Source organism: Orbicella franksi, chromosome 3 (genome assembly GCF_964199315.1).
Source record: "Orbicella franksi chromosome 3, jaOrbFran1.1, whole genome shotgun sequence".
NCBI lineage: Eukaryota > Metazoa > Cnidaria > Anthozoa > Scleractinia > Merulinidae > Orbicella > Orbicella franksi.
In genome coordinates this window covers 20,483,534-20,555,622 of record NC_138147.1, presented here as the reverse complement: position 1 = coordinate 20,555,622, position 72,089 = coordinate 20,483,534, and the positions used below count along the sequence as shown (strand labels likewise).

Genomic DNA, 72,089 nt, shown 5'->3' with positions numbered 1-72,089 from the left:
TACCATATCGTAACCTTGAGTACGATAAAGCTAAATAGCTGGAAGCCCCACACGAGCACACTTTGTGATTCTCTGTAATAGCACCCTATTCTCTAAAATACCTCATATTTTCACCTTCGACTATCGATCACTGACCTTTCGCGTTGAAAATCTTAGTAGTGTCTTTCATTTTTTTTCATGATAATTCAGTTTATCCTAATTAAAAGTATAACGCGTAAGCCACACATGTACGCACTGCGGACCTATTTTTATACATAGAAGCTAATTATATAAATAGCTCATTTCCCGGAGGTGTCCGCTTATACAGGTTTAATCGTACTCGATAAACTGAAGAGCTATTGAAAATCACAAAATTGATGAGCTGTATGAATTTCCGAATTATGATTCAAGCCGTGATTAAAAGTTTTGGACGATCAACAGACAAGAGAATTGAGGAGAATTCGAACGAAGCGTTTTGCTATTATTTATACAGTATTGTAAATAAATGCTTCAAATATGAATACAGACATGACGAAATGATTTAAACAAAATAGTTCATAAATAGGAAAAAAAGACATAACACAAGGCTGGGAGTTCAGCAGTCACTAATATCGCCTCGGAAAGGAAAGAAAAAAAAAAGAAAAAAGTTATTATAACACAGGGTATTCGTATTTGGTAACCCATCCAAGCATGAACCCCGCCGAACAGAGCCATGACAGGGCTTAACGTTGTTGAGCGGACGAGACGCGGTGCCGTCTTTGTGGTATTATGACCCTTCGTTGGACAATTTTTTTCTCGAAAGCTAACAAAGAAAGAAAAAAATCACTGATATCGCCCAGGAAAATAAAAAACGGGAAAATAGGAATGAAAATGAGAATCCGATTATACATGCTTTGCTGATCAGACAAGAAGCCGTACTTTCTTTATAATTGACTCACACGAGGATCACCAATAACTTTATGAATGTTTTCAACAGTGCTACATCTCCTCGTATACTCTCTTACCGTTACGTTTTGCCAGTAGGCTTTAACCTACGGATATATCCCAAACCAACCCTACGATTGCTGTTAAAGACTTGTAACAATATTTTAATTAATGCAAGTGAATATATAAAAGATCATACATTTGAACTGCGGGGAAAGATATGAAGACATGATTGATATGGTGAGTAATTCAGTTTTGCAAAACCTCAAACCATGTAGACAGTTGACTGAGTAATCTGAATGTGTTATCTCGAAACTCAGCCACCCAGGAAAACTAACATTAATGCCCCTTATACCTTTTACAGTAGTCCATTGTGAAGATATAGCTCCCGAAACCGACTGTCGGTAAGCTGTCGGCCGACAGGTTACCGACAAGCTACCGACAGTCTACCGACAGGTTACCGATAGTTTGCTAAAACAAGAAGTTTGCTGTAGAATGGACAAGAATAGTACGAAAGCCGAGGAAGGACTTCCGACTTCCGACTTCCGACTTCGACTTCCGACTTCCAAATTCATAGGTCTTCATAGTGAACCTCGGTTTTAAGTTAGTCACATATGTAATTGCTGTTGTTTCGTTTGGTGAAAATGGATGAGCAGGTAAGCTTTATATATCTGGCCGATTTTCCAAAACCATGTCCGCTATTTTGGTTCGCGCAAAGCCTTAACACGGTTTTCATAAATCCAGTCAAACATATTTTCTCAGAATAACACAACTACGTGGCGACAATTTTCACTTTTTGTAGTTTGATATGGTTTTTGGAATTCAAAATTCTTTTTAGTGAACATTTGATGCCGTCTCCAGTGAGAAAAATTGCCCGACTTCAATGCTTTTCTTGTTAACATACATTGAATTTAGGACAGTAGAGTTTTTCCCGCCTGCTTAATACTGATTGGTTAATTCAAATTTCAGGCGCACCAGCCGTATGCAAGGTCAGGGTGTTAGAATATTATTAGGGTTAGGGCATTAGGGTATTGGTGTGTTTGGGTATTAGGGTGTTAGGGTATTGGAGTATCAGGGTATTACGTTATTAGGGTATGAGGGTATTGTGGAATTATGGTATTATGGTATTGGAGTATTAGGGTATTGGGGTATTGGGGTATCAGGTTATTACGTTATTAGAGCATTAGGGTATTAGGGTATCACGGAATTATGGTGTTATGGTATTAGGGTATCAGGGTATTGGGGTATTAGGGTATTGAAGTATCAGGGTATCACGTTATTAGGGCATTAGGGAATTAGGGTATTATGGTATTAGGGTGTTTGGGTATTGGGGTATTATGGTATTCGGGAATTAGGGTATTGGGGTATTCAGGTGTCAGGGTATTGGGGTACTGGGGTATTGAGTTTTTAGGGTATTAGGGTATTAGAATATAAGTGCATTAGGGTATTGGGTTATTAAGGTATTGGGGTATTGGGTTATTGGGGTATTAGCAGGGTTCGGGACTAACTTTGCAGCTCGCTAGCCCAGTGGTTAGTGACAGGTTTGATTCACCAGCCAAAACAAATTTTTCACTAGCCAGACGCAGACATTTGTTACTGTAACGTGAACAAAAAATTCTCCCAGACTTGTGAATCCAAGTTCTCAGTTCTTTTATTTTCATCCTGTAAATCAGTTTCAGTGCCTTTTTATTGAACTGGCCACCATACTACTGACGTGCAATAAATTCAACTTATCAGGTTTTTAGAAATAAGTTAGTATGCTTTACATTTAAAAGTTTTATAATAAAATAGACTTCACTAATCATGCTTTTTTAAATCAAAAACAAAGGTTCCATTCTTCTCGGTCAATGAAGTTCATAATACTTAGAAAGACACTGGCATAAATTTAACATGGCATCAAGGCAAGTAAATGCTAGTCTTTGTAGCTTGCATTATGCTTTGAATGAACAACTGACAAGTACAAAGTTTTCGCGCCCGTGATTCTTACAGAACTGCCGTCAAAATGCCGATTCACGATTTCTCCTGAACACAATAATTCGTTCCATCTTAACTTTATATACGAGTTGCAAACATAGAAATCGATATTATATAGGCATCATTCAGATTTTCGAGCAACTGCGTATTTTTTAACTTTTTGAAAGCGTATGTGACCTGCAGATGCTGCGCGCATGAAACATAATCCCTAGAGTTCCGCATGATTTCATGCACGACTAATCATTAGCGGCAAGCAGTTCGTTTGTCGTTCGTCGCTTTTAACTAGGGCAAAAAAACAAAAAAGTCAATCATTCTTTTGCATTTTAGTAATTCAAAGGTCTTGTTTGGGCCATTCAATTAAATATGATATTTATTACAGCCGACGTTTTAAATTCTGCACGCTTTGACTCAATTTTGTTTCGTGAAAAGTTTGAAATTAACTTTTAATTGGTTTCCTCTGGGCCTCCAGTGCTCACAAATTTTCACTAGCCAAAATGGCTGGTGAAGCGTAAAAACCACTGGCAAAAAATGGAATTTTTACTGGTCTGTGGCTAGTTGGCTACCGTTAATCTCGAGTCCTGATTAGTGTATTAGCGTATTGGGGACTTACTCTCTCGTATCCACTTCAATACACGTTTCATTTTTCTCTATTTTTGTCAACCAATCATGTCACCTTAAGTATCATTTACAATTTTGTAACCGTTTTATCCATATCTACCTAGCTTCAGTGTAACCCCTGAAGAAGGTTAGTCCTGTCTAACCGAAATATTGGGCATTAAATTCACCCTTTTCAGCCGTCGGATCAAGCTTTCAATTGGTTTTATGAATTACTGTTATACCCTAATATCCCAATACATCTATACCCTAATAACCTAATAGTCTATTATCCTAACACCCTAACGCCCTAACACCGTAACACCCTAATAGCCTTATACCCTAATATCCTAATATCTTAATACTATTATACCCTGATACCCTAATACCCTAATACTCCAATACCGTATTGCCCTAATAGCCCAATGCCCTAATAGCCCTAGTAGCCCAATGTCCTATTACCCTAACACCTAAATGCCCTAACACCCGAGTGCCCTAAAACCCTAATACCGTAACACCCTAACACCCTTATACCCTAATACCCTAATATCTTAATACTATTATAACCTTATACCCTAATACCCCAATACTCCAATACTGTATTGCCCTAATACCTTAGTGCCTCAATACCCTAATACCTTAATAACCCAATACCCTATTACCCTAATACCCTAACAGCCTAATATCTTAACACTCTAATACCCTAATACTTTAAGACCCTAAGTCCCTAATACCTTAACAGCCTATTACCCTAGCATCCTAATCCCCTAACCCCTCCCCTGAAGGAAACTGTTCGCTTTGATTTCCAAGTTAATATCCAATTTAGTTTTAGGAGCTCAACCCTCCGGTAGTAGTAACTTAACCCGAGCTCACAATATGTTACGCGATGCTGGTCAGTGGATACCTTGTTTTGACAATTAATCATAACATGGATGTCCAATATCTAAGATGTACCTGGTAATGGCACCGGCTACTTTCATTTTTCAAGCTATGGAGTTTGGCATATGGACGTACGCACATATGTACATACGTGCAAAAAATCACGTGACAACCAAAGTTTTTTCGATTGAGTTACCAAATTTTCTACGCTATGGGGCTCCACTCACGCGTCTTCGGTTCACAGGAGCTCGCTATTATCTCAACTTCCTTTATATCAAATTTGGAGTAAAAAGGAAGTAATGCAAATTTGAGGGAAATTTTTTTTCTCATGGGTCGCAAATAACCCCATGAAATAAGACACGACTGGATTGACTTTTAAGTGTATTCCACAGACATTTTTCAAAATATAATCAGGATCAAAGAATTAAATTCAAATGAAATTGACTTATTTTTCTTAAAATTGTTCAGTGGGAGAGATATCAGTTTATTAGAGTCATTACAATACCAAGCTACAAACCAAACAAACTCTCTCAACTTTAAAACACTTAATTTAATTTACTTACAGTTACTTTTTTTGCCATTTAAAAGTGAACAAATATAAACTTAGATTGAAAGTGGGAAAAAACAAACAAATAATTCAAAAATGCTAATTTATTTACAAAAATAGATCATTAGACAACGATTCTGCCTGTTCTCAGCAGACTGAATGGAAAAATTCCACCTGCTCCCACAACCAATTAGATTGCAGTATTTAGATAGATATATCATAAATAAGAACATCTGTAAGCTATGATGACTAGCCGCTCAATTCAATTGTTTATAAACCAATCAGATACAAGTGGATCATTCTGAAATTTGATCCAAACATAATTATTGGGTCAAATAATACATTTCTTATTCAATTCTTAACTTGAGATTCGCTGTGAAAATCTATTGACAGTTTACGTAAAATTTGAGCACCAGTTATATATTCCCAGTTAGCCTTCCTGTAGCCATAATTTAGCTACACAAGAGCTGGCATTCTCCTTACTCATAGTTATGTTGTATGATTTCATAAATACATTAGGTTGATACAAAAACATACTATACTTAATGTTAGAACAAAACTTGTGAAAAGAATTGTTTTGTGACTGACCACAAAATTTTTAGGGACTTGAATTTCCAACAATTAAGAGTAACAAGAATAATGTTTCACATTTAAAGATGATGGTATCAAACAGGCAAATGCAACTACACATGTGCTGAGCTGTGAAACTCTCCCTGTGAACTACCTAGGTGTAACTAAGGGTATTGACCACTATAAAAAGCAACATTTAAACATTTTTCAACATTTACGTGTAAGTAGAATCAAAGAACTCTACAAACATTTCCATCCCTATTCGAGCTTCAGAAAACTGATTCTAGTTGCTTCTTGGGTAAAGGTAAAGAATCCGATCCCACCGACGCGTCGGCTGACGTGTTGGCCGATGCGTCGGTCGACGCGTTGGCCACTTTTTAACCTTATAACGTACAAGCTGCGTCGGTGGCGTGTCGGTGACTCATTTGGGCCTTATTGAACTATTGCAATGCTAAACGTACCTTTTCCAAACTTTCACTACGACACGAAAATAAGAAATTTACTTTTGACCGACATCTTGTTTTTCGTGCTCTTAGAACCCAGTTCCCATTACGACAAGTGTTATTAGAACCTAGTTCTCACTTCGGCAAACACGTCCGCCGACGCATCGGCCGAGACTTTATCTTTATTAGCTAAACTTTATTGAGTTGGTCATTGACTTTTTCAAACTTGGTGGCTCCTAAAGGGGCCGTTTTTTTTGTTGTTGTTGACAGAACCCTCTAGGAATAGAAGGCATCCTCCAACGCCAGCAGTAACAGCCTCTGCTCCACGGCCTTAATGCGGTCATCTTTTTCTTTCAACTGCTCTTTGCAGGCGTTGATACGCTGTTCATTTTGCCGGACCAAGTCTGCCATCTCGTCGGCGTCCTGTTGAGCCTGAGCTAGCTGCTCCTCCCTCTCTTGGCAATTGTCTTCGAGCGCGTCGAACTGGACCTTCAGATCTTAGTAGGCCGCTTTGCCAAGTTGCTGATTTTTTGCTGCAGCTGCCGACAAATGGATTTGTAGTTAGGTTAAGTAGGTTAGAAAGAGAAAGTAAATCGACCAACGCGTCGGAGTGTCGGCCGACGCGTCGGTAGTGTGTCGGCCGACGCATCGATAGTGTGTCGACCGAAGCGTCGGTAGTGTGTCGGTGGTGAGCCGACCAACGCGTCGGTCGACGTGTTTGTCGACGCGTCGGTGGGATCGGATTCTTTACCTTTTTCTTGCATGTGCAATTTTAATTAGCATACTCATTGATTAGCCTTAATATACAGTGTATTGTAACAATTCACTAACTGTTTCTACCTCACAGATGCTCTAATGGGAACATATCAGCAAGAGATGCCACGCATTGTAACCTGTTGTAAGCATATTTTCTTTTTAAGTAAAGCAAAGAAATAATGACAAAAATGGTCGTTTCAGAAATTTAGTTTCCTTTTTCACAGTTTCACTGTTCCAGCTGTTTTGGCATTCTGCTTTATTTATTTTTGTCTCCTTTGAGAAGCCGCTGAATAAATGCCCTTGTTATACCTCCCAACTCTAATACGTTTTCTGATTGGAGCAGAGTGTGTCTCGTGTCGTAGATCAAAGCTCCCTAACTCCCTAGGGTGAACAAAATTCACTGACTCCCCAGAGAAACAACATCTTGAACTTCTGACTCATACATGATCAGGTCGACTGCTCCTAAAATGGTGGCAAATACGTGAGCCAGCTGCCGTCAGGTAAATGATCTCTTTGCAGTTTTTTTTTTTTCATTTTTGAGTTGAAAGGTATAGCAAAACACTGAATGACGGGCCCCAAGGGAAACAGTGAGTTCTATTTTTTGAGTTTTTAGTTTGCCCTTGACCTCAATGTTCCCCTCGGCTTCACCTCAGGAAACATTGACGGTCTTGGAGAAACTAAAAACTCACTGTTTCCATTGGGACCAGTTATGAAGTGCTTATTATTAGCTGACCTTAGAAACTGACACTTTTAGAACCATATATGATAAACAACACCTCAGAATTTAGAATTATATTTTGCCACTTTAAAAAATTGTAGATCTCTCTCAAAATTTTCTTATTGATCATTGACATAGACAAAATTCTAACAGCTGAAATCTAGACATTCCAAAACCACATACAATTAAAATATGAATGGTACATTAAAAAGCTGTTTGAACAAAAATCTGACATTTAATATATTTTGAAACGTGAATATTACAGCTGTGATCAGAATTATGAGAATGGGCTTTAGTTCATATAATTTCATAGATATCAGGTTTAACTGTACATAAAACAGAGATGTGACATTATTTTTGTCCAAATTTTGCTCTGATAAGTAGGAACACTCACCAAGTACATATCACATGTCAAATGAATTACGTAAGAAGTAACAATATATAACATTGTATGAGCAATGAAATCTGATTTATTCCTTAGACTCACTTGTAAATGAGGATGACAATAAAGGTACTGTATACCACTTAAGCATTTCTAAAGAGAGGAAACACCAATTATTTTTCTTCGGCTAATTTCAACCCTCATTAACTTGAACCTCTTACAAGTTAACTTAAAGTGATTTCTTTTCCTTTAAGGTCATTTTCTAAACAATTCAAAACAGAGACCTTGATAACTTGAACCCATTTTATGAAAGTCCCGAATCACTCAAAGCTCTTCAGAATTACAACAGAGATGGACTGCAAGTGAATATATCAAAGGTCATATATGTTCATGAGCGGTAAACTCAGCGGTAATCGGCCAAAACACTTCCAGATCGGCAAAATGGTAAACACTAAACAGCACAAAACTTTCTAAAAAGCGCAACAACTGCTCACTCAAAACTCTCAAGATAAATGTACGTACAACTTAAATTCGTATGCGCAATAAACATACGTGTAACTTAAATTCAAAATATTTCCATGCATGCGTGCTATTCGCGCATCACGCCACTGTTCGGAACTGACTTCTTAACAATATACATTGATCTGTGGAGAAAGATGTGAAAACATGACTGATCATCGCAGTTGTACATCGCAGTTGTGCACACAACTTAAGTAGTACTTACGTTAAATACATAACTTTAATGATCAATCATGTCTTCTCCAGAGATGGATTGACTGCAAAGCATTAAGCTCTACCAAAAAATGTTTGCAGCTTAGCTTCGATTTCTCATTGGCTCAATTTCAGCAAAGTATCATTCTGCTTTGACTATTTCTCACAACATTTAACCTCGAATCAACAATGTTTAGTTGATCAGTTTTCCTGATAATACGGTTTAATTTTCTTTTGATTTCTGCTGGTCAGTTGTATAAATCGCATCTCTCAGTAACTTGAACCCCAGTAACTAATGAAACTCTCTTGATTTCCCTTAGAGGTTATCGACAGTGTTGGTGTTAAAACTAATTCTGCCCTTGATATTTTTATAATAAAAACTTAGTTATAGAGTTAAAGTTCGAATGTAAGTGACCATTTGGGGAATTCAAAAACGTGGTAATGTTGTGACTATATAAAGCTGCTACCTTATCGCTTAGAAAAATGACATTGATGGCTGAGGACTGGAGAATAGAGAGGATTAGACTGTGCATCTTGAAGACTTCAATGTATTTCATATTTAATGAACACATTTAGACCATGCAAAGAACTTAAAAACACAAATGATTTACTCTGATGAGATATTTGATGTAAGACTACTTGTCAAGTTACAAGTAATTTGCGCTGCATGCGTTAATCTGATCTTAACTGACTGAACTTCTGTTCACGGGCTATCGGCAAAATCATAAACGCAGAGCAGGAAAATCATCTGTTCAGGGTAAATACAAATTGTTATGTTATCTAAATGTAGTTTTTTGGTTTAAAGGTATTTGTTAACCATGACATTAAATATGAAACCTGAAAAGATTCACACTTAACTCTTTACTATAATCCTCTGATGCTTCATCCTGTAACTTTGAAATAACAGTTATATAGTCTTCAGATGATGGCCAGTCTACCAAAATTTGTTGTCTTCTTGTTTGTCTTGTTGGTATTGTGAATATAAATCTTAAACATTGTATTTAAACAACTTATTGTTTAATGATGTAACAGATGTATAAAGACGTTCTACACCTTACTATATACATGTAACTTATATCTAACAGATCATCAAACAAGAACATCTCTGCAAAAACGTCTACAACACTTACAAATATAGACATGGAGTTTTTAAAAGAGATATCACAATTTAATACAACAACACCACTTTTTTTATGAATTCCCCAGGTGGTCACTTGTCTTACATTAGACCTTTACCTTTATAAGGTTCATTATTCAAATATTAAGTGCAGAATTCCAAAAAACGAACTTTTTTTGGTCAACGCAGGTAAAAACCTCACACTAAGTTAAGCTACTCACCGAAGTTTCAGCCTCTAAAGTACAGGTTTACCTTATGAAATTAATCTCTAAAGGAGCCCAAAATTCGACATCATTGCCACCAATTTAAACAGCACTCAGCAACCAGACTGCATTTTTGTGGTGTCATTCCATCTAAGGAATTTTGTCCACAGCTTCCAACAACTACCGCTCTTGGTTATGGCTGCATGCCCTTTAGCCATACTATTTCGAGCCAAATATGCTCAAAAACCCCGTAAATGATGGCAGTGCAGAGAGTGAAGTGGATAATTGGTTGGAAAAAAATACATTTTGCTGACCTTATGAAGGAGCGCATAGTCATCTGCAGATTTTTGTATTTCCCACCAATTTTGAATTAGACGGAATAACGTCACAAACACAGCCTGGCTGCTAAGTGCAGTTTTAAAATAGTGACGTCCGAAGTTAAATTTTGGGCTTCTTTCGAGATGAATTTATTCAGAATAGCTGGCATTATAGAAGCTCATACTGGAATGAGTGGAAAAGGCCAATGTTTACTTGTTACAAGTGGAAACAGAAAAGTAGGTAAGCTTTTGTGGAGTGACTTTCTCCTTTTCACAGCCACACTGACCTTCTGTTTACAGACTATCGACAGAAATAAAAAAAGTCCAGACTGGCAAGACCTACAAGCACATCAACAAGTACAAGAACATCCCATCTGGTTAATACAGTATTACGCCATTTAAATGTTCTCACGGCTTTGGTTCAAAGATGTTCATTAAACATAAAATAAGAAACCTGAAAGTATTCATACTAATTTTCTGTTATAATCCCCTAGGCCTACGCTGTACTTGTTCAAAGACTGGATAACACTTATCTACCGGATAAATCACTATCTGGTGGGTAAGTGTTAACAAAATAAACCACAGTATGCGCTAAATAGTGATTTATCTGGTGGATAGCCTTATCCACTTTTCAAACAACCCAAGTCAGAGCTTCATCCTGTAACTTTCAAATAATCGCCAGTCCACCAAAATTTGTTGTCTTTTTGTTTTTATCATGTTCGTATTGTGTATAAATCTTAAACATTATATTTAAACAACTCGTTGTTTGATGTTATAACAGATGTATAAAGATGTTCTACAACTTATTGTATACCTACAATTCATAACTAACAGATCATCGAACTTCTGCAAAAACACTGGAAATGCAGTCCAAAAGAGATGGTAAATACAGTACTGCAACAATTCTCACTATTCTCCACTCCTCGCACATAAAAATCTCACAGTAAGTTAAGTTACTTATCAAAATTTCACTCTCTAAAGAATATCTGAGTGATATTCCCCAATTTTCAAAATTACACGTGCTACGAAAAATATTTGAAGGAAGACTTGATCCATTTGGTGCAAAAATACAGTACTGTGCAAAAGTAATGCAATTAATTTTCGACAAAATTCCTGGCTATTTGTGGCTTTACGAGGTAATTTCGTTCGAAATCATATTTCGTTGATTTTTCACCGCAATTTTGCAACTTCTATCGTTTCAATGCGTGTGATTTTTCGAACATTAATTTGCTCTTCTCGAAAATTCTTTGCAAATTTTTAAATACTGGTAAACATCTGCTCTAATTATCACTTGCAACTGCACTAGAAAAATTCGAGTGACAACATGAATATTCTCCCTGTAAAGAGGAACTGTAAAGCCAGCATTACAACTGCCAAGTTTTACTTCATAAATTTCACGTATTTGCTGGCAGAGTGTTTTCCTTCAGTTTGTTGGCTTTGTTCCCAAAACGAACTCAGAGCTTGTGCATGTAGGTGAGTTGCTCAGTCTAAAGCTGAATTGAAGCTGGCAAAATTAGCGAATTTAAGATGCACAAGACGAAAGAAACATTGTGTTAATAGCGTGTTATAATTCCCTCCTAATCAGTGAGCGGCAAGTGACTACAACAAGCTTTACTCGACAGTTATTAAAATATATTTTGTGTAAATTACATGAATGATCGATTGAATCAATTACATGTAAACTTTGCTCGTCACACTGTTGAACTTCGGCTCTGTGCATAGCGAAATGTTGCGTACTTAGTGGCAAAAGAACGTTATTAATCGCGAATTTTCGTTGAGGTGTTGAAAATCCAATGAAATTTCCACTATTATTTAAGTAAATTATCGCTCGAAATGCATTAAATTTTCCCTCAAATTTTTGCACGATTTTTCGATGAAAATTCGCAAAGACAAAGAATGAAATTCGCGTATTTCACTTGCATTGCTTTTGCACAGTACTGTGTGCTTGAACACTTGCCCTTGGACATTATCTGTGCCTCAAGGCTCACATTTTTCCTCGAGCCATGCTTTTGGAAAACTGTTTGCTTCTCAGAACAGACAACGTCTGCCGACAAAGATCTGAGCATATTTTCAGACCAAATGGCTATTATTTATTCAACTTATCTTTCAGGGAAATGGATTGAAAATTTAGATACGGAGACCTTAAAAAACCTTATCCTTGTGAACACCTCTCTGAAATTGCTCAAAGATGCTACAGCTACCAGCAGATGCATTATGGTAAATAGAGAACTCAATTTCTTGTAATCATGTAATGTAACATTTATCATACCTTTACATTTTATGAAAAACGTTCTAAAACAAACTAAAATGTCTTCTTCTTCCAGACTCCTACAGAATGTAAAGCAGTCACACGCAATATAACAACAATGCTAGACCTGTGTCAAAATGTAAGTTATTCATTATTATGACTCTAACAGTACTTTATTAAGCATTTACTACCATCAGATGATGAATAACCAGAAAATTCAGGCAATATTAATAGAATTGCAGGAAATAGAATAGGCATGTATTAAATAAATAACAAAATAATCAAGTCATTAACTTAATAACACTAGAACTCAAATTTCATTTTTCACTTCAATATTCCATGTGAACAATTCAATATTCAAATCAAAATTCCATTCAACCAACATGCCATGATAACACTGTAAGCTACAATATTATGATTCCACAAATAGTATCCAATACTCATTATCATTCCAAGAAATATATTTTAATTTCTGAGATGGTAAACAAAAAATGGAGGAGAGGGGAGATTCACAGCTCGATGTTTCTTATACAGAAATGTCAACCTATTAACCAACCAAAGTAAATTTTTGAAGCAGTGAAGTGGTCACCACAGAAAGGCTACCATAGATGGCATTAAAACAATTCTCAAACCTGCGACCATTAAGGAAATGCTAGAATGTCACAATAATTCTATTCAACATTGCTACACCACTGTAATTCTTGTACTTATTTTGAAGACTAAACTTGCTTTAGTTAATTCCTTGTAGCTGTGTCTAATAGATAAAACTAGCCATTGTAAAACATCCAAAAAATAGCTTGATTTAAATGTGAAAACGATCTTAATAACAAAAAACTTTTATATGTATCTCTCAATTATACATCTAGTTCACCACAAATATTAGTTCATTGCTGTTCATACTTCACTTTGTTTCCTTTTAAATTGATCCAAGTTTCATTTATTTACTTGTGAACTATAATAATACTATCTAATAAATAGTTAAAAGATAAGGTCTGCAACTGTTCTCCTATTGCATAGGTTATGGTAAATGAAAACGTTTTCAACCAAAATAATACAGTTTGGTTAAAATCATCTACACTCTAGACTGCTGTTACAAGGAGAAATGTAGACACTGCAGTTCAGGTACTATAAAATTATGTTGCAGTCTTATTAATACCTGCATTCATAAGCTTCAACCACTAGTACAAACTAAGTGAGGAACAAACAGCATGACCTGAAAGACACAATCAATACTATGTTATGTAACTTGATTTAAAATCTGTATTAACTTCTACACCTGAATAAAAATGCAAATTGCTAGGAACACCTACACAACGTTAAAACAATGCAATACAAACAAAACAAAAACTCTCAACAACTACATTGAGAAAATATTGAGCGAATTGAAACTTGATATAAGCTACATGTACCATATTTCAGACACAAATAAAGCTTTATGACAAAATATATGTGTCAGCATTTGACCACTTTACAATGCTATGCAATTTAAATTGACTCTAGAACCTTCTCCAGGGAACTATAAATAATGTATTTAATAACATACATGAAGAACATAGGTACGCAAGGCGTGCAAGAGTTATTTTTTTTGTGTGAAGTGTCGGAGATAGGAACATTCATGGTACAGTAATAATTTGGTTAATTTGACATTTTTTCTTTGGTTGCGATGTTACATCGGTCATGGTAAGATAGCTAAATAGTAAGCCGTAAAATGTTTGACTGAACAAACTACAGTAATCTGACATGTCTCCAGATTAATGTAGATACCATCTTATTTTCTAACAGGCAATTTGATTCGTTCTTTGATACAACCCGGTGTGAGACGCGCACATGCATAACTCCCTCACTCACCGATCACATAACGCTTCCAACCCCCAAGAGGAATTTTTGCTCAAAAATACTCAAGTTAATTTAGGGACTTTTTCGCATTTTACACGAGACGTAAGTTTACCTTTTCACACAACGCAACACAACACAACTTCACTGAAAATAGAAAGAAAGAGAAAAAACCTCTGACACTTTGAAAGTCTGATTTAATTAAATTGCACTTTAACTTGGTGCCACGCAGTCTTCAAAGAACATTTGAACAGTTTTCATACTTTTTACCTTAAAAAATATCGGACTGAAATGAATGTCATCAAATAAAACTATTAGACTGCTACTGCAGAGACGTAAAAACCGTCCAGAAATGAAAGCTTTTTTGTTTAATATCCTGGAAACAATAGCTGATAACTTGTCAGCTCTAATTGAATTTACTCCCATATAAAAAACAAAAGTGTTAAGTTACCATTTGTTACTAAAGATAGCAAACATCTCGCGGGAAAGAGTGGTGACGATTCGTCCGCTCTAATTGAATTTACTACCTTGTGAAAAACAAGAGTGTCACATTACACTTAGTAACTAAAAAACACAAATATCTTGTTATATTTGCATGCAACAAGAACAAAACAATCGTTACCCGCACTTACTAATGTAAACGTTAGAACTGTTTCAAATCTAAAGTCTCGTCTCCTCTAAAACATGTCCTAAGAACTAGAAGCGACGATTCGTGACCTCTAATTGAATTTACTCCTTGTGAAAAACAAAAGTATCAAGTTACCTTTAAGTAAAAATAAAAATATCTCGTTGCATTTGCATACTACGAACTCACGAACTGTTTCAAACCTCAAGGCTCATCTCGTTCATTTAACTAAAATCCTCAGCCTAACCCACAGAAAATGTCGAAGTAAACCCAATATATGAATACTTCCTCTTCTTTTATAGAAGAATGAATACGGCCGTTCTGAACTTTATCGGGATCAGATCTTCTCACATACCATTTACCTTTACAACAAGAAATTTGATTGGCTGTTTATAGTAGATCCAATCTGATTGGTGTGACATACATACATCTCTCACACACTCACTCACTCACTCACTCACCCATTGACCCGTAAGATACTCGACGCGCCGACTAAGAGGTATTTTTTTGTAAGAAAAAAATAACTCAAAAATTGTCCCTTCTGATTGGCTAAGAGAAATGCGGTTTTCAGTCAACACAATGCAGAACAGAAGTAATTCTGTGCAAAAAGTGGTAACAAACCAACCATTATGATTGCTCAATGAACAAACAAAATCGCAGATAGCTACATGTAATGAAATGCGAGCCTGGATGGCACAAAATTTGGATATATCTATACTAAAAATTTGCGAGCAAAACAATGGCCGGTGTTTTAAGTAGATCTTCTTTCGCCATCCCAACAACAATACAGCAGTTGAGAAACAGCGCTTAAAACGGAAACACTATGAAAAGCACTGTTTTTTTGTTGTTGTTGGTTTGGAAAAAGTGGTGTTTAAACAAGGGAATTGGTGACAAAATCAAACATAGGCACGCAAGGCGTGCAAGAGTTATTTTTTTGTGAACTATAAGTCTCGGAGATAGCAGCATTCATGGAACTGTTTACAGTAATGATTTGGTTGATTTGACAAGTTTTTTGGTTCCGATGTACAGCAAGAAAGAAACTGGGAGTTTATGATGTACATGCAATGTTACATCGGTAATGGTAAGATAACTAAATAGTAAGCCATAAAATGTTTGACTGAAGAAACTACAGTAATCTGACACGTCTACAGATTAATGTAGATACCATCTTATTTTCTAACAGGCAATTTTATTCGTTCTTTGATACGACCCACACTGTGATTGGTCGGACACTCGCACATACATAACTCCCTCACTCAACGATCACGTAGCCCTTCCCCCCGGCGGGGGGACTCCCTTATACGGGCTATACTGAGGTCTGTGCGGCCCCGAAGGGTATGGTTTTTCAGCCGTTTTGGTCATAAATAGGGTATCGATTTTAGCTGATTTTGGCCATTTTGGTCATAAATAGGGTATGGTTTTTGCACTCTAGCCTTGATATGGGTATGCTTTAAGAAGAAGCCACTTTTTCATCATTATCGAAAAGAAAATCAACAAAAGCCCTTCACAAATTTATATGTTTACGGTAATTTAACATTGGTTTGAACTAGGGAGCTAATTATAACGCAGGTCTGAAACAGGGTTTTGATTTGAGGGTCAGGTCGTAAATAGGGTTTCGAATTTTTTGGTCAGGTCATAAATAGGGTAAGGAATATCGCAGATTTTGGTCATAAATAGGGTAAGGGTTTTGGGAAGCGGGCTACACACCCCCGACCAATTTTTCTGGGAGTACCCCCTCGGGAGCCCTTCCAGCCCCCAAGAGGAATTTTTGCTCAAAAATACTCAAGTAAGAGAACTTTTCGCATTTTATACGAGTCGTAAGTTTACCCTTTTCACACAACACTACTTCACTGAAAATTGAAAGAGAGAGAAAAAAAACCTCTCTGGCACGTTGAAAGTCTGATTTAATTAAATTCCACTTTAATTTGGTGCCACACAGTCTTCAAAGAACATTTGAACAGTTTTCATACTTTTTACCTTTAAAAAATATCGGACTGAAAAGAATGTCATAAAATGCCCATCAAATAAAAATATTAAACTGCTACTGCATAGACGTAAAAACCGTCCAGAAATAAAAGCTTCTTTTTTGTTTAACATCCTGGGAACAATAGCCGATAACTTGTAAGCTCTAACTGAATTTACTCCCATAAGAAAAACAAAAGTGTCGAGTTACCATTTGTAACTAAAAATAGCAAACATCTCGTGGGAACAAGTGTTGACGATTCGTCAGCTCTAATTGAATTTACCACCTTGTGAAAAACAAGAGTGTCAAATTACCCATTGTAACTAAAAAATAACAATATCTCGTTATATTTGCATGCAATAAGGACAAAGCAATCGTTACCTGAACTTACTATTATAAACGTTAGAACTGCTTCAAATCTAAATAGTCTCGTCTCCTCTAAAACATGTCCTAAGAACTAGAACCGACGATTCGTGACCTCTAATTGAATTAACGCCTTGTGAAAAACAAAAGTATCAAGTTACCCTTTGTAATTAAAAATAAAAATATCTCGTGCCATTTGCCTTCTACTAACTCATGAACTGCTTCAAAACTCAAGACTCATCTCGTTCATAACTAGCCACCATTACACTGAAAATTATGCACTCTAAAACAACCCAATGTACGTATGTAACTGTCACACTCCCCTCCAAACCGGACTAAAAATCGCAAACCGGCAACATGCACGTCACTCTTTATTTTTCAATTACCAAAGTCCTTGTGTTTATACATACCTTGTGTTTCTCACGTACCATTTACCTTTACAACAAGAAATTTGATTGGCTGTTCATAGTAGATCGAATCTGATTGGTGTGACATACATACATCTCTCACTCACTCACTCACTCACTCACTCACTCACCCATTGACCCGTCCATAACATACCCGACGCGCTGACTAAGAGGTATTTTTTTTACAAAAAAATAACTCAAAAATTACCAGCCAGCTAAGCTTGACACTTTGCTATGAGCGATTCTATGCCGAAATAATTGAAGTATTTACTTCTTGCGAACACACTTAACAGCACCAAAAATCTTTGAATCGTCACCTTTTTCAGCGTCAGGTAGATCATTTATAAAACTAACAAACATTAGCGACCCTAGGGACCGTTCATTTTTTATGAGGGGGGGGGGGGCTGGTGGGATTTGGGAAGCACTATTTAAAAATCGCATGACCCCCCTCAGCTTACCAATTTTTTCACATGTCCCCCCCTTATAGCGGTCATTTTTTGGGATGACCCCCCCCCAAAAAAAAAATTGAACAAACAATATTTAGATTTCAACTTTTTTAATATTTCTCTATTATCCCCCTACTTCACGTTATTGTGCTCACTATGAAGACAATATTTACAATCTCTATACGACAGAGAGCTGTTGTTTAAAAAACAAATCAAAAGAAAGAGAAGTCAATTTCGGATCTCCTAGTTATGGCTCGCCCTGAGCCTGTGGCATTTGGCCTCTCATTGGCATCTTCCTCATCTGAATTGATGAATGCAAGAATGACGTCACTTGAGTCATCTTCTCCCCCAGAGTCAATGGCATCACTGTCATACTCATCATTGTCACTTTCATCCGTTTCACTGCTGTCAGCACTTGCCCTGTTGTCATTTTGTGTCAATGTCTTGGCATTTCTCAGTGTTGGTTGGCCAGCTCTGAGAGGACTCTTCTGCTGCAAGCATGAATGTCTTACAATTGCCTTTACTTTCTCACTCTTGCTGCTTTTCAAATGCTGCTTCAGCCCGTGGTGGTTTGAGTACTTGTTTAGTTCTGGAACACGTAGCTTTTTAAGCTTGGTTAGATCTTCGCACAACTCAGTCCAAGGATAATCCTCCTCCCTACTTAACTTTGCCTTTTCTTCTGCTCTCTTTTTCCTTTTAAATTCCAGCACTTCAAGATGCTGAAGATAATCCACCACAAACTTCGATTTGACAATAAACTTATCTGCAAATAGAGCAACGCTCTCTGGGTCAGATAAAACCAGCCTGCCACTTCCATGCTCTTTCTTCTTTATATTGTTAATCCAATCGGGGAAAGAGCGCATTACTACATGAGCATCATGAAAGAGGCTCATTCCAAAATGCGCAATAATGGCGAAAGCGACGACTCGTTTAAGAAAAGGTTTACAGCTGAACGATCCAGGCAGTTTGACATCTTACAAGCAAAAGAAGCAATTTTTCTAGGTGCGGATGGCTGTTCTGAAAGGGCGAGTGAGTTTTCCATGCAAGGGTACCAGTTGAAGCCCAGTGATGGAAGAAAACTGAACTTCTCCATCAAAGAGCACAGAGCAATGGTGGAAAAGTTGAATGTCATATTGAAAGATGTAAAGGAACACGATTCCACACTCTTTCAGTCCAATGGGCTTGCTTTAAAGCAGGGCGAAGAATTTGCCCACAGTTTTAATGTAAAACAGATCAAATGTACAGAAGCTAAGTTGACGAAGGTCACGCAGGACATGGAAGCACTAGAAAATAAGAAGAGCAATTATAACAGCATATTCAAAGGCATACTCAAACAGCACATCAACAAAAGGAGAAGGAAAAAAGAAAACCGCAGAAAGTCAAATGAAAGAAAGAGGAAGCGGACTGAAAACAACGTCCAACGAGTTTATGGAATCTGTGTTGGAAACCCCCTAGAAAATGATCTTCCACAATGCCTTGTCTACCCTCCTAGAACGGCCGTCCCGGAAGAGTGTCTTAAAGTTGAGGATGTTGCCACGTCGATATTTAGAAGAGATGGGCCATACATCGCACAGCTCTTGGAAGGGAATTATTTCACCAATGCTGCAAGAAGTAGAATCACCACCAACCTTGAGCGGGAAGTCAGAGATTATGTTTACACCTTCATGTACCCTGAAGAGTACACTCTGACGGAAAGCATTGCTGCTTCTTGCAGCATTGGTGAAAGAGACTCCCATAGCAGCACAAGCGGCGACGAAGAACTCGACGACAGCGCAGATATAAATATTTATGTATTATTATTATGTATTATTGTGAAGATGAATGCCAGTGAAAGTTGCATTCGAAAATAACAGTGTTAAATACTTCTTTTCAGTAGCTACAAATGCTTTTTGTCGCCAAACGTTTTTTTAAAGCAGAAGGAAAGTTTGTAATAAATTTGTATCCTGCCTTCTATGTTTATTCTATAGCAATTTTTTTGATATTCAAACATTATGCCATTTTAAAGTTTTACTAAAATATTTCACGTGACCCCCCCTTTTTCCCTTATTTTTTTGGGATGGTCCCCCCTCGAAAGCCATTTTTTTTCGCATGGCCCCCCCCCCAAATCCCACCAGCCCCCCCTACCTTATAAAAAATGAACGGTCCCCTAGAAGACTCCCTTGGGGCACTCCAGGCATGACAGGGGCCCATTGTGACAAAACACTTTCGAGAACTACTTGTTGAATACAGCCAGAAAAATAATTAGTGAGCTACGATAGTAGTTTACCAGGTATCCCATACACGTTCAGTTTAAGAAGAAGAATTTTTCGATCTATACTGTCGAACGCCTTTGCAAAATCTAAGTAGATCACATCGGCCTTGATGTTCTTGTCTAGATTAAGCCCGATATCATAGAGAATTGAAAGTAACTGGGCCAGACATGATCGATTTTTCCAAACCCATGCTGAAGGTCAGTTATCAGGCGTTTTAGATAGTCATAAAGGCAATTGAAGACACGGCATTCAAGAACTTTGCTAACAATCAGTAGTAAAGATATAAGACGATGGTGTTCAGCTGGTTTCTTTGAGTCCTTTTTATGGACTGGTACAATGTCAGCAGATTTCCACTCGCTTCGGAGTTTGGCGTAATCAAGCGGCTGATTGAAAATAGCACAAAGACTTGGTGCAATTTGATCACAACACTCTTTGAGAAGACAGGCGAGAATTCCATCAAGGCTACTTGCTTGCAAGGTGTCAAAGCATTTCAAGTGATCATGCACTTCGTCAACAGATACCACAATGTCCAAGAGTTGCAGATCAGAAATGCAAATGCGATCAATATTTACATCTGAGGCAGGTCGAAAGACAAAGGAAAAGTACTTATTCAAAAGCTCAGTTTTCACTCAGCCTCCTGGTTTTTCAGCTGTGTCGCCCACTTTACACTAGACCTTTTGCCTAGGAAAGCTTTGTGATAACTCTAAAACAGTTTTGGATTATCTTTAAAACTAGACTTGATTTTTGCCAAGCACTGTTGATGTTTAATTTCATTCATATAAGTAACTTACTTTGCCAACTTAGCGTCCAAAGCTTTTGCTTGCGCTTGAGCGTTTTACTTTTCTTGTATCGCTTTAAAACTACTTTTTTCGGATGAGGTGCCGCACTTCAGGTGAGTGAGTGAGTGAGTGAGTGAGTGAGTGCGTGCGTGCGTGCGTGCGTGCGTGCGTACGTGAGTGAGTGAGTGAGTGAGTGAGTGAGAGAGAGAAAGATGTATGTATGTCACACCAATCAGATCGGATCTACTATGAACAGCCAATCAAATTTCTTGTTGTAAAGGTAAATGGTATGTGAGAAGATTTGATCCCGATAGGGTTCAGAACGGTCATATTTTTTTTTCTATAAAAGAGGAGGAAGTATTCATAAATTGGGTTTACTTCGACATTTTCTGTGGGTTAGGCTGAGGATTTTAGCTATGAACGAGATGAGCCTTGAGGTTTGAAACAGTTCGTGAGTTAGTAACATGCAAATGGAACGAGATATCTTTATTTTTAGTTACAAAGATAACTTGATGCTTTTGTTTTCACAAGGAGTAAATTCAATTAGAGGTCACGAATCGTCGCTTCTAGTTCTTAGGACATGTTTTAGAGGAGACGAGACTATTTACATTTGAAACAGTTCTAACATTCACAATAGTAAGTGCGGGTAACGATTGTTTTGTTCTTTTTGCATGCAAATATAACGAGATCTTTTTATTTTTTAGTTACAAAGTGTAATTTGACACTCTTGTTTTTCACAAGGTAGTAAATTCAATTAGAGCGGACGAATCGTCACCACTCTTTCCCACGAGATGTTTGCTATCTTTAGTAACAAATGGTAACTTAACACTTTTGTTTTTTACATGGGAGTAAATTCAATTAGAGCTAACAAGTTATCGACTATTGTTTCCAGGATATTAAACAAAAAAGAAGCTTTCTTTTCTGGACGGTTTTTACGTCTCTGCAGCAGCAGTTTAATAGTTTTATTTGATGACATTCATTTCAGTCCGATCTTTTTAAAGGTAAAAAGTATGAAAACTATTCAAATGTTCTTTGAAGACTGCGTGGCACCAAGTTAAAGTGCAATTTAATCAAATCAGACTTTCAACGTGTCAGAGAGGTTTTTTTTTCTCTTTCTTTTTACTTTTGGCGAAGTTGTGTTGTGTTGTGTTGTGTGAAAAGGGTAAACTTACGACTCGTATAAAATGCGAAAAAGTCTCTTAATTAACTTGCGTATTTTTGAGCAAAAATTCCTCTTGGGGATTGGAAGGGCCATGTGATCGGTGAGTGAGGGAGTTATGCATGTGCGCGTGTCACACCAATCACAGTGTGGGTTGTATCAAAGAACGAATCAAATTGCCTGTTAGAAAATAAGATGGTATCTACATTAATCTGGAGACTTGTCAGATAACTGTAGTTTGTTCAGTCAAACATTTTATGGCTGACTATTTAGTTATCTTACCACGACCGATCTAACATCGCATGTACATCATAAATTCCCAGTTTCTTCCTTGCTGTACATCGCAACCAAAAAAACTTGTTAAATTAACCAAATTGTTACTGCAAACAGCTCCATGAATGCTCCTATCTCCGACACTTCAAACAAAAAAATAACTCTTGCATGCCGTGCGTGCCTATGTTTTCATTTTGAGGACAGCTCAAGGTCTAGACAATATCATGCTATAGGTATTCCTGAACATACAATTACACATACTAGGACACTGTTCAAAGAGATTCTCAAGAATGTATCCAAACTTAGATTCGAGTATATGAAATCTTTGTCTGGTGAACAGGTGTCCTTAAGGGCCCATCAACTGATCTTTTCGAGCCGTTGCTAAGATTTATTCTCATAAAACCTCATCATTTATAGTTAGTTCAGTGTTACTTCATGTGTTTTAACTTTTCCTTGACCAGTAACGCCAGTGATGATGTCATCAGGCCACACCCTTGGTCATGTGACTAATACTGAAAAAATGCAAAGGCTCTCAGGCAAATTACTTTATCGGGATTTTTTTCATTGATTTAATATTTTAATTTTTATCCTCATTATGCTATGCATAGATTTTGTCTTATTTCTTAAAGGTCAGATTTTGAGAGAATTTCAAGGTATTGAAAAATTCGTAATTTTCTGAAAAAAGCATGATTTTGAAAAAGGAATGCACAGCTATGTTTTCAACGTTAGCTTCAATCGAAACTCATCGAAAAAGGCTCGATTTAATGAAAAACTGCCTTTCCTTTAGGATTTAAAGAAACCAGAAGTGCACCCTTTATATATTTGAAGTAACCCTATCAGCGGGTGCACAATTTACACTACCAGCACACTTCAGTAAGATCAGACAAAGCCATGCGGAGTTAATTTTTCTCTTTCTTTTGCTCTTGTTTTCTGTTTTTCTCTTATTTTGTCTTTGCTTGTTGTATTTATATTTTGCATCTTGTGAAACACAAAGAAGAAACGTCTAAAGTGTAAGCAAATTTCCAAGTTATTGAGTTGTTTTTATTTTCTGCGCGCAGGCTGACGTAAGTAACCGGAAGGGAAATTTCACCTCCTTAGCAACGTGCATGAATTGGTTAATGGGCCCTTAACAACGGTGTCTCAAAGTAGAGGTTGTGACCACACAATGACCGTACAACATTTACAATTATGTTATTTTAATGTAAAAGATAAAATTCTATGTACAGCTGTATATGTAAATATCTTAATTCTTTAGATACAAAATGTGTAAATATGTCCATTGCTTGTATATTATATCAATGGCTCAGTCAGTTCCAAGCCCGTTCATCCCTCCTGGGCATTTGTCAATTTTTTGACAAAATACTCCAAATGCCTCACAGTGGAGCCACCTTATTTGGTCAAATCTCTTTTGTAACTTGATGTTACATCATGGTAAAAAAAAACTACCCAGTCATTGGTAAACACCTCATAATATTTGTAACACAATATTGTTGCTATGGTACCTAATGTGTCACAAAAATGATAATAATGTATTCACCAATGATTCATTTATTTAAATTTATCTAAATATTGATATGCAATATTTACACAGGCAGGTCTGATTCAGATAGGGCCTGTTTAAATGGAGGCCTGTAAACTAAATACTTAACTTATAAATAGTTCATATACATAACTGAATAAATGGCTAATTAAGTACATATTAAAAACCTAATTGATAAAAATATTAATCAACTATAAAAGTTATCACATGATCGACCTGTGGTAATTGATAATTTGTTCCATGCTATAACCCCATAGCGAAAAGAACATTGGTATTTAGAGGTCTTTGCAAGAGACAGATGGAGAAGATCCTTGCTCAGTGTGTTGCAGGCATGAAAATCATTTGAGTAGTGAAAGTCATGCAGCAGGTAGACAGGCACAAAGCCATTGAGACACTTGAATATCTGAAAGCAAATTTGATTCTTCCAGGGTGATTCTAATGATGGCCAACTAAGAGTGGCGATTCATTCCTTGCTGTTGTATTTTGTGACCCTCAATGACTCATTAGAATTTAAGTCTTGGAAAGTGCTGTAAACTGTTTTGAGCCATGGAACGGTGGTACACATCATGGTGTTTAGAAGCTATGCACTTCTGGAAAGTAACAACTTAACAAATGATGCAACTGGCAATTTCCATTTCATCAGGGACTTTATGTTCATATTTCCATGTTTGACTGCCAGTGAAAAGCTATAAGTCAAATTTGTGAACAGTAAGTGCCTTCCTACGGTCAGATGAAAATCTAAACACCCTAATTGAATAAAACTAGCAGCATAACACTTACAAACTGTACTTCTTGCCCTGCAAAGTTGTCAAGGCTTCTTTCTCCCACAATTTGTTTGCACTTTGAGAATGCCCCACCCAAAAGGATGACTTGTTGTAACAAATGCCCTTCTCTGGAGCAGGAAAAGTTGTCAAATGCTGAACAGATGAAGGTGATTGTAATTGACAAAGCCATCTCCAATATAAAAAGGTCATAAATGCTAAGAACTGTACAAAAAAAAAAAAGCCAATAACTTACCAAAAACGTTTCGGTCTTAGACCTTCTTCAGTTACATAATTATGCAAATAAAAATACATTGAGTGAAAGGTCCTAATTCTACCATGGTACACAAGATGTTAAGAAAAACTGTTAACAAATAAAGAATTTGAAATGAAACGAAATTCAGCTTAACTTGTTTTTCAAAATGTGGTTGTTATGGCAAAGTAAACTGATGTGGATGCATTGACATCATTTTATGCCTACCTCAGCCATTTTTGAACTGTGAACGGGGGTTTAAGGAGAAACATTATTTACAAACACTGCCATGTCCCATGCATACACATGCCCCAGGATAATGTAACTGAAGGGAATTCTCAATGCTGGTGGATAATGGTAGGAATAGGAAAGAGGAGGTTACTGGGCATGTGATAAAGGGGAAATTGAAACTAGAACAAATTTAGGAAGTACAATGATGGAAAACAGAGGAAAATGGAATGAAAAATAAAAAGAAACAAATGGAGCAACAAAAAACATACACTGTAATAAAGTGACTGAGAAAGGAACGAATGAAAAGGTAAATACAAAAAAATTAAACACTCTACACATACATGTATATACACTGTAAGAAAGAAATTTCAGACGCAAACTATAAAACCATGTACAATTGAAAGGAATTTATGAATTGGAAACTAGGATGTAATAATGAAATGTAGATTAATGTTAGAAGCTGTATTAAATATTAATATGGACATTTGCAGCCTGTTATGAAAAGGAGTGTAAGGAAGGCAAAATATCAAAACCACCAACAAGTTGAAAATGGAACTCATATGCACAGTGTAATAATTTAACAAGAAGATTACAAAGCTTTTCAAACAGGTGGTTTTGCATTTGCAGTTAAAAAGCACTTGAAGTTGAAGTGTTGGAAAAGTCAGCACAAGCCACATAAATAGTGAAGTTTGTGTGCTCAATGGTTATTGGCTATTGTTAGCCTGCTAACTGGATAGCACCTGCCTTTTGAAAGTTTTCACTTAACACAGCTTGCTGGACATTTTGCAGCCTGGATTCCTGTTCCTGATGTTCGATATCTTCCTCATCTTCACCACTGCATGTTAGAATACACAATCTATATACAAGGAGGCTCAAAGCAATGGCGTTCTTACAGGTAAAGAAGATGTGCATCTCACTGTATACTTTGTAATTGATTATGAGAAGTAATCGGAGGATCAAAAATGGGCCATCTTGCATGAAGATACCAGTTAAAATGCCAAATATATCACCATGGAGCAACATTTCCCTTCGAGAGATCTCTTTCACTTCTCCTCGTGCAGTAGTAATTGGGTTGATTTTCTTCTCCTTTTTCTCACCCTTGTACCCTTTCCCACGAAGAACATTCATCTCTGTTTGCCGACGTTTCATCTGTAATCTCTGAATATATCTCTCTTTAAGATCTTCTTGCTTCCCGTACTTGTGGAGACTTATTTTGCGGTTGATTACGTCATCAGGACTTACCTAAAAGAAAGTATCCCTGGTATCACACTTAAGGTAATCTTTGGATAAAACATATATACTAAAAGAAAATTATTTTGCACTAGCAACTGGTATGCTATTCTAAACAAATGGAAACAACATTGATAAGAGAAGGGCCAGTTCACTAATCAGCTTTGATGTCATGACATTTGGCATGACTGTGAAAAATCCTCCTCAGTCAACAGTTTTGTTGGGAGTTTTTTAGGCAGTCAGTACCAGCTATCCTGTTGTTGTTAGAAACATGTCTTTTCTGTGAAAATGTGACTCCAAACTTTTGCCTTTTTCCACTTATTTTCTCTAGGGTGCAGAATACAACATAGTCAAAAGTACCTGAACTTCACCCACCTTGTTGTTTGTGATGCGAATCTGATTATTCTTTCCAGTTGTTGCTGTTGTGACAAGACAGAACTGTAGTAAGCTCCAGGTGTACACACCAAGAACAGCAAGTGTCACCTGTTCCTCTTGCTGCACAACTTCGTCTTGAAGAACTTCAAATAGTTCAAGGATATCTGCTGCAGTTCCCACATAACCCAGTAACAGGGCAGAGAGCTGGTCACGGGTGATCTCACCTCTTGGTAGAAGCCACCTTCCTATGATTATACCAATAATCAGACCCAATTCACATATCTGCCTGGCCAGTGTTAATGAATTCATGTCCCCAAAGCACTGCAAAATAAAATCTTTATGTCAAACTCTTTTATCTGATAGAACTTCCCGAGGCAAAGGAAAAAACTGCACCTTTAAATGTGATGGAACCGGAGAACAAACCTCTAATACTTTGCACATGAAAATGCATTTATTTATTTCCCTCAATTTGAAAAGGTTAATAATTCTGTTACTTCTAATCTGTGGATTCTTTGATCAGGATTTCCATTTCCACACATTGAAACAATGCTGTAGACAATTTTGGCAGATACAAGCCAACCTTTTTGTGACCCTTTCCTAGTCTCTTTAGCAGCATCTACAGTATGTCACCATTGCATGACGCATGGCCAAATGATTGAGATTAACACTTTTTTCCTCAAAAATGAACCAGGAATTTTCACACACAATTAGAACAAGCTGCCATTAACATTTTCCCTGATCAGCAAATTAACCAGAAGTTTTAACAGTCACTTAATTGAGGTATTTTACACCATAGCAGGTCAGCAGTTAAACAACAAACCCTAAACCATCAAAAAAGTGCATTATGGAGTAAAAACAGTCACAGTTGTAACTTACCCCTGAATTACTTGGAATTGGTGTAACTGTAGTCTCATTTCCATTAGTAATACGTCCTTCTAGAAGGTCTAACTCCACAATCCATATGATTGGAATCATGGTAGACATGTAGAAAAAGCAACTTGGCCAAAAGCTAAAATAAAGAACAATTAATGATTTTCTGCAAGGCTCCAGCTAGAGAGACATGGGCACTTTATTTACATTACTACTTGTGTGCCATGAGATATCATTAGATGTTTTCATATCTAGGTTAAATGAAATCACTCTGACTTCCAGTTAGAGTAGAGGACACATATTTGTTGTGTGAGTTCATATACATACACATGTAATTTGAAATACTATGATTTCACAAGCACATGTAGGTTTTTCCTGATTGATTAAGTCATGTATTGCAATTCTTGTGTCTGGTGAATAGCACTCAGACACAGTGTGAGATAATTTGCTAAAAAAATGAATAAGTTGATATATGTACAGTGAACTCTCTATAAGCAGACTGTGCTCAGGGAGTGGCAGTAAACTTCAGTTTGCACGGCTTGTTTTTCTGTTCACATCTGTTCTCACACATCAAAATAAAGGAAAAGTGCTGATAAACACCCTCACGTTATTATCTTAGCTCTTAGGAATTTTGAAAGCACATTTTAAGTGACTTCTTATCCTTCTCCCCTATCTCTTTTTTCCAAACATTTGAAAATAGGATTTCCAAAAACAAGTTATTTACTAGTCTAGGTCAGTCTATATACAGTGTAGCTAAAAACTGTGCTTGAGGTCTTCAGTATGGCCAGGAGCCAGAGGTTGATTGCTGTACTCAAGACCTTGGGAAGAGTTTTTACCTCAAATACTGACCTCCCATCTTGTAAATAAGCTTGACACAATTATATTCCTTTAACATTAAACTGAATCTCAGGTTAAAATAATTTCAGACTAACTTGACTTGAATTTTTCTACGTCTAAGGATAACCAAAAAAAAAAAAAGAAAAAACTGGAAGAAAGGACGACGGAAGTGAAATCAAACTAGTTAGACCCGAAATTTATATTAAACCAAACCTTGTCATAACGTACTGTAGGAAGGAGCTTAGTTTCTTAATCCTTAACGTTACTAAACGATGTCGTGCAGAATAAAGTAAAGATTAAATAACGCGTGTTGCTATGCATTCTTACTATTTGTATTCTTGTCCTTTGCGAGCAAGCAAAGTGTACACCATCTCGAAGAACAACAACACGATACCAAGAATGGTTACCCAGTATATGGTGTTATCGAGGCAGTGTGCAAGGAGCCACACAGACATAAATCCGTGGATAAAGAACATAACCCGAGTTAACACTGCGTAGAAAATCGGTCGAAAATTCCATAACTTATGCCATATTCCATTCTCCATCTTGAAACTGCTTTCTTCTTCTAATTTGGTCTCCATCGGTCTCCATGCAACCACAGCTCACTGACGTCGATCCAGTGAAGCGTGACGGTTTGGGGGAACTTGTCCTTAGAGGCCGCGATTCTTTTGGTCTGCAGAAAGAAAATCGAGAACTCTACTGCATATATGATTATTGTTTTGTACTTTTATGAAAATTGACCGTGTACTCTAAATTTAAAACTAGATCAAAAGTACAAGGGGCGTTAAAAAGCCGGCAGCAGTTAGACGCCGAATCGCCTTCAGGCTAAACAAAAGGATCCTTTGGAACCGAGGAAGGCAAATAGAGGACAACTTGGACGTCTTGGACTGCCTGTGCATGTTGTCGAGAGAGTGACAGCACCATGTGACAGTTACACCACATACCCACCACGATTCAAGCGTGGCGGGAGTTTTGTTTTGAGTACCTTTGAGCTTTGTACCACGACATTCCCGAATGCAATCAGCAAGGAAGGATTGGTTCCAAATTCATTACGTGGAGTGAACGTAACTTTACGTGGGATATGCTACGAGCGCGGTGTAACATTTGCACGGAAGTTATCCGAGACGGCGCAGCATGCTGTCCCTGTAAGCTATACCTCAATTACATTCCTTTTTCATTCAATTGCATGCTACACGACATAAGCTTATAGCTTTTTATATAAGACCAGAAGCATATCACCTTGAATTCGAGGTGATATGTTTCTGATAAGACTTAATGCAAGGGCTGAATTTTTCAATACCCTGAATACGTTACTTTCTTCACAATCTAGAAGGGAATGGCATTGAAGCCCGGTAAAGTTCTGAAAACTTCAAAGGAACAAACAAACATGTGCATAGTCTTTTTACGCTCATACACTATGCTTGAATTACCAAACAAAAACGTTTCTATGACTATAGGTCATTTTTTCGCAAGGGAGTAAACACCTATGCTTATTGTGTATTGTAGAGGCCAAAAAAGAGAAAAAAAACATGAAAGGACTTTGTTGTATTTCACAACCATTTCTCATACACTTTCATGATGTTGCAGTCTGTGGTCCACAATGGATGTGAATTCATGTAAACAGTCAAGTGTTATATGGTGATGATGGGTGTTTTTGTGCCCCAGTTGTCATTGGTTAGCTCTCAAAAATGTTAACAGTAACACAATATATATAAATAAGCATGCATACGGTTACAATATGACTACATGTAAGCTTATTAGAGACTACTCCCAACATGGTCCATCGAACTCAATCGAACTCAATCAAACTCAATGCGTGGTTTGAATTAGTAATCAAACCACCTAAAAAACTGAAGTTTGTGTGAGTTTGATTTCCGAACCAATCAAACAAATCTAACCTTATCAAACTCAATCCATTAGATTGCGTTCAATTGAGTTCGGCAACTGAACACAATCTACTCAATCTTTTGGATAAAAAATTATGATTGTGTTTGATTGTGTTGAAGGTCGTGTTATGTGGTCTGACAGCCTGCTTGGTTACTGTGTGTAAGCTCTGGTAATCCTACATACAAAGCAAGCCCATTGTAAACAAGTTTTTCTTTTCCTTTTATTGTTGAATATTCGATAACGAATATAGACTGTTCATAGCAGTGAAAAGAACAAATGCGAACAAAGCAATCACCATCCCCGCATATTACTGTATCCACAAATATGGTACCATTGTCATGGTAAGTTAACTTGCAATTGAAAAATGACAATTGAAGTATCACTTTTATGAAATGTATAGACTTAATCGAATTTCTAACTGCAACACAGGTAATGGCAAAAATAATGCACTACTGTTGCTTTCCCCTGTTTTCCTCATGGGTTGCACAATGATTTCTTGAGGCAAATTTATGTACTCCTGGTATATTCCGCTGGCATCTCTTCTTGAATTCCACTACAAGCGTCTTCACTTACCAAGTGATTGAAGCATTTACAGGCCACAGGGGCGTAACCAGTTTATGTTGAAGGTGACTCAGTTGTTCATGCTCACATACAACTGAAAATGCGCAGTCTTTCTTGCTTATTTTCTTTAAAGTTTTAAAATCTTCATCCTCCTTCATGTCAAAGCAGCAATCTTAGTAACCTTTAACTACGCATTTAAAGCTAACAACCCACAGTGCATCTGAAGCCATTTCTACAGGATGTCTGCAGTTATTTTTTAACACCTGGAATATCAGTTTTTATAAAACATGCAATTGAGTTCAATTGCCCACTTTTTTGTGTGTGAGTTTGATTTAGTTCAATTGCAAAACTCAAACTCAATCCATCGATTGAGTTCAATTGAAATTCAGTTTGATTGGGTTTGACTGACTGTGCTGGGACTACTGAAATGAAGATGTGACCATTGCAGTTGTAATCGCAATTTTAGTAGTGTTTTTGTGAGTTATGCCTCAATAAAGATTGTAGGGCTTCAACAGGATTTCAGAGTTGCTACATGTAGGAATTGTAAAATTGCCCCTAATGGGATATTAATTTTCAACTTTGTGTTATGTACAGGTGGACATGTTTATCACTTGAAATGGTAAGCTGCTAAAGTTATTCCTTGTAAGATAATATTGCCATGTTGATGCTGTGTGACTAGGAACATATTACATTTGAACCTCTATTAAGTGGCCAACCTTTATTTGGTGGTCAGTGGCCAAAAACCTGGAACAATTGTCAGCTATACACTGTAATAAAAACCTCTATTCAACAGCCACTTCTATTAAGCGGCCGCAGTAAGCTTCTTGCCATCCCAAGGGTGATTTTGTTTTGTTTTATACCTCTATTAAATGGTCAGGAAGATTTGAATTTGGACATTTTTAGTCAGATGAACGTAAAATACAGTTGAACCCCTATTAAACGGCCACCCCTATTAGGCAGCCAGTAATCAAAGTCCCAATGAGGGCTTTTCTATTGTTTTTACCTCTATTAAATGGCCAACCCCTTTTTGGCGGCCACTATCTATTTCCCCAAGGGTGGCCGTTTAATAGGGGTTGAACTGTAATGACAACGTGGAAACCTAATTGTTTCTTTGGCTTTTGGTAACGTCATAGACCGTATTATAACCATCATTGTTTTACTTTTTCTCCATTTTTTTGTGCTTATATTTAATAAACTGAAAACTGGACCACGCCCAACATTGTTTTCGGGTGAACCTCTATTAAATGGCCTCCTCTATTAAGGGGCTAGTTGTCTCTTCCCTGAGAGTGGCCACTTAACAGAGGTTTGACTGTATTAATAATAAGGGTTGTCATGAATTCCACCATCATGCGAAAATCATTTATAGGTCAGATAGAGTACTCACTTTACCTCAGTTTCACATGGTTTCCACTTTCAATGAGGGAGGCCAGTGTATAAGGTGACACAGTTTCTTTTAGAACAAGTATCAGCTAGTAGTGATGATCAGGACCAAAAGAGGCAGGAATGAATGGAGGGACCTCTGGTTGACTGTGGCTGGAAGTGTTTGAAGATTCTTCAACAACTGACAAGTGTGGCAGGGGAAGTGTTTTGTTGACATTTACTAGGACAAAGATCATCTGCTGAAGAGACACTTCGTTTCATACCTTGTGTTCAGGTACCCAGGAAGGATGTTGACCTGCTCAGGTTTACCAAATACACCAGCACCTTGTAGCTTCTCAAACTTGTTTTGTAAATCCTTAATGGTGTTCCTATTGCACTGGGGGAGCCTGCCATTACACTGAGGAGGAAGTGTGGGCAGATGTTGAATTTGAAGATTCAGTTTGGTCACTTGCACCCTTGCATCTGGATATGGGGGAGTTAAGACATTCATTAAATTCCAGGTTGCAGCTATGAATTTGTCACCAGTGTCCTCATCTAGGCACCCATCAGGATCAAGGAGTACTCTGGCTTGAAAAGGCTTGTGGTTGACTTGGGAAGAAGCAGTAGAAGCAGTGGTAGATGGTGGGTTGGGATCAGTGTGGTAAACAGGTGTCACCTGCTGAGCTTGGCACAACTGCTTCCTACTCTACAGCGGAATTGGGGAGTCAGTCATGATGCTGATGTGTACGGCATAATCCACAGAGAGGATTGGTTGAGGCTGAGTCAATGCAACTTCTTGTTAACCAAGGTGTTAGAGGCCTCAAGGGCCTGCAGTGTGTCAGGATCAGATTCACAGAGGGTATTAAACTGAACATAATTATTCTCCTGGTAGAATAATTGTGTGGTGTAGGTTGCAGAGCAGGAAAAACTGTGTTAGCTGTACTTGGCTGAAGGGTATGCTTCAATGGTGAAGTTGATGGTAGAACTCGGATGCACCATTCACTGCTAACATTTCACAGGATGGATGCCAATACATGTACATGTAATTGCAGATCATACAAGGGTTACCAGCTGGTGCATAATGAGGGCATCTAGTTCACTGGTAAGGGAGCAATGGACTTTGCCAGTTACATCCCCTGACACTATCAGCCTGACAGGCCATTTGAGGGGCTGGAGCAACAGGGAGGCCATAGACATTGGCAGTTAACATATGCATCATGTTAGAAGTAGCTCTAGTGTCTAAGGTCGTCTACACAGTGTGTCTGTGATAGATGGTATTAAGGTCAACACACAGGTGGACAGATCCGCAGGTCTAGTCTTAGCAACTAGCCCCTTGAAGAGTTAACACAAGGGGACTGGATGCAGGGACTAGTCCCTCATAGTGTTTACACTATGGGGACTAATTTCACAGGAATGTAGCTTTAAAAACTAGGAGCATAAGGTATCATTCTCTTACTTTGTAGCTTGCCGAAAGTGAAACTGGAATTATAAAATTAACAACACATATCATTGAAATATTTCAGTGCAGCAATAAAACTGCAGATTGTGTACTGACAGCTAAATTATTCAGTGCTTGTTTTTGCTGATTCCCACTTAAATAAGTCGTGTGTTGATTTATAATAAGTTTCCAGAGAACATGTCCTCTGATTGGCTGAAACAGCATGCTTTATCATAGAACAGATGCACATGTTGATGACAGTAAGCTGGCTTTCAAATTTTTGCTTCTGATTTTGAAAAGTTTGACCCAAATTTGACCCAAATTTAACATGGCCTGTGACTGAGACAAATGCAATGAAAATGAGCTACTGTACATGTATTTTTCTGCAGTAAATATGGCTGCACAGACCATAACAGTACTACCTGTTGACTACCTGCACAACAGTACTGTTAAAACAAAATTTTTGCTTGATTTCAAGTCCTTAATTTTCCAAATACTTTCCTCTTCTTAGTGTGAATTTACATTAATCATCTTTGGTCCCATTCAAGCATTTGGGTTTTCTTAGTAATTACATGTGTACATCAAAATGTGAATACTAGCAAGGGAATTGAAACAGAACTTGTCTTGGGATGCATAATACATTAATAAAGTGATGTCATTAGGTGAATTCTGGCAAACCACTGCCAGTGGACCAACTGGCTCAGACTTCTTAACCAGACTTTCTTAAAGACTACATTGTGCTGTGCCTTGCCTTTTGTGTGATTTTCCCTGTGATTTTATTGTGGTCAGGGAGTCATATGGAAGTTGGATTAAGTACACTTGTATGGTCTGGTTTGCTTAACTTCCCTTCCTCTCTATTTATAACAAGTTTTCATAGAATAATGAATTGTTAATTATTGTTAGTAACATTCATATTTTGCCCTCTAGCAGTTCTGTTCCACATGTATTTCAAACTGATGGTGGATCTCAGTATTGTCTTGGTAAGGCATGGTCATGACTTAGGTATTTCACCCTGTTATTTATAGCTTGAATAAGTGGCTCAACCAAAGACATACTTGCCCAACATGCCGTGAAATCACCTCAAAAGCAGTTGTGCTATTCTTTGATGGAGCAGACCTGAACAGTACACAAACAGAGGATGATGTGGAAAGTCTCAAGGTAAAAAGGTTAAGCTTTCTTACTAGGCCTCCTTCAAAAATTTTGAGGCAAATTAAGAATAAAGAAGTCATTCTTTTTTCTCACACGTACCATTATATTTGATCCTAAAGGTTAAGAAGGCAGAAAAAAATCAGAGATGATTCTCACAAGCTGTTACTGCAAAAAAAAAAACAAAAAAAATAACACTGGGACACATTTTGAGTGTTAAACAGGAAATGCCTTTTGTTTACTTCAACGTCACAATTTTCAGTTACATTGCGAACTGCTTTTCGTACACTCACCAACTGCCACTATAAACCCATAGACATCAAACTTTTTTACATAACCTTCAAAATTAGCAATTATTTATTCAACGTGAACAATAGGACCATTCTAAGAGTGAGCAATAGTCTTAGTCATTGATAGTGACAATATACCTAACATTAGGTTGTTCTTATTTCTTTTACAGAATAATATTGAAGATCTCAAAGCGTTATTGAATCAGAAAGGTGGGATTGATCTTTTTGATGTAGTTTATTAATTTGGCTATTTTACTTTTTGTCCAAAGCAAAAAATGCATGAAATGTACCATAATGATTGAGTACAAAATATCACATCCAGGTCCCATTATTCTAAGAACAGTTAACTATATTATTATTCCATGAGTTTACGTCAAATTTGAGATGGTAATTAGCCAACAAGGCCCCTAGAGCTGATCTGGTTGTAATGAATCTCATATCCAAGAATGAATGGAATAACTGTTTAATTAAATTCTATTATTAACTAAAATTCTGTACACTTGTATACTTCAAAATTATGTCAGCATAATTTTATTGGATTCTGTTTTAATTTTACAAAATGACTGAAGGTGATGTGATGAAAACAGCAAGTTGGAAATCACATGACATGCACATCATTTGTAGACTTAGTCGAATGAAAAATTTGAGAGCAAAGCAAGTGAGTCTGCTGAACAAAAATTACAATCAAGTAGAATTCAAGGAATGTCTATCAAATGAAGGAGATACAACCCTCGTCAAGTGTGAAAAGCGTTGAAGTTTGAGTCATCAAGAAGTGTAATAATTGTGCACTTGCACATTGTAGTTGTAAGAATATGCGGAAAACTTTGATTGCTTTGTGACACAGATGATGTGCTGAAATTATCCTCGACAAGAACTCTTCCAGCATTCCCTTGCTGCATCTGCCATGGCATTTCGAGCTGGATCTGTGTAGTTGATTACTATCCAGTTTCAAAGTCAGGGACAGAAACTATCTTAGCGTTTAATTCATCCTCAGAATCTCTGAGGCCACAGTGGTGGTTTTTCACAGCTGGTATAAAAGAACTGGGCTGACTTTGGTTCAGCTCAAGGACAGCATTGTTGCCATTAGCTGGCATTGATTCTCATTTCCTTGTCAGCCTAGAAAGACACTGAAACAAAACTTGGTCGTCCTCTTTACATGTAGCTGTGCAGGATCGCTGTCAAACTGTTTCTTCATCTGTTCATTGGAAATTGGTTTCTTATGGACTAAAGTGCAAATTTTGGCGGTCTTCTGGAGGTCTTTTACAAATGCTCTAATACTTTATTTGCCTCAGTAAAAGCAGGGTCAGAAGTAATGGGAAATGATTTGTTGTGCAGCGGCATACAAAGGAAATGATCAATGACAGCTCTGATGGATTTCATCATAGTTAATAGAGGGGAATGGTTATGAAACTCGTCAAAGCTCTTTGTTGTATGTTTTTGTTCTCTTTTTTGGCTTTGACCCTGCACAAAACACAATTATAGTTGTTTACTCCGTACTGAGGAACTAACCAATAGAAACGTGTTAATTACGTAACTCATGCATAGTGTATGAACAGAAAACAAAAGATTGTACATGGTTGTGGACCTTCCAGCATAAATCTTGGCATCTTTGTTTCCTCCTTTGATGTTTGCCGGGCTTCATACCAGTCCCCTCTATAAACTATGGATTTCATCGATGAACTTTTGTGGTACGTGCTATCTTTCTTCCTCGCAGATGTGTAAAGACGCATCAGGGAAACATTCAGTTCTTCTTTTTGGCATTCCTTCTATCGGTTTTGAAAATTTGGCGCCACCAAGATTGGCAAGCCATTCTGGTAAACATTGTTGTTATGTAATGTTCATGAATGTGTAAAACCTTGAGTGTCATATTTGAAATTTTGCATCTTTTAAGAGAAGGTCACTCCAAAAAACTTAATTTTTTTTTCAAGGCTAATAAAAATCTTGCTCTTTTTTTTATTTTTTTTAAAGTGCAGTTTTTTCTTATGAAATTCTATACCTGCCAACTTTTTCTGAGTTATAGGCATGAGATTTTTATCCTGGGAGTGCTAGGTTTTTCGAAGACGACACGAATATATCCAAAGATTCCTGAAGACGTCCGAAGTCTTCTGACGACAAGGCTATCAAAAAAGTGCTTTAGCCACACGGACCAAAGATGTTAGTTAATCATTACGTCAGCGCTATACCACTAAGATCGGAAAATGTTTGGACCGACACGGCCAATTTCTTATAGGCAACTGTGATGTTGATGTGTATTGCTAAATGTGACCACGCTCCCAGTGTTTTCTATTTGGAGAAGGTAGTATCGTCATTTACCTATAGTTTTTATTTCTTACATCGGTTTGAGTTTATATATTTTTGGAAATTGTGTCAAGCAAAGCTACAACCACTCACATTTTTCAATCAGGCATGAGAATTTGGCCTGTAAACATGAGCCAGCGTGAGATCGAAGTTTTCAGTCCACAGGCTTCAGACTCACACTTGAGGTGTGAGAGTTAGCAGGTATAAAATTCGTCTCCAAAGAAGCCCAAAATTTGACATTGTTGCCACCATTTTGAACAGTACTAAGCAGCCAGGCCGTTTTTTTTGTGACGTCATTCCATCCAAGAGATTTTGTCCATGGCTTGCGACTTTACAAATTGATGTCAGGTTTTTATGCGTCTGTTTTTTCCTGAAAGTTGAGCCCTGTAACTCCTACCTCAGAGAAATTTGAAATAATTTCTGTGAGAAAAAAATTTTGGTGAGCCCATAACATATACACAACTGAAGTCAGTGACTCTGTGTACTGCTGGCTAAGCCTTGATTGATCATAATTATTGTGCTGTACCTGTGTGCAACCTTCATTAAGTCACACCCTCTTTTCAGCAGTTGAGTCCAAAGTCCAAAAGAGGTTAAGGGTTGTTTTAATTAAAAGAGAGAAGAACCTCGACAAATTTAAAATGGAAGCCTCATCATGTCAATACTGTATACCATGTTGGTTGCCGGGTCATTTAATGCATAAATACAGACATAAATGATAAATTAATAGTGATGTTATCAACTGTCCAAGTGCTGGTTGCTCCAGTCCACCTTAATGTGTGTTCATTGTTATTCATGTCCAGGAAGCATGTATTTCAATGGAAATGTTCCTAACTTTTCATTAGTTGTACTGCCTTCCAGTAGGCAGCTGTTCATGATTTGAAGCACTGTCTAAATCTTGGACCTATTTTCATCCCATTGGAGGTTCAAGAAACTGGGATTCTTCTAACTACATCATCATGTTTTTCTATGTTTTGCACATAGTATTTTAATGTTAAACAGGCACCAAAATAACACTCACCTGTTATTCCTTTTAGATGTGGAAATCAACTGCTCAAAACTGGAACACAAGGTGGGACTTCTTAACAGCAATTGACATGATAATGTTTTTTCTAGCTGCAGTAAATACATTATTATAATTATGGCATTGTAGTCTTGAGGTTTACAAAGCCAAGTGTTTTGATTGCTTCTTTCCAAGTTGGGATTTTGCCATAATTGTGATTTTTGTTTGTTTTTTTTTTTTTTTTTGCTGCACTTGGACTGCAAATCAGACTCACATGGTGCGCTTAAATGTATTGAGGATGACCAAGTTTACACTTGGTTGATATGTACTTGACATTTTATTGCCTCAAATAATAAATGTTGGAATGGCTGCTCTAGAAACTAACATCTTTCCACTGCAGTTGGTTTAAATATAATATTTTATTATGTTGTGTGAGTGTGCCCAGTTGTATTGTAACAGGATAATGAAGAATACCCTTGTTCTCTCTCCTCTACATCAATAACTGGCTATTTTGCAGAAGGAGCTTGCTAAGGAAATTGCAGCATTACAAAAGCAAAAAGGTGTGTTTTCCATACAATATGAAAATGTGTTTCACTGAATAATCGTTTTAATGGACTTGGCAGATGGCTTTCATATGACTTTAACAAATCTGTGTGAGTAATTCATATCTTGTGACCAGTGACATGGAACATGGAACTATTATGATTTCTATACTTTGTTTTCCTGACAGAGGTTTTTCAGCTTAAATTTAGTCTGTTCATGGAATAACACTTATGAAAATATTTAAAGCATTAGCTTTAAAGAGTACCATTTTGAATTATAGACAAAATTAATATTAACTCTGTGACTATTGTCTGAGAAAATGCAGTGCTGTGTATTGTTGTCGTACAATTGTATTGACATAGCTGCACTTATGAATTACCTAACACAGTTATGAACATGTTTTGTTTTCCAACTTGCATTTACTCACTTTCTACAATATACCTCACAAACCACATGCAAATGAGTATAGAGTGAATAAAGTTTTAAATAGGTGGTATTTGTTTTGGTTGTTTAAGAATGTGCTGTGGAGGAGGTAAGAAAACAGCTTGAGAAGAAACTTCAAATGGAAAGGTCAACTACTGCTGGACTAAAGGTATGGGTATTACTAAAATAATACACAATAATTATTTTACTTGGGCTGACTTTTAAAATAGTCATAGCACTGGATAACTACTGTGAACAATTACATTTTTTCTGTGAATGATCTAGTTCTTTTGTCACCTCCCTGTGCAAGGCACAATACAACAACAACAGCATGTGAGCCACGCCGTGCTGTTGTGCCATTGCAGAAGAACAATCATGTCCCCACCAAAAATGATGGAGGGTCAAAAGATCACCTTGGACATCTGGAATGTTGCATATAACAAGCACACCAGACAAATTACATTGTTTTAATGCTTTAGTTGACCAGGGGGCCGTTTCTCAAAAGTCCTGGAAACTCTTTGGGCCCACACAGTCATTTTTAGCTCATCTGTATGTAGAAGTGTGTACACCTAAAACTGCTTTTATGAAGGGAACCTCTGTTCATATTAAGCATATATGAATAAAACTGCTCTGTGATAATAAGGTTTGAGATTTTGCTGTGGCTTTTCGGGTGCTTCAGGACCTTCGAGAAACAGGCCCCAGGGCATAAAACTGTCCACAGTTCAATGTGTTTTCTTCAAAACTCTCTTCATAATAGTAATGATGATAATAAGGGTATGCTTTAAAAGCTGTAATTTGTAGTTAAAACTCCAACATGTGTCTTTACATTTATCTATAGCACTCAGCAGATTTTGGTGCTTTATTTTGTGAATTTGTTGTTTCTTTCAGTTTGGCCACACAGAATGGTTTACACAAAATATTTTATTTTTAGTTTTTCACTTTACCAATGTTTGATACTCCATGGCATAGTAAAAATACATGTGTTTCCAAACCAAACTTTGAATTCAAAACCAATGGGAAATAATTTCAAGCCAAAAAAGCTAACTGAACAGCACAATAAACAGGCCATGGGAAGGCAATTTTGAGTCAATCCCTGTTTGTCAAACGGTGACTCAAAAAGTTAGGGAAAGAAACATTGAAAAGTTGTTTAATTTGCAAATCGGATAATATGACTGGAGCTTAACCCATTCATTACATTCAAGCAAAGTAGAGGCTGGGTTTTCTTAGTGCACAAACCTAAGCTAAAGTATATTAAGCAGCTGATGCAGATACAGTAACATGTTGATACACGGCATCTTTTGTTAGAAACATTTCAGGCAGCAGAATGTTTAGGCTGCTGGAAATTGATTTTGCCTTTACAAAACATTTGTTTCTAAATGAAACGTGGTATTCCTATTTGCTATCAGTAAGAGCAGGCCTGGTTTCAAAGACCACTTTGTATAAGTATATTTGTGTTAAGCTTAACAGCTTAAAATAGGAGCCATGATTTGTTTCTTCGGACTCAGTGCCTTACTCATTGACATTTCTTTTACCTTCTGATGGGTGGAGATGAGTACTTCCTAGAACTACATATAATCATATTAAATAACATTTCTTTGCCGTTGTCAAACAGAAACAACTGTCTTACATGAAAGAGAAAGATACAGAACTTGCCATTGCACAAAGTGAAGCTTCTGAGCTAAGAGCAGAATTTTTGAAATTGAAACGGTGAGTAATAGTCTATAATTTGCTGAAATTAATTACTTTATGATCGAATTAACTGTTATCATTGCTTCATAAAAAAAAAAACGTCTTGTAAAAAGTAACAGCCAGGTGTACCTGCACATACACCCACAGGGTTCAAAATTTAGATTAGTATACCAGGATAACAGAGAGTGACTTCTAACAGGTCCGATTGGTTTTAATGAGCTATCCGTGCCTAGTTTTTGCACGTCAAATTGGCCGTAAAATTTTTAAACAAGTCTGCGCCTCTACATTTCTTTATAACATTTCTCCACTGAAAGTATCTGGCACTTATTTTAGACGTCCTAATAATTTAAGAATCATTGCCTTTGTTACCTTCACCAGCTAGCGAAGAAATATATGGGAATCTTTCATCACAATATTTCCTCATTAGCATAGGCAATATAGTTTCTGATCAAGCTACAAAAATACCAGCTCTCATTGTTGAAAGAGCGTGGCACGAAAAAACATTAACTGTCCCTAGGATTTTGAGTTTTTGACTCTGCTGTATTACATACTTCCCGGATACTTTTCTTGCCACGCGGGTTAGAAAACTTACAAAGAATGTCAGGTCTCAGTAACGCTTTTGCCGACCAAAAAGTTTTCAACTTTTGAAAGGGGAATATCTCCTTGAATATGACACCCATAAAGCTGAAAATTTCACCAATTAATAGTTTCACAAGCTCTTTATTCCTATATATCGCGATGTCTTCGCTATACTAAATCGTATGCTTATGAGACATCAGTAAAGATCACCCTATACATGTATTTAGGTGGTTGTTGTCTCTGAAAAACTATACATGTGAGCAACATTAAGAAATGTTTTTTGTTTTCGTCGTGGAGCTTTTGAGAGCAATCTCGAACAAAATGTGGCAATCAGTAACAAGACAGTCATCAACAAGCTGTAACAAGCACTAACAAATCGTGAGAAATGACAAGTGAGACAAGACAATCACTAACAAATGTAACATTCCCTAAGTGGAAACAGTAGGTATGGAGACTGGATATCCATCGCTGAACCTAAGTAGCAAGCTGTACAACTTAGCTGCATGCTACAAAAATCAGTATGAAGGTGTCGCAATTAGCAACAGGACGGGCAGATTAGGAACACGTAGAGCCACGAAAGTTAAAAGTGTGCAGTTTGTGATCCAAATGAATTGTTGAGTTATACATTTAACAAATAGATCCCATGTTGCCGTACATCTGTTCAGGATTAGTATAAATCTGCTAGCGCTCTATCAAGGATACCGTTTGCTGAATAGCTACGCTACTCACTATCTATTCTATTGTAGGTAGCACATAGCGTAGCAATGTGCGGTTGTGAACGAAATGACGGCCGATTCTTTGTGTTTTTGAAGTATCCATGAAGAAGATTTAGATTAAGTTTTGAACGACTTGTAGATTTATACTAAAACAATTAGATTATTCGCTCTCGATTTCTATGCGCGATAGTTGACGAGGGTGCACGTGATACAAATCTCGAGCTCGGAAAGCAAGGTTATCTTTCCATTTTAAGAAGTGGTGTTGGATGTTTCTTTCCAGACACCAATCTGAGTGAACAATTATTTTGAGACTGGGAAAATTTCAATTTTTTAAATAAATTATTCTCATAAACATTCTGCTTATTGGGTTTGTTGAATTCGAGGCAAAGCAATGGTTTCTTACCTTGAAATAATTTCAAGACTCATTTTGTGTTTCGTTTAGTCTCGCTCGACTGAGACTGCTCGAGTATTTTCCCGAGTCAATTTTTAAAAGGAAACGTGTTTTGCTTTCTTCTTCCTGTTTCTCGTACCTGTTCACAGCCTCGACAAGACTTTTTTAACATTTTCCTTAGCCCAGTGCGGTAAAATATTAACTTAACTCTCAAAACTTTCCGCCATTTTAAAACATAGGCACGCAAGGCGTGCAAGAGTTATTTTTTTGTGTGAAGTGTCGGAGATAGGAGCACTCACGGTACAGTAATGATTTGGTTAATTTGACATTTTTTCTTTGGTTGCGATGTTACATCGGTCATGGTAAGATAGCTAAATAGTAAGCCATAAAATGTTTGACTGAACAAACTACAGTAATCTGACATGTCTCCAGATTAATGTAGATACCATCTTATTTTCTAACAGGCAATTTGATTCGTTCTTTGATACAACCCGGTGTGAGACGCGCACATGCATAACTCCCTCACTCACCGATCACATAACCCTTCCAACCCCCAAGAGGAATTTTTGCTCAAAAATACTCAAGTTAATTTAGGGACTTTTTCGCATTTTATACGAGACGTAAGTTTACCTTTTCACACAACACAACACAACACAACTTCACCGAAAATAGAAAGATAGAGAAAAAAACCTCTGACACGTTGAAAGTCTGATTTAATTAAATTGCACTTTAACTTGGTGCCGCGCAGTCTTCAAAGAACATTTGAACAGTTTTCATACTTTTTACCTTAAAAAATATCGGACTGAAATGAATGTCATCAAATAAAACTATTAAACTGCTACTGCAGAGACGTAAAAACCGTCCAGAAATGAAATCTTTTTTTGTTTAATATCCTGGAAACAATAGCCGATAACTTGTCAGCTCTGATTGAATTTACTCCCATATAAAAAACAAAAGTGTTAAGTTACCATTTGTTACTAAAGATAGCAAACATCTCGTGGGGAAGAGTGGTGACGATTCGTCCGCTCTAATTGAATTTACTCCCTTGTGAAAAACAAGAGTGTCACATTACACTTAGTAACTAAAAAACACAAATATCTTGTTATATTTGCATGCAACAAGAACAAAACAATCGTTACCCGCACTTACTAATGTAAACGTTAGAACTGTTTCAAATCTAAAGTCTCGTCCCCTCTAAAACATGTCCTAAGAACTAGAAGCGACGATTCGTGACCTCTAATTGAATTTACTCCTTGTGAAAAACAAAAGTATCAAGTTACCTTTAAGTAAAAATAAAAATATCTCGTTGCATTTGCCTACTACGAACTCACGAACTGTTTCAAACCTCAAGGCTCATCTCGTTCATTTAACTAAAATCCCCAGCCTAACCCACAGAAAATGTCGAAGTAAACCCAATATATGAATACTTCCTCCTCTTTTATAGAAGAATGAATACGGCCGTTCTGAACTTTATCGGGATCAGATCTTCTCACATACCATTTACCTTTACAACAAGAAATTTGATTGGCTGTTTATAGTAGATCCAATCTGATTGGTGTGACATACATACATCTCTCACTCACTCACTCACTCACTCACTCACTCACTCACTCACTCACTCACTCACTCACTCACTCACTCACTCACTCACTCACTCACTCACTCTCACCATTGACCCGTAAGATACTCGACGCGCCGACTAAGAGGTATGTTTTTGTAAAAAAAAAAACTCAAAAATAGAGAAAGAAAAAAACCTCTCTGACACGTTGAAAGTCTGATTTAATTAAATGCACTTTAACTTGACGCCACGCAGTCTTCAAAGAACATTTGAACAGTTTTCATACTTTTTACCTTTAAAATATCAGACTAAAATGAATGTCATCAAATAAAACTATTAAACTGCTATTGCAGAGACGTGAAAACACTCTAGAAATGAAAGCTTCTTTTTTGTTTAATATCCTGGGAACAATAGCCGATAACTTGTAAGCTCTAATTGAATTTACTCCCATATGAAAAACAAAAGTGTCGAGTTACCATTTACAACTAAAAATAGCAAACATCTCGTGGGAACAAGTGGTGACGATTCGCCAGCTCTAATTGAATTTACTACCTTATGAAAAACAAGAGTGTCAAATTACCCATTGTAACTAAAAAATCAAAATGTCTCGTTATATTTGCATGCAATAAGAACAAAACAATCGTTACCTGCACTTACTATTGTAAACGTTAGAAATGCTTCAAATCTAAATAGTCTCGTCTCCTCTAAAACATGTCCTAAGAACTAGAACCGACGATTCGTGACCTCTAATTGAATTAACTCCTTGTGAAAAACAAAAGTATCAAGTTACCCTTTGTAATTAAAAATAAAAATATCTCGTGCCATTTGCCTACTTCTAACTCATGAACTGTTTCAAAACTCAAGACTCATCAAGTTCATAACTAGCCGCCACCATTACACTGAAAATTATGCACTCTAAAACAACCCAATGTACGTATTTAACTGTCACACTCTCCTCCAAACCGGACTAAAAATCACAAACCGGCAACATACACGTCACTCTTTATTTTTCAACCACCAAAGTCCTTGTGTTTACAGATACCTTGTGTTTCTCACATACCATTTACCTTTACAACAAGAAATTTGATTGGCTGTTCATAGTAGATCCAATCTGATTGGTGTGACATACATACATCTCTCACTCACTCACTCACTCACTCACCCATTGACCCGTCCATAACATACCCGACGCGCCGACTAAGAGGTTTTTTTTTTTACAAAAAAATAACTCAAAAACAGAGGGAAAATGTTGGCAATGTTGACGTCATCTATGCGTCTGTTCTCTAATAGATCATAGGTGAAAACGTCAAATCGAAATGCGAAAATAACTTGACTTATTATATAAAGATCCGTAAAATTATATAGTTCGTTAAAATCATGAGTATGTCGTAGTGTTCCTTTTTTTTTATTTTTTTTTTATTGCAATAACAAATCAACAAAATACAAGAATACAAAAGAATTTCCTACTCACAATAGTCAACAGACAATACCTTTTGCACTAAATAATTAATATAAACTAGTAGTAATCAGAGATTATGAAAGTGCGTTCGACACTCTCACTTTAATATGTATATACCGTGAATAAATGATTTCACTAGCTGACTTTCAACCTTTGTCTATTGCTAAAATCAACATTTTTCAGCAACAACCGAGGTTTTACAGTCAGATATAGATATGCATAGTGTCAAAGTCCATGCTAGTGAAGAGGTCACGATTTGTTGATACGTTGCGTGACGCCGTCAGTTTCTGTAGACTCTCAAGTTTCATAGAATATTTAAATTACGTACATTATTCGAAGCTAGCATTTGCAATCGCGCGCTCGTTTCGCGTGCCCGTTTATCGTAAACAAACACCGTGCGACTAATTCGAGTATTTCCCCTGATGAATAAAGTAGTCTTATGGATCTTGCCTTCAAAGTACCGTTCCACCGATTCCAAACAATAAAATTTCGACCGGATAAAGACTGAGCTATCTGTCGCGACTGGAACTAATCAACAAATGCAATCAAAATGTAGTTGTTCCCACGGTTATCATCCCAAAGCCAAGTCATGTTAATAGACAAGGACAATTCCCTCAGATTTCGATAAATGCTACCGTCGAAGCGTTTAAATTCGCCAAAATCTGATGCTGAAAGCACATAATAGCGAAGCGTACGGCGACTGAAAGGAAAGAAGTCAAAGAAAGATCCATCGGAAAGACGAACTCACATGGCCTGCTTACATACTCACATGTTCGCCACATGTCTTATCACATGTCTTAGCATTAAACGGTACCAGTTTAGTGGCCGTGACATGCCCCTGCAAAAATCAAGCGAGGTGGCCATTTTGGTGTCCTTACAGGAATGTAGTTTTTTCGGCCTGTAACCGTGCACAGAGCAACCAACCCTGGAAAGCCACAGGTCAAAATCAGGTTTGCGTTCCACTTCGTCGAACGCAATTACTGACAGAGAATGCAATTTAACAATTCATATAAAAAAAACTGACTATTCGATAATTACTTAGCTTTCTCAATAAAGAAACCACTTATACTAAAGTAGTTACACTAGTTTTCTGACAATATTACTTACAAACAAGATGCACTGTTGCTATGGTCACCTATTTTTCCACGTAGATGATGATGCTTGTTGACCAATGACTGGGCATTTGTATGATACTTAACATCCGGAAGATATGATTGATGTAATTTAATCATAAAGATAAAAAGTTGATAAAGAGTTGTGTATTGATCCATTAAAGGATAAATGCTGGAAAGCGTTGGGAACTGTTGCTAGTCACCTTAATGATGTCTTATGGAATTGTTATTTTTCAGGATGAAGACATTAATAGATGATCACGCAAGTGATGCCGAAGCCATGTTACAAGATTTGGACTCCAACTCCTTCCCAGAAGTCATCCTTCAACTGATCACACTGAAAAGGTAATCTTGTTTATTTGATAGCGGGGCTCCGGCGGCCCTAAGGGCCGCCAAGCAGAGCCCAATACTCCTATAGGAAAGAAAAGGAAAACCATGAATAAATTTTCTCATGATTATCATGGCTAGCGGTATTGCTCGTGGGCGCGAAGGCCTCGACGGCGACGACGGACTCGCGCAAGATGGCGGCCATACTTCAGCTAATAGGTTGACAGAGACATGCAGCCACTTCTTTGATACTGACCATCCATGTTATGGTCAATTGGCGCCTGTCAAAACAAGGTATCTGCCGACCAATTGCTAATGTTTATTGGATCAATGGCTCATCGCAGGTTAACTTCTTGTAAACGGGGCCGGGTTGTTTGGAACCCGGTTAACGCTAATCCAGGCTTGAAAGTTAACCAAAGTATACATTTTTTTTTTGTTTACAAATGTTTTTCACTGCTTTTGTTTGTGTAGTTTGAGATTGTTCAAACTCTAAACAGAAGGCCAAACAACATAAACAGAAAACCTCACCGCAAAGTTACAAAACTCAAATCAAAATTCTCGCTTTGAACAACCCGACTCAGGAGCTCCGCTTTTCATCATCATAATTCCTTATATAGCTCCCAGTGGGACATAGGGCCGCAGCTCCGCTTTTAGGCTTGGCTCAATCTATATATTATACAAGTTACTTACAAGGGAAGAAGATTGTCGCAGTCATAATCCGGTTTAAAAACATCGATTGAGCCCATAGGTCTTGATCAGATGCTTCTTAAACGCATAGCTATAGGTACATCTTCCAAAGAGGCCACGGCAATCAGTGGCAATGTTACAGTTACCTCCAGTAACAAGCGAAATGGATCTTACAGTGTGTTTTTTGTATGGGTTAAGAACGAACTAAATACATAGCCATAATGAATACAGAATTCTGATTTTAATTACACTCGGACCTCTCCACAACGGTCACCTTGGGGACATAGGAATGTGGCTGAAATTGTAGAGAGGTGGCCGTTATGGGCAGGTAGGGGTGAAATATGACAACTGTTTTTTTTTTCTTTGTGGGGGGGAGGGGGGGGGGGCGGTGTGCAACATTTTTATTTCTAAAAAAGATGATTAATGCAGTATACAAGTATATATCAATCAAGTTTCGTGACCTTTTACAAAAAAAAATGGGGTTTGTCTACACCGTCAGTCGTTGATTAACTGGTCGTTGTCGAGAGTCGTGACTCGCTTCAGTGGCCATTCCCGTTGTAGAGAGGTTAAAGTAAGAGTGAATGTATGGACCGTCCAGCGGGGCGTAAAAAAATAGCCGTTGTAGAGAGGTGGCCGTTAGTGGAGCTGCGACGGTGTAATACTAAGCCCCTATGGGTGGAAGGTGGAGGAAAATTGCCTTTACGCTTCTTTTTTGGGAAAACCATAAAATTAGTTTAATACAGCTTGTAGTCCTAATTTAATAAAGGAAGCTATTTACACTGACAGTTTTAAACCTGACTTGAACCCTAGTTTTTTCTTTTTTACTTTCTCAACTGAAAGTATAGTGATAATTACCAAAAGAACTTTATGAAAAAATCTGTCGATTTATACAAAACGTCAGTTTCTATATAGTTTTAAAATAGCTGTGACGTAGATTAAGGAATGGGCGACTTAAAATATGAGTAAAAAAGTAGAGTTCTTTTTCGTCGTGTTAAAGAGCTAAAGGCGGCCAATAAAGCCTAAAACATGCTTTACTGCAAGATGCAGCAATGCTTCTATGATGCTATCGACCCCAAGAATGGGAATGCACAAGATCCTTTTGCGGCTCCCTGGTAATCAAGTCGTGCCAACAGGGTCGCCGACAACAAAATTCAGCCATGAAAATAAAGATCATCTTGCAAATATTACCCCCAGTTTCGGGTAATATCTCCGAAAAGTCCTCCGCTGAATCTCTGCAGATATTACTTTCTTTCTTGTGTTTCGATTTTCTACATTCGTTAAAGGCTTTTACAACAGGTTCCAGTCGCCTGAAAATCGAGATCGATCGGATGTGTCACGCATTGAACGAAACCTTTCCTAAAAGAACGCTAAGAAGAGGCTGAGCTATACCTGAGGCATATTCAACTTGACGGCTAAGTTTAGTGTGAAAAGAACAAGCTATCCCGTGGAGAAAACAGCTCACGTTCGACGAGTTTGAGTGGAGAGAATTTGAAAGGTGTTCAGACAAACATGAACAATTTTAGAGAAATGTGCACGTTGTTGAAACCTAAAACCACAACGAATTCAACTCGTAAGGTGCTAAACATTGAAAGAAGCTCTTGCGATCGAGGACTGAAGATTCGGACCTCAAGCGGGATTAAGAGCAGTTCAGTAGTTCGCAATAACTGAATAGGTCATTATGGGGAATCCCCGTAATTGTTCAAAGAGAAAGGATTTGGCTTCGCTCAGCTCCAAAATCCTTTTCATTTTTTAATATGAAAAGTGTTGATCACAACTGAAGAATTTACATTTAGATCGAGAATCGTGGAATTTTTTCACTGATTGATTGAAGGGGATAACTTCTATACATTTTCCTTTTAGTGAGCTCAGAGGGTGTGACAGGATATTTGTCACGCGTCATGGAAGGTCACGGTTGATGTGTAGCTCTGTAAATGAGTATACAGTGTACACAGCTACGTTTTAAAATATTTTCATGGAAAGTATGGTGTGAATACATGTGCTCTAAGGAAAACTAATGGTGTACAACGTTTTAGCATGTATACTGTTCATAATGTCGATGTACTTCGCTGAAGCTCAGTAAATTTTGTTCCTGAATCTCAGATATGTTTGTTTGTTTGTTTGGTTGTTTGTTTGTTTGTGTTATGGGTCAATGGCCTATGAGTGCAAGCCAGTAGTAGGAGCAAAAACAACAACAACAATAGCTTTATTTGCATGACCATAATGATTACAGAGGAGCGGTCAGTGTGAAATGCAGACTGCAGGCCAACCCTAACCTTGACCAAATACTAAGAACTACAATCATGGTCACAAGTGTTGTACAACTTCATTCTATACGCATTTTGCCCCCCCCCCACCCCCCTCACCCGTGTGCAATGCTGACAAAACACTCTCACCTAACGCAAGTTTGCATTTTACCATTTCCCAGCGTTGAAAGGGGGAATGGGGTACTCACACTTACTCTGTAGGTATTGCGTATTGCGGTTATGATTTCATGTTTTTGCACATTTTCAGTACATTGAGTCCATGGTTGTAGCCTTATAGCTATAAATACTCTCACCCTAATACAAACCCAAAAATAAACCCTGTTTGCTAAGGCTGACATTGAAGCAAAACCCCTAATAAGCCAAAGCCTAATTTCAATCTGCCTCTGCAGTAAAAAAAAATACAGTATACCGTGTACTGTAATTTTTGATCCACTCTTCATCGGCCAAAGGCAATCGTCTGCGTACAGAACCAGCCAATCATTCGTTGTGTTGCTGTTTATTTGCTCGAGGTCGTAACCCATTGCGTCACCTCTTTGATTTCAGTCTGGTCCTCACTGTTCAATTCCTTATCTTCGGTTTCAGAAACACTATCTTTTATCGACGATATGTTTTCAAAGACAAACAAGAAAATAATGTGCAAAGACTCGCCATCTTCCTTTCTTTTGAACGCTCGTTCCTTAATCTACGTCACACGCTTAGCATTTCGAGCTCGTCAGCCATCTTGATCCGCGGAGAAATTGCAGAACTTGAAAAATTGTTAACAGATTGCGTTATGTTCAAATAGAAAAATTCCTTTTGCAGAAAATTGAACAGTTGAGAAAGTAACAAAATTAGAGTGTGGGCACTTTAACACGAGTATTTTGGACGAACTTTCAGCTGTTTGTCTTGCTGTTTCTCCAAGCAGCCAATCACGTTCGCAAATCTTGCCAGTTTGTCGAATTTCATACAAATTTGCCTTAAACAACTGTTCAGTTAAAGAGGACTCTCTCTCCGCTACGTCCCGTCGGTATTATTCTATGTAAAACCTTGACAATGTTAGTCAAAGACCATCTCTCTTTTAGTAATTTTTCCATGTTTCATACTTTGTATACCGGCAGGAAACTAGAAGAAAAAAAACTAAAGTGCAAGCAAGCCATAGATGCAGCTGAGAAAATTAAGAAGGAAAATATCCTAATTAAAAATGAGGTAAGTAACCTAGTTCTACTGTTCAGTTGTATAAATGATTTTGGTGAATTGCAGCTGCGTTGTCACATTGTGAATTGTTTTAGATGCCATTTTTGGTGTACGAACGTCATTTTAACATACTATTTAATACGTTAGGGAACTTACAGGGAAATGGAGCTGACAAAAACTAAGGAGCATCTTAAAATGGCAGAGGAAGATATCAGAAGACTAGAAGATGAAAATGCTGTAAGTTCCATGGGCTTTGGCGACAATGACGGCAGCAAAATTCTGTTGCTCAACTATCAATTAGTTGTTCTGTATATTATACATTCAGTAGTTTGTACTTTCATGTTATAATTTTCTTAAGAAAATATCAGCCAAATATTAGTGGTTTTTAACACCCCTTTCCGTAGAATGCCTATATATTGATACAAGATACTAAAAAGTGCCAGTGCCGGAGACGTTCTTTGAAAACATGCCAACAAATAGTTGCATAACTCATTCTTGACATGCTGCTTTATTTGCTTTCTTGTTAGTTTATTATCACGAGAATAAGAGTCACTGGATGGTCACTTTTAACTGAAACTACCTTTTCGTGAAAAACAAATGTCAATGTACCGTTTGTAACGTAATATCTGGTTTCATCGCTTGCAACAAAAAAATTCTTACTTCTCACTAACAGTAAGGTGTACTTACTTATTTTGGGTAGGTATTCAGGCTAACCAGAGTGGATTTCTGTCTGTCTGCAATATGCCTCGGCTTCTGATAGCCTGAATAGCGCCACGGTGAGCCCAAAGAACGCCGAGATTAGGCTGCTATCGCCCGTGTACCCTTTTTAGTCGTTTTGGCGGTTTCATTTTGGTGGTTTTGCTCTTTTCGTTTCCCCGGTCTCTTGGTTTTTTCAGATTTTAGTACATGCCAACGATTGTAAGTACCGCCTGAAATATTGCAGGAAACGTCTTATGACAACATCAGGCGATCAGCAAAAAATTACCACGTGAGTCATAAGTTGAATGGATGTGTAATTTTCAAGGGGAAACTTGTTTATTGTTCGGTTTATAGACGAACATTGAGAGTTTAATTTCCTTTGTGATTTTCAAGTTTTGCTAATGTTCTAACTTACGTTTAAGTTCAAATTGCTAAGTCATAAGACATCCCTTTAGAAATTGAATCCGCCTATACCGCGGAAAGTTTCCGGATGTAGCTTGGTACTACTGTTAGTTTACTGGAGAAAGCATCAGTAGAGGTTTGAGAACCCACACCACTATGGTCATCATTTCAACGATTGAAAAACCTGTTACAGCATTAGGCCTAGTTTAGTCAAATCGAATACACGACTGAATCATAGGCATGATTGAAATACAGTTGCAAGGATCTATTCGCTTTTGAAAGAGACTTATTTTCCGAATTCAGGACGGAAATGTGCTTTGAGGTTACATTTACTGGATAGCAAGAAGAGCCTCTACTGCTCGAAGCTTTTTAAAATGTAATTAGCATGGCTGTGCACATAAGACTAAAAAACAAGCCCTATTATAATACTAATACTGCATAACCAGCCACCAAAGACCTCAGAGCAAACCAGCCTGCCTGCCTGCCTGCCTACCTACCTACCTCCCAACCTGCCTGCCTGCCTGCAGTCACTGTATCAGTGCTTGACAAGAGCGCGTTCTACTGAGTGCCCTAGAACCAAAACCAGCCAACCTAAAACTGTAGTGAAACCAAAACCAAAATAATTGCATTATTACTTTCGACGCTCGACTGATAACCGCTCCATGCTTGTCAACAGTATTTTACGTTTCTAGCGGTTCTGCTAGAGAATTTTCTAGACACAAACAGTGGCCTTAGAAATATTTCATGAATTAGTGTACACTGAGCAAAAAGAACCTCTTTTCTTACCATGCGTCTCCGTACATATCTCTTCCTCTCCCTTCCTTCCTTCCTTACTCCCTCCCTTGCTTCCTTTGACAGATATATTTCATAAATTTACTTGAATGATTTGCTTACATTTTATTATTTTATTGCTTACATCTTGAATGCCAGAGTTATAAAAAAAAGTTGACAGCCATGGAGAAAGCATTTGCATCCCCAAGTCCAAGAAGCAGTGCCATTGGTCGCCTTATACGAGAAAGGTGTACAGTTTATGACATTAAGTTATGAATGATAATGAAATTGTCTGGGTAGAAATAAATTTAATGGGACCTTAAGAAAGCGTTACATACTTAGAGGCTATAATCCCTTGATTGCTGGTGTTGAAATTGTTTAGTTTGTGCCATCAAGAAGGCAGATACTGTAACTTGGTTTAGCAATTATCACCTAACGGTTTGGTTGTTTATTAAAACCACCAAGTAATGGAAGACCTAGAAGGCTCACAGCTTTATATCCTCTTGCAGCCTGGAGATTTTCCAGCCTACTTACGTTGAAATAATTCTGCCAAGACTGTAATGTCTTTCATTCTTGCTACTTCTATTCAGAATATCTTTAACATATTTAGTATGGTCAAAATAATTATTAACTCTTTTTCAGTCAAACATTAAAATCGCGTTCCAAGGCCCCTTGTCAATCATAGCCGACATTTTCTACAATCTATCATCAAAAATCTTTGCGTATATCGGGATTCGGCAAATTGTATGCTAGAAGTAGGGTCAACATTAACAAAACACGAACCAGACAATCTTGGTCTTTACATTGTGTGATAATGTCTCCATCTATGTTATCTGTAGTCCAGCACCAGTGGATATTAAGAGGCCAAGGCTGAGCTCTCCTGCTGATGATTCAGCTGAGGATTCAGAAAATATTGTCATAGCCGAGACACCATCCCCAAAGCCTAGAGTTCCAGGGGGAAGAAGTGAACTAAAGAGCCTTGCAGAAGAGTAAGAACATAGTTATTATCCCTCCATTTTCTTCTCTTCCTTTCTTTTTATATTCCTTCCTACATGTGAACCTATCAATTAACGATTGGTTCTCAGTATTTGTTGTGACTTTCTTTCATGAATGTCAACTTGAAATTTTTTGTCTCTTCTTTCTGGCATTGAGCTCTGGTTATTAACTACTTATTGTTATATGGCTGTGTCTCACAAGGACTGGGAACTACTGAATTCACGAATTTGATTGGCTGAAATCGATTTTGACCGCGGTCTAGATTTTCCCATCTAGATCGGTTACATTTTGCGGTGAAAAAGTTGCAAACTAAACTAAACTAAAAGAATAGTGACAATTTTCTTCTAAACATATGAGTGGAGGTGCCAAAAAGCCTGATGAGAAAAAAAGTGAAGAGGGAGCAAACTTTGCAGATTTAAGTTCAGCTCATCGCCGTTCACAAGCAAAATCAGTCAGCTAGTATAAGCCATAGTTACATTAAACGAATTAAATTTTTCTTGTTTGCCATATAATAAACATCTTATTAACCGAGCTTAGTCTGTCTGTATGGGAGAATCTTGACCTCGGTCGTGTGTACAGACCTCGCTGCGTTCGACCCTCAAAGTTAAATTAGTTTAAGTGGTGTTTCTGGCACTCTAGTTTATACTATTATATGGCTGTGAGATTGAAACAATTCTACACCATTTGGAAGCTAATTGAAAATCGATTTCTCAGTACAGATATATCCACATGTCAAGATGCATCGAGTAGCTTGAGACCTATTTTGTGTTTTACTCTAGCTATCGTTACATCGACACACTCTCCATCTAACTCTCCAGTACGTCAGTCTATAGGTTCCTAAGTTTATCTCCAAGGATGTTGATACTGTCTTCATGTGTAGCCTATGCGCTATACAACTCGTTGAGTTTTGCCAGACAGAATTTTTCAGCATCTTCATTTCGCTCTTAGCTAGAACTTACCATCGATCCACGCAAAAAGGTCTTTGTGTCGACAGAAGACGGTCAATGTGGGCTTTTAAATTCCTTCTTGTAGCTAGATTTTCTTTCGACTGTGCAAATTTCGACAATAATTCGCCGGACTTCTCTACTTCGTTGACAACTTGCGAATTCTGAGTTACCTTGTCATCAACTTTGCTAGCTACAACAGCGACGGCAGAAAAATCTCCTGTGGCCGATGCCACCACCAGTTCCTCTATTTATTATCATTATTATTATGCTAATTCATTTGCACGGATTTCTGAGTATTCCTCAATATTGTCGACGATACATAAATTATCACAGTAACCGTTCTTATCATTCCGCCCGTTGACTCACATCGCTCAGTTTAACGCAATTAAGTCTATGTATTTTGTTCATAACTTGTAGTAATTGAAAAACACTTTCCTTTACATATCGTTGCACCGTGCTATTGCCTTTCTTTCTTTCTTTCTTTTTTTAATGTTTTGGAATTTTTCGTCCCGAAGATACTCAGTTTTCCGCGTAAAAGTCCATGATTCGATGTCATTTCCTTATATTCATAAGGCCGTTTTTGAATGATCCGTCGCCGGCCCATCTCTCGCTGCCATTCGAAGAAACAAACACCTAGCAACTATCCTGCTTGAAGACCCGATTTGTGTTTCGAGGACACAAATTCTGTAAACTATTTCAAACGAAAGGAAAACACGATGACTAACGTACAGTTTCAAGTTCGAGTTTTACGAACGGTCAACCACTGATCCAAAAAGGAAATTGCATTACTGCATTAAATCGTGTAGTCAGATAGTTTTAAGTTTTAGTTCGCGGGAACATAACCATCCTTAATAAGTTAAATTGTTTTGTTTTCCTGTGATGCAATGATTTTTGTCTGTTGGTTCCTTAAACAGGATGGGCTTGTCTCTTGTGAAGACAACAAGTCTGGCATCGCCTTCAAACAGAGCACCTTTAAAGCTAACGCAACAACAGGCAAAAAAGCCTCCTGACCAAGCTGGCCTTTCCGTGTTCAGGCGAGGTTATGATGGATTGGGTGGACATACCAAGTTTCTTGCTCCGTTAAGACCAGTCAAGATAGCATCACGTAAAGTGGCCAAACCCAACGGCATTTCAAAATTTATCAAACACACCAAGTGTAGCAGAGCAACTGAGCCTCCTTTACCTGCAATGAACTTAGACTTCGCCTGAGACACAAAAAAGATGTGACTGAACGTTAATCATTAGTGTTGGCTTGATTGGGAAATCCCTGGTGCTATGACAGACAGTGTAGGTGAAACATTTTGTAACTCTTTAAATCAGTGTCTGTTAAGTTTGACTGCTATAAAAGAGAACCTGTAAACTGAATTATCTGTCTAGTTTCGTTTTGAAATAATTTAGCTCTATCCTTTCTTGAAGTTTATTTTGATTTATCTGGTGCATCTTGTAAAGGAAAACAGTCCTGTCGATGAAAAAAAAATCATAGCGTCACTGATTACATCTAAGCAAGAATTTTCTTGTGATATTTTGATTTTATTAACTTGTGTTTAACGTTTATGATTTTCTTTTTTTCCCCTTCATTTCTTGTTGTTATGCTGAAGCTGTGAAGTTTTTGTGCCACCATATTGGTCCTAACTATGTAAATCATAGCAAGCAATTCAAGAATTTCGTTGAGTGGCAACCTAAATGTAGTGTTGGGCTCAAGTAACGAAAATCTTATCGTCCATAGGAATTTGCATGCATCGTTATTACGTAATTTGTCAAATATAACTAGGAAATCTTCGGAGACATTAAGCGTAATTGTATGTAGGCTAATTATGCTCTCAAGTATACCAAGAAATTCACTGTGTGATGTGCCAAAGCCTATGTGTTAGCATACCTTAATTTTTGAAATAAAAAATTGAATTTCAAGGATTCATTTCTTATTGTAGCGACTCGTGATGTTTATAGGTAATAACAGTAATCAGCGCCATCATCGTCATCATATCATATTTAACCAGGGTAACTAAAAATAGAAATGAAATAACAATAAAAATCCTAAAAAGATTACAATATATGTAGTAAAAGATAAAAAACTATATACAATTATTAAAAATTCTAAAAACTATTACTAAGTCCTTAAGCATGGTTTTAAATTAATAGAGATTTAATTTCTTTCAAGTATGACGGTAGATTATTAAAAACGTGTGCTCCGAAATAATAGCAACCTTTCTTAGCAGTTGCTGTGTAAACTGAATAATTATCTGATGATTTGACAAAATCTTCCTTGAACAGATCTGGAGCATTGTTATGGACACATTTAAATACAAAATGCATAGTAGAACGTGCCTTAAGTGACATCCAACTTGGGCCCCATTTATATGGTCTCGGACGGCTGAGGTAACTTTTAGCTTATTTCTTTGTTAAATCAACCAGCCGTTTACATTAGGATTGCAATCCCGTCTCGGGAGGCGAGACGACTCGGGTAGGCGAGGGCCGCCAAGCGGAGCGCCATACTCATAGAACCCGTGAATCGTTCAATAATGGCTAGCGGTATTGCTCATGGGCACGTACGCCCGACTACGGCGGCGGCGACGACGTCGCGCAACATGGCGGCCATACTCCAGCTATTAATTTGACCGAGAAATGTAGACCTTGGTTTACAGCATACATCTTTGGTATTGGACATCCATGTTATGATCAATTGACACTTGTTAAAGTCTTATTAGCCCATTAAGGTTATTTCGGGCAGCCATGTACTCTTTATTTTAACTGATTTTTGTTGATATAAGTAATTTCTATGTACAATAAAGTTGTTGTTGCAAGGTATCCACTGACCAGTATCATTTGACCACTTTGTGGGGCTCAAGTTTTGAGCTCATGGTGATCACGTGTTGTTTTTAAGTTGACCGCTGACCAAGTACTGGTTTTTCGATTGGATCGCTGGCTCAAGCCAGGTTTACTTACTGTAATCAGGGCCGGGTTGTTCGGAAGCCAGTGAACGATAACCCAGGACTAAAAGTTAACCAAAATATAATTTCTCTTGCATGAAAATGTTTTTCACTGTTTATGTTTTGTGTAGTTTGAGATTATTCAAACTTAGAAGGCCAAACTATAAATAGAAAACCTCACCCCACAGTTTCAAAGACTAAAATCAAAATTCCTGCTTATCCTGGGTTGGCTTAATCGGGCTTTGAACAACCCGCCCCAGGAGCTCCGCTTTTAGGCTTGGCTAAATCTATATATTCGTTATAATCCATCAAATATTTTCGCTCGCGCGCGATTGCTCTAAACACGTCACGTGACTGAATATTTCTCAGCTAAAACGGGAATATCCGAGCGATATTTCCAAATTTTCAAAACCGCGCGTGTTGCGAAAAATGTTTGAAGGATAATAAACACAATAGCCTCCATTTTGCGCGAAAATATGCTCGGGCATTCGTCCTTGGACATTATCTGTTCCTCAAAGCTCGCAGTTTTCCTTGAGCTACGCCCTGGGAAAACTGTTCGCTTCTCGCAACAGATAATGTCCGCGGACATATTTCCGCCCGAAATGGAGGCTATTGTTTACATAATAGGGCTATTTTCTCTAGAACTTCATAGATGGTCTATCAATGTATTCGGCGCCTGCAACTGGTTGGAAGTTTAGAGCCAATACCAGTGGTGTTACTTGTTTGTTCTATAGAGGAAATAGACTAATGCTCTCAGTAATTTGCCGACCTAAAAGAGATTCGTGTTTAAGACACGTCACCTTTGTAATTAAGTCGATGGAAATTCTCATTCTATTGTCTTTTCTGGCGAAAACGTCTGCCGTTTAAGTGAAAAGCCAGTTGATAAAGAAAACTACTTTGGTAAGACTTATTATCCCCAACTGAACTGAAAAACTATAAACAATTATTTGCGTTTTCCTTTTTAAGCTTTGTGCTTGTTTTCGTTTGATAACCCTAGCGTGCCGTATTCCCCAAAACACTTTCTATAGGCACGCATTGTCCACGACAGATATTCCTTACTTTTTCTAAAGTATTCCCTACCTTAAAAGAAACAGACAAGCCTGGATATTAAAAACATCTAAATTATTCGTGAGCCTAAAGTGAGAAATTATATTCGTAAAATTTATCTTTTCAATAAGCATCTTAACACAAGGTAAAAAAAAACATTGTTATTAACTTTTTTAGAGTGAGTATTAAAAGAAATGTGGTAAATTGCCTCTGTTTGTCTGTCGGAGAAACTTCTCGGAAGAATATTTTCACTGACTGATGTAATTCCCATAAATGTATTTTCTTGCTCTATATTGATAATTGTCATTGTCGATAGCCACATACAGTAGGGGGTAACTGAATTTCTTTTAGATATATTTACAAATGATTAATATTTCATCGCAAAGTTAAAGAGGGGTCATCACACAGAATATCTAAGTTTTTTATTTCAAAAAAGTCGGAGGTGCAGACATGATGTGGCGTGTCACCCTTCACTTAGTCTTTGTTTTTGTGTTTTCGAAAGTAATCGACTCACTCCAAGAAAGGTATTGCTTTTATTCCTTTATTCTTATGTCTTAGTGCCACATTTCAGCCTTGTAAGATTTTCATAGACCATTGTTGTCACTTTCCCTCTGCCTCGTTTTTCAAGACTGATGAATTGGAACAAAATCAAGCTGTGGGTTTGAAAATCAGGGACGATATTACCTCGAACAGTTAATCGAAGACAAATGTTGTGAAGAACTTTTCGTGAGGCAAATATTTTAAAGGTATCTAAAAAGAAATATGCAAAATCTGTTTTAATCCAGCCATTGAGTCGGTTCTCATTTAAATTCAAACGAGACCACCATCAGGAAATAATAAGGACGATATGTTCTTTGATTTATTTTTGGATGAATATTCAAACTGTGCAATTTTCCACCATGACTATTACCAATTGAAGACCAAGGAAAAATGAAACAGACTGAATCACGAAAAATGATGGGTTGAAAACAAAGGAAATGTGTTTTTGGCGCAGTAAAAACAATGGAAACGTGCTGGCGGCACACTCTTGAGTGGCGTTAGTGTAAAAACAAAAGAAATGTGGTGGTGCGCAGTCAAAACAATAAAAATGGTACGTTGGCATTGGTGGTATTGGTGGGCAAAAACACTACAGTTGTGGTGGCGGAGGAGTGAACACAATAGAGATGTGGTTGTGTGGTGGTGGTGGCTCTGACAGTGGAGGTAGACGTGGTCGAAAACGATACATTTACTGAGTCCGAGAAACAATGATTGCTCATACAAGCAAGTTTAAGGATAACGAGAGTCTCTTTTCATACTTTCTCAGAGGCAAAGTTGACCATCCTCTGGAAATTCTACTTGATCAAGAAAAGTATGACTTTAGGATAAGACCAAATTACGACGGTGAGCCAATAAATATTCCATACATCATTGGTTTTTGTTGTTTCGCAACATTAGATATTGCAATGTTGATTCAGCAGGTAATAAAAGGGACGTCATTTTCTAATACTGTAACTACAGGTCCCAGGCCCCAGCTGGAATCAATGGTATGTAGTTGAAAAAAAACAAAACTGAAGAGTTAAGAACAAATAGTTTTGATTTAAAAGTCTGTTTGCTCTTAGCTCTTGGATTATGGTGCAAAATGCAAGCCAAAACACGGCGTGAGACACTTCCAGACTTCACAGGAGAAATCTCTTGTCTTTTCCACTGAATTTCTTGAAGACATCACGTGAAAATCCCATTGTGGTTTTTTTCAATCTGTTGTCTTTTCTCTATTTCCAGGGGGGCCTGTTGTTGTCACAGTTGGTTTTTACTTGTTGTCTATCAACTCCATCAATGTAGTTGATATGGTTAGTATATACTTCATGATCATTATTGTTCAATTTTGTTTTTTACAGTGAAAAACTGGGTCTCTATGAAATTATCACATTCGTATTTTTCGCCGCCGGCGCAATGTGGCGACATATCAGGGACTGTTTTACAACGTCACCGGCGCAAATTTAGACTTCAGTTAGAGATCCGGAGCTAAAACAATGGAGAAAATGGCCGGTTGCTGTCGAAGAAAGGTTGCATTTTGTATGTTTAATATGCAACATGGTTAGTTTTAGCATATGGCTTTTACAGAGGTCAATAAATAGATTTTGTCATGCTTGCCTCTGTAGTCCGTCTATAAATGGGGGATATTTTACTCCAAAATGTGACCATTTCAGACATAAGTTAATATGGGAAGTGGCTTTTTATTAGCACAAAGGCAAGAATTTTCTCGATCTTATAACGCGCAGTGTCTCTTTTAGCATACGGCTTTGATACTAGCAAAAATTTTCATCATATTTTGACCGTTGGAAGTTTTGGTTTTGACTGAACTTCAGCTCTTTCGGTGTCTTAAGGTGAATTCTCTTTGTTGAATCCCATGAGAGGAAAACTGTCTATCATTGTACTCTTGGTTCTTGCCTCGACAAAGTGTGGCGTACTATTATTATTATTATTATTATTATTAATATAAATGATAATATTTTTTAATAATTACTAATAATAATGTCTTTATTCATTCGATACAGTACATATCAAACGTTACATGAATTTTAAAAAGGATTAAAATAAGGCACTTACAGTAAGAATTTTTCATATTGCTAAATTGTATTTAAAACTAAGCCTACTTATTTTTATTAACTATTTAAATCTTGATGTTATAAAGTATACATAAAAATATTAACTACTTATTAACCGAAAGTGAGGTCTTTACGGGAAAATCCCAAACCGAAATTTGGCGCCTTTTTTTGGCCAGTTACGTTGTTTTGACTAAAGGAGCCGGACCCACCTGAACTGTTGTCCCACGTTGGGATTTACTTTGAACCTGCAACCGTTCGATTGACAGCAGTTGAAATCTCTAAAGAGACAAGAGTATTTCAAAACCTACCTCTGAAAACAAACACTACACTTAGACATGCAAAGTATCATTTGCGGGACGAATAATCACTGTCAGGCTCCGTCCACACTATGCCGGAGAAATGTGAAACGGAGCTTTGTTTCTCCGGTTAGGCCTACCATCCACACTAATCCGAAAACGGAGCTTTTAGAAAACGCTCTCGAAAACGGAGGAAATTGAAAAGGAGCTTTACGTTTTAGTGTGGACGAAAAACATTTTGAAAACGGAGCTTTTCGAAAACAATGATGTCACCATGTTTTCAATCGAATTTGAAGCTTTAAAGTCTGTTTCTACGTTTAGCAATAATTCCACCTTGTCGTCCGACCACGAAAAGTTGTTGTTTATGTTGTTTCCCTCGGATCTGTTCTTTGTTCAGCTGGACATTTTTCTTTGACTTCCGTTCAAACAGGTTTAAAATATGGGGAGAACAACAAGCGGTGGAGCCATGTGGGTTCAACTAGTACCTTGATATACGCATGCTCACGGTTCTGTCGCCTGTGGTTACGGCGTTTTCAAATTTCTTCGGCGTGGTGTGGAGGCAAAACATTTTATCAGTTTTCTATTATGTATGAAGTGAAACCTCCGTTTTCAAATTCCTCAGCGTAGTGTAGACGGGGTCTAAGTGCATGTCGCATTGCGCGTGGGCGCTTACCCTTCGTAAAGCGTCTCCGTTTTCCCAAGTGATTTGGCGTTGCATCACGGGTATGACAACTGCTTTGTTTATTACAAATGCGTGATTTAATTGTGGCATAACATATCATGACAACAAAAAGAGTATCAAAAATTAACGGTGTAAACTGGCCCAAAGATAGTGCGGAGACGGTAAATGTATTTCTTGTTTCTTTCTTTCTTGTTCGTTTTCAACACTTTGCACAGGATTTCACGTTTGATGTTTTCTTAAGGCAACAATGGATCGACAAAAGACTGGATCATGGAACCAATCAGACGTTATACCTCAGCAATCATGTGAATGACCTTATTTGGATACCTGACTCGTATTTTGTGAACGCCAAAAATGGTGAAATGCATGATGTCACAAGCAGCAATGTGATGATCATGTTGGCTCCGGGGGGATTGGTTAAGTACAATGCACGGTACGTACGGAGATAACGTAGAGGAAAGCATTCATTAGGGACTAATTGGTCAAGTACATGCATGGGAGAGATTGACAAACCCAGATTATTAGGAATTTCTACAAAAACTCTCATGTAGTCTTTAATTACCATTAACTTTCCGTTTCCCTTCAACAAACTTTGTAAACATTCAATAAAGAGACGTCCTCACTGTGACGGATGTTTACAAGTGGTGGCCGACCAAATTGATTTTGATCGATAATCCCGCCTCTCCCAAAGGCATTACGTTCATAATGCAAAGCTCACTATGACCGAGTTGAGTCTTCATTTTCGTTTTACTTTCCCTTAAAACACCTTCGTACAAAAACAATTCGTTGCTAAGTAAGTTCTGTTCACCGTATTTACTCAAAATAGCGCCTTTTCGCTCGCTAAAATCGCGGACTTTTTGATGTGACGCTACTTCGAGAACGTGGCTTGATCAGGGGTAGAGCTTGTTAAAAACAGGTAACATTAAGAAACATTTTAGAACGTTATCTTTTATCCCAAAATGATAATAACGGGAACCAAACCTGCGTTAAAATGGTCTCTTTCTCTGTTTTTGGTATTCCAGGATCACTATCAAAGCTTATTGTCCCATGAATCTACAAGATTTTCCAATGGACGTACAAAGATGTCCTATCACCATAGAAAGTTGTGAGTGTTCTGTTTTTTGGTTTTTGTTTGATTTCACCCGTCCGGATTGGGCTCAATCTCATTTATGTTTGTAGATAAGTTCTGGATGGAATTTCATTTAGCACTAAAATGGTAAGACTAATTCAAATAATGAATTGGTATTAAGCCGACAGTTGATTCAGAGCCAACTTTCTGCTTGTAAATGTGAACAATCAACAGAAAAAAAAAGTTTTCTTTTTTATACCAGAACTCAAAAAGCCTTATCAGCGATATTATTTTAATCTTTGCTAACGGACCTCGGTCTCATGATGTAATTATGTTCATAGATGGGTACAGTGATACGCACATCACTTTTCGATGGGAAACTTCAAGTGGAATGGACTTTGTACCCGATACTCTGCAAATGCATCCTCAGTATATTCTTACTGATATGGAACTGTCCCAGTCCTTCACGGCTTATGTTGCAGGTACGTTACCGGATACACTTAACAGAAAATCCGAAATATATTCTTCAAACTGTAGGTTAGCCCTAGTTTTTGGCGTTTTGGTGTAAATCTGTTCTAACAACGTAATATTAAGGCCTCACTAGAAGTAAAGCACATGTATGCACTTTGTTCTGTTCTTTAAAATGAAATTAAAGTTCGTATTGGCGCGCTTAAGAATCGAAAGGCTCTTAAAACTACTAATACAACTAAAAGTAAAAACATAAATAATATCAAAAAAAGGTTGCAAAGTGGCTTTCTTTCTTGTAAAAAAGCTCGATCAAAATGGATCAGTTCTGATTTGGGTTATAATTTCAGGGAACAAGTCAGAGCGAGGGTGTGTCTGAACTTGGGAGAATATTCGATATGATCAGCCATCTGATGATCATATCTGACAAATTAGCAGGATGTGTTTTTATCACAATTAAAGCCAGATAGCGGAAGAAAACGACTCTTGATCGTGGTCTTCTGACAAGGCCGTGACTTTTCTTTTGTTATGTTTTTGGTTCTCCATCATCTAAATCGTTCTTAACTGTTATGGAGTTATCTTGATTTTGAATTCATGTTTTTTTTAGCCAACTGGACAGGAGTAACGGCAACATTTGTCTTTGAAAGAATCTACAGTTATTTTATCTATCATGTGTATGCACCGTCCGTGATTGTGGTCATCTTGTCGTGGGTTGGTTTTGTACTCCCACGTGACACACCACCAGCACGCGTGACACTTGCTGTCACTGCAGTTTTGACGATTGTTACTATCCTCACTATGCTGAACAGTTCTATTGCAAAGGTAGGGAGGGTGGGAGGGTAGACAGAGTTTAAAGCAGAGCCGTACTAATTTGTTCGCAAATAACTTAGTTGTGAGCTATCCTTGTGGTTCAAGTTCACTAAACTTGCATAAGACATACAACAAATGCCTCATCAGACTCTAATTTTTAATACTGAAACACTGTCGTTCTAATAGTTCTTCTTGGTTTGCAGGTGAATTACGTCAAAAAGATTGACGTGTACCTCATTTGCTGTTTCTTATTTGTCTTTGCATCCTTGGTTGAGTATTCAATAATCTTACTTGTGTTATCACAAGTGAAAAAAATGCGGAAGAGGCTGGACGCGAATGAGAAGTTGTACAGCAGTGTAAGTCAACTTGCAGTCAGACGACTATTTTTAAGGTTAAGGTTAAGTAGTTAAACGATTCTTCTACACAATTTCGCCAAGCAATGGATTGTTAAGATAATCCGAAAAGAAATAGAGAGCAGCATAGTTACTCGTTACTATTATTTACCACAGTAGCCCACCATAGAAATTTCCTGCTTCGTGTTATTTATTTTGATTCCCATTATAACTATTTTAATTTGCTTTGTTGGTAGCATTGCTGTTGGTAGTATCGTCGCAGTTTTACTCTTTCTGTGCTCACCATTTTACTCCCCAATTCTGGACATTGGTTCTCATCTCTCGCCAAAAATTTCCATGATACCTCGAACCTTTCTGGGTTTCCCATGAAGATTCGAGTTATCGGAAGTCAAAATATCCTTTGAACTCGAGGCTTGTTTAACTTCCCTGCTGCATATTATTCCTTCAGTTGGTGAGCCAGAACCAGAGTAAAATGTTAAAAAAGAAACACGAAACCCTGCAGGAGAATATATTTTTGTTCATCGTGTCAACTGTTCAGCCCCGGCCAAACGATCGCAATCGTTCAATGCAACATATCCCAAAGTTGGCCACCCTGTTTCGACGTGTTGCGAAATGTTGAGTCGACGTGGCTAAAATTTGACCATTTTCAAACTTGAGCCAACAACACCCAACATGTCGCAACATGTCCCAACAGGGTGGCCAAACTCGCGCAACATGTTACTCCCAACAATGTTGCGATCGTTTGGTCAGGTCTTTATGCACCGATGTCTAAAACGTGTCTTCCTATCAAAAACAATTTCTAGCCATACACAAAGCATGGAAATCAAAAACAATTCCTGTAAACCATGTAATTCATATCATCACATTATATTCGCCCGTGCATTTCATGAGTTGGCTCACAGGGTCCTTTATTGTTCTATTAAATTATTATTCTTTACACAGGTAGAGGACAGTCCTGACAGCGACACGCATTCAAGCAGTCTCTTAACCCACAGCCGTAAGCGACTCAGGACCGCCATGTTCCTCATAAAAACTCGCATCTATACGGTTTCGTTTGTTTCTGCTCTGGATGATTATTCGCTTTATGTGTTTCCGGCTGGTTTTGCGCTTTTCAATGTTGTTTACTGGCTTGATACTTTTAAATGGATCTAATGCAGTTGCAGTCAGCAACTCTCTTCTAATTTCCTTTCTTTTAACGACTTCCAGCTCAAATCCAATGTATAATGAAACTTGCAGACTTATGAATACATGATCATCGCGGTTATACACTGTCACAACTTAGTAAGCAGCTGTGAAATTAAAGCCTGAAAAAAATGCAGGCCTGAAAGGGATTCGAACCCATGACCTCTGCGATACCGCTGTAGTGCCTACCAACTGAGCTATCAAGCCAACTGGGAGCTGGTCACTTTGTGAGTTCGTTGTATATACGATCAATCATGTCTTCATATCTTTCTTCGCAGTTCAAATATATGATCTTTCATATATTTTTCATATATTCACTTGTATTCTTTGTATTCTTCGCCATCTACGCCGGGTATATTACGAACTCGCAAAGTGACCAGCTCCCATTTGGCTTGATAGCTCAGTTGGTAGAGCACTGCACCGGTATCGCAGAGGTCACGGGTTCGAATCCCATTTAGGCCTGAATTTTTTTTACAGGCTATAATTTCACAACTGCTTAAGCTGTGTGTATAGCTGCGATGATCAGTCATGTCTTCATACTTTCCACTTGTAACCTGTCGTGGAGAGATAATGATCTATTGCTGACGCATAAAACGAAAAAGGTTAATACGCGTGGGTAATAATTGTGATACTGTGTAAATGTAGAGAGATTTTTCGCAAACTAAGAAAATGTGAAATCAAAAATAGCTTAAAATTTGTCTTACAGATTTTTATTTTACTTTGCATGAATGTTAAATCAGAGCCAATTTCTTATTCCTGAAATTTTGGGGTGAGGTCATACGGGTAGATTTTGAGAAAAACGTAATTTAACCTACTAGTACCCAGTCTCTCCTTAGGTACTCGGTCGTTCATTTTGGCCATTTGTTGACGTTTAATTGTTCCATAGAATGGTAAAAGACTTAAGTAAACAGTAAATAGAGAAAGGAAAAACATCGTGGAACATTTTTCAAAAGAGTTAGAAGTTGTGCTGTTATAATCCATCAAAACTGCAGTAAGCTAAAGTACTCGCGAAAAGAGACGATTTGCATGATGGCGTCATTTGACTACAACTAACAGAATCCTTCAGTTTTTCTGTTTGTTATGAAGGGCAATTGTTATTTAAACCCCACTGGGGCTTCAAAATTTAAATAATAAGAAAAAAAAGAAACGAATTCTGGTAGTTGTAGTTAAACAACGCTATCGTGCAAATCTGCTATTAGTACGAATAATGTCCTGTTATTAAGAGTACTTAGAGCAGTGAACTCTATGTTGAATAGTAAATTAATTGTTTGTTTGTATATCGTAAGCAGTGTAAAATAAATAAAAAATAAACAAATAAAAATGCAGTTTAACAACCAACAGAGAACAAGATGCAGCAAAACATATATACACTAGTGTAGCCCAAGGATACGAAATTGCTGCGGATAGTTTGGTCTATTTTGGGATGTCTATGAACTATCTCAGTAAACGTTTTAAGAATAGAAAACAAGTTCCTTCTCTTAAAGAGTTCATAGACATCCCAAAATTTAAACCAAAAACCTGTGCACATAGAGTGACAAACAAAGAATTGTTTGATAAAGCCAGAAGAAAAGACCAAACTTTCCGCCTAAATTACAATGCAAGTTATGAAATATTTATTATTCAGTTTCTCCAAATAATTGAAGAAACTTAGTTTGAGTACTTGAAGGCCCTTACGATTTTAAATACTTGTCTTTTGTCACCTCAGCTACTGCACACACGAATGGACTAAAATTTCAGTCCACATTACGATGCAAGATCTAAAATATTTACGATTCAAGTTCTCAAAATGCATGTAGAATTTAAGTGCAAATGTGTGCAAGCCGGTTCAATATTCAAGCTACAAAGATGATTGTTTACACGCACAAGATGATTCGCACAGAACTATCCCACTCCACACTATGGTTTATAATTCAAACTGATGACCACATTACAGCCCTTTAATTTCATTCATTTCGAAACTAACTAAACAATCAACTAATAAACGATATATAGAAAAAATAAAAATTTCGCTGATTTTTGTCTCCGAGCCTCCAAAAGAATTATTTGTCAATGGATTAACGGAAAAAATAGGAATTAAAACAAAAAGTTTCCTTGACAACTTGATTGTCCTAAGAATGTCCCAGGAGAGGTGATGAACAAAAAAATTGATTTAAAACTGGTCAAATTATAATATATTCAGGATAGCAAATAGGTCTCACTTTGCCAAGCAACTATTTTCATTGCTTGTTTATGTGATAAATTTTACTGCACAGAAAGTTCGTCTTACAGTTAGAAAAGATCGAAAATACTTACAAGAGATTGAATCATACTCGGGCCATCCAACATGACGTCTGACACCTATTTTTTTGTCGCTGTGATGTTGGTCTCGTTGTTTACGAGTTGAAATCTCTCCTGTACAGGAGCGATTGCTGACGGTTTATGTGACACATGTCATTATTGCTTGGTAAAATACTGATAAACAAGAACAGAAATTTCCACGCAATGAAGACTCCCCGAGCTCGCAAGAGTCGTAGCAAGCATGGACGAAAACTAGGCAAAATCACCTTGGATATCGAGAGAAGTATTTGTGATAGTTTTGGAAAAGAACTCAAAGAAATTCCTGGACACTTTATGTACAATGAAGAAAACGACGCCATCCAACAAGTTTTAAAGTTGCCAGATATTTCGGTGAACGACGGCTCTGAACACAATGACGAAGGCAAACGTGGTTTAAGTTTGCCACCTATCAGTGGGGAAGACAAAGGCTCTAATGAATATATAAAACATTACGGCGGCCAAACAAAACTGCCTAAAATTAACACCGACCAACGAAATAATTCTGTTATGAACTCCCGTTGGCTAGAAAAGCATGATGTATCCACAATCAGTTGGAAAAAGGCTTTGGACGTGTTGGACGATAAAGCTCGAGATTGTGGATCGAAACAACAGAAAAGGCCGAGAAAGGAATCTGTTAAGAAATACTAAAAGTTCCCGACATGAAAATTCTAAGGAAAAAGTTTACTACAATTAATTAAAACACATTGTAAACGAACAAACGGAACTAATGCTTGGTTCACATAAATTTCGATAAATCTGGAAGAGAGGCTCATTTGTAAAATTTTGAAGAAATAGAAAATATGTATCGTATTTCTATCGAGTTTTAGAGCGCAGTGGCTGAAGGTCGTCGACATAATGGCAACGTTTTCTGGTTCCTCTAATGTTTCGCGGAAGATTAAATTCTGATTAAATTCTGAAAAACACTAAAGCAAGGAAACTGACCGTTATGCGGCTTAACAACGTCAAAATGGCTCAATGAACCGATGAGCGCGCGTGGACAACTGTAAGTTTCAAACATAGGCATGCAAGGCGTGCAAGAGTTATTATTTTGTGTGAAGTGGTGGAGATAGAACCATTCATGGCACAGTAATGATTTGGTTTTTTGGTTGCGATGTTACAACGGTCATGGTAAGATAGCTAAATAGTAAGCCATAAAATGTTTGACTGAACAAACTACAGTAATCTGACACGTCTCCAGATTAATGTAGATGCCATCTTATTTTCTAACAGGCAATTTGATTCGTTCTTTGATACAACCCGCACTGTGATTGGTGTGACACGCGCACATGCATAACTCCCTCACCCACTGATCACATAACCCTTCCAACCCCAAGAGGAATTTTTGCTCAAAAATACTCAAGTTAATTTAGAGACCTTTTCGCATTTTAGACGAGTCGTAAGTTTACCTTTTTACATAACACAACACAACTTCACCGAAAATAGAAAGAGAAAAAAAACCTCTGACATGTTGAAAGTCTGATCTAATTAAATTACACTTTAACTTGGTGCCACGCAGTCTTCAAAGAACATTTGAACAGTTTTTTTTTTTCATACTTTTTACCTTTAAAAATATCGGACTGAAATGAACGTCATCAAATAAAACTATTAAACTGCTACTGCAGAGACGTAAAAACCGTCCAGAAACGAAAGCGTCTTTTTTGTTTAATATCCTGGAAACAATAGCCGATAACTTGTCAGCTCTAATTGAATTTACTCCCATATAAAATACAAAAGTAATAAAGTGTATTATCGTTTGTCTCACGATGTATCCGCGGTTATTGCTAATCTCTACATGGAGATATTTGAAGAACAAGCAATAGAGTCCGCACCTTGCAAGCCTAAGATCTGGAAACGCTACGTAGATGATACTTTCACCATCCTGGATCGGGATAGAGTTGACGTCTTCCTGCAACACCTGAACAGTCAACAACCATCAATCCGTTTCACCATGGAGATCGAGAACAACAGCAAGATCGCCTTTCTCGACACGGCAGTTTACAAAGAACCTGATGGCCGCCTTACCACCAGTGTCTACAGGAAACCAACACATACTGATCAGTACCTAGCGTATGATTCACACCACCCTCAGTCAGTAAAGCGCGGTATTGTGAAGTGTCTGTACGACCGGGCTAAACGTCTCGTCACCAAACCATCAGTAATCGCTGGAGAGAAGAAACATCTGTCATCTGTACTTGTTTCTAACGGATATCCCTCCTCTTTTGTACAGAAGATCACAAAGGCACGAACAACCCCAAGAAGAGAGCCTGTCGCGGAATTTAAATCCACCGCCGTTTTACCTTATGTCCAAGGAGTTTCGGAGTCTCTCCGCCGCTGCCTAGAACAACAAGGCATTCGCACCGTCTTTAAGTCCGACACGACACTTCGGTCACACTTAGTGCGACCAAAGGACACCGTCAACCCGGCTAAACAAGATGGTGTTGTCTACAGGATTCCCTGTGAGTGCGGCAAAGTCTACATCGGGGAAACAGGGAGATCTATGCAGGAGAGGATCAGAGAACACGACAGGGATATACGACTCGCCCGAACCCAGACCTCCGCCGTTTCTGAACACACCCACGAGACCGACCACTATCCTATCTGGAATGAGGTCAAGTTTATTGATCGAGATCCTCACTGGTACACAGGTACGGTCAAGGAAGCTATTCACATAAGACTTCACCCTAACAACATCAACAGGGATAGTGGAATTGAAATTCCTGAAGCATGGATACCCACGATCAAGAAACACAACAACAGGAGAACGGTACAACAGAAGACTAGCAGTAAGCAGTCGAAACGTCGCGATCTACATCTCAAGTGACTACATCGTGAGACAAACGGTAATGCACTTTATTATTGCATCTACCACAATGAATAACAACAACCTTTTCCTCGACAAAAAACAAAAGTGTTAAGTTACCATTTGTTACTAAAGATAGCAAACATCTCGTGAGAAAGAGTGGTGATGATTCGTCCGCTCTAATTGAATTTACTCCCTTGTGAAAAACAAGAGTGTCAAAATTACACTTTGTAACTAAAAAACAAAAATATCTCGTTATATTTGCATGCAACAAGAACAAAAC

General features: G+C 37.6%; 3 protein-coding genes across 3 annotated transcripts; 2 read left to right on the top strand and 1 right to left on the bottom strand.

The window, feature by feature from the left end:
* Nucleotides 1-23,641: 23,641 nt before the first annotated feature.
* Nucleotides 23,642-29,222, bottom strand: LOC145481677 (transmembrane protein 26-like). Its single transcript, XM_081460198.1, has 4 exons — nucleotides 28,887-29,222; nucleotides 27,729-27,861; nucleotides 26,853-27,173; nucleotides 23,642-26,489 (listed from the first exon to the last, which is right to left on the bottom strand). Exons 1-4 carry the CDS (start codon nucleotides 29,138-29,140, stop codon nucleotides 25,965-25,967), a joined length of 1,233 nt encoding a protein of 410 aa, XP_081316324.1. The 5' UTR covers nucleotides 29,141-29,222; the 3' UTR covers nucleotides 23,642-25,964.
* A 309-nt stretch (nucleotides 29,223-29,531) lies between these two features.
* Nucleotides 29,532-57,192, top strand: LOC145481676 (E3 ubiquitin-protein ligase TRAIP-like). Its single transcript, XM_081460197.1, has 14 exons — nucleotides 29,532-29,704; nucleotides 31,602-31,626; nucleotides 34,830-34,962; nucleotides 35,411-35,450; nucleotides 38,573-38,607; nucleotides 39,056-39,098; nucleotides 39,597-39,673; nucleotides 41,117-41,211; nucleotides 47,246-47,353; nucleotides 51,384-51,471; nucleotides 51,607-51,696; nucleotides 53,491-53,579; nucleotides 54,171-54,320; nucleotides 56,189-57,192. The coding sequence occupies exons 1-14, from the start codon at nucleotides 29,641-29,643 to the stop codon at nucleotides 56,481-56,483; spliced, it is 1,332 nt and encodes a 443-aa protein (XP_081316323.1). The 5' UTR covers nucleotides 29,532-29,640; the 3' UTR covers nucleotides 56,484-57,192.
* A 3,023-nt stretch (nucleotides 57,193-60,215) lies between these two features.
* LOC145482411 (gamma-aminobutyric acid receptor subunit beta-4-like) lies at nucleotides 60,216-66,660 on the top strand. Its single transcript, XM_081461039.1, has 8 exons — nucleotides 60,216-60,628; nucleotides 61,007-61,074; nucleotides 63,027-63,244; nucleotides 63,834-63,916; nucleotides 64,222-64,362; nucleotides 64,953-65,167; nucleotides 65,359-65,511; nucleotides 66,451-66,660. The coding sequence occupies exons 1-8, from the start codon at nucleotides 60,493-60,495 to the stop codon at nucleotides 66,658-66,660; spliced, it is 1,224 nt and encodes a 407-aa protein (XP_081317165.1). The 5' UTR covers nucleotides 60,216-60,492.
* The last annotated feature ends 5,429 nt before the right edge of the window (nucleotides 66,661-72,089 follow it).

Bases quoted from the DNA above. Each gene is read 5' to 3' on its own strand.
- LOC145481677 (XM_081460198.1), bottom strand. From the start codon at position 29,140: ATGGAGACCAAATTAGAAGAAGAAAGCAGTTTCAAGATGGAGAATGGA. The intron at 27,862-28,886 runs GTAAGAATGCAT...TCTTTATTTTAG, and splicing joins AAAGGACAAGAATACAAATA to CTTTTGGCCAAGTTGCTTTT. The intron at 27,174-27,728 runs GTAAGTTACAAC...TTTATTTTGCAG, and splicing joins CAATTCCAAGTAATTCAGGG to TGCTTTGGGGACATGAATTC.
- LOC145481676 (XM_081460197.1), top strand. From the start codon at position 29,641: ATGCTACGAGCGCGGTGTAACATTTGCACGGAAGTTATCCGAGACGGC. The intron at 29,705-31,601 runs GTAAGCTATACC...TGTTATGTACAG, and splicing joins CGGCGCAGCATGCTGTCCCT to GTGGACATGTTTATCACTTG. The intron at 53,580-54,170 runs GTGTACAGTTTA...TGTTATCTGTAG, and splicing joins GGTCGCCTTATACGAGAAAG to TCCAGCACCAGTGGATATTA.
- LOC145482411 (XM_081461039.1), top strand. From the start codon at position 60,493: ATGATTGCTCATACAAGCAAGTTTAAGGATAACGAGAGTCTCTTTTCA. The intron at 63,245-63,833 runs GTACGTACGGAG...TTGGTATTCCAG, and splicing joins TTGGTTAAGTACAATGCACG to GATCACTATCAAAGCTTATT. The intron at 65,168-65,358 runs GTAGGGAGGGTG...CTTGGTTTGCAG, and splicing joins TGAACAGTTCTATTGCAAAG to GTGAATTACGTCAAAAAGAT.